General features: G+C 42.8%; 1 long non-coding RNA gene across 1 annotated transcript; it reads right to left on the minus strand.

Annotated features, from left to right (window-relative positions):
- Positions 1 to 50587: 50587 nt before the first annotated feature.
- Positions 50588 to 56058, minus strand: LOC123365275. The gene is made up of 3 exons (XR_006577511.1): positions 55900 to 56058; positions 55546 to 55671; positions 50588 to 51260 (listed from the first exon to the last, which is right to left on the minus strand). It is a non-coding gene; the product is annotated as an uncharacterized LOC123365275 (long non-coding RNA).
- Positions 56059 to 72089: the final 16031 nt, after the last annotated feature.

A 72089-nucleotide genomic window follows, 5' to 3' on the forward strand; every position in this document is an offset into this window, starting at 1 on the left:
TGCCTGAGCCGGCCATGCCCTTAGAGATGCATCAGTAAGTTTTTTCCTCAGACTGGACACCTTCCAGGCCTGGGCACAATTCTTTCCCCTGATACAGCTCTTGTTCCAGCTCAGTTGGTAGCTAGGGGATTCTTCATGATGGCCCTCCATTGTTCTGTTCCACCCACTTAAATATCTTTTGCATAAGGCAGGAATCCTTTGTCCCTCTCTGGGTTCCCACTCCCGCCTTCTCAATGGAAAGACACCAAGTTAAAGATGAATTTCAGTTCAGGTGACATGATCACATGTCATTGGAAGACTTCACTGCCCACTTGCCAGCGCCCAAGTACACAGGAAGACTTCCGGGTAAAACAGAGCCATCTGCAGTCAATTGTCCTGGTTAATAGGAGTCATCAAAATTCCATACCACCATTAATGGCCCACACTTTGCATAATTACAGTAGGCCCTCAGAGTTATATTTCTAGTTTCAGATACAAGAGTGGTACATTTATACAAATATGATGATCACACTCAGTAGATTATAAGCTTTGTAATAATACTTTACAAGAGACCTTTTGCATAAAAGCATATTCCAGTTACATTATATTCACTCATTAGCATATATTTATAAAATCATATAGACTGCAACGTCACACCAAGTATTAATTTCTCAGGTGAAATCCCTCCCTTAAATGTAATCAGCACTGCTGTTGATGGTTTGCTTTCTCCTCCTCCTTTACTGATTATTCACTTACTTACTTACACTTCATATTTTCCTATGCTTTTTTGTTATCTTATCATTGGTCAGTTCTACTGGCACTTCAGATATAACCCCCTTTGTTTCACTCAAATATTTTGGTCGCTGCAACTTAGTTTAACTTTCCCAGTGCCATTTAGTTTTTAGCTGTTTATCAGCCTTGCTCTTTGATGTTACGTTCAACTAGAACATCCCCATCTGACCACCCCCTGGCTCTTACTATATCCTATGCTTGTTATTAATCCAGTCAGCTACTTTCACAAGGTGAACATCACCTAATCTTATTTCTTTGGCTAGGGATCTTACAATAACAACATTTTCGTTTACTTCCTTCCTCCACTTTGCGTTTTTTTGCTGATATCATCATCTGATTCTGCCTCTACTCTTTTCTTTCCCCCCTCCCTACTTTGTATCCATGCTCCCTCGTTAATAGACTCTTCTTCAGTTTCTAGAGTGACTTCATTTGGGGTCAGAAAATTTTCCCTCTCACCTCTCCAGGCAGACCCGGCCCAGTCCAGGGCCTAACTGAGCCAGGTTCAGCCCTTCTAACTTCTCCCTCCAGGCTTTACACCTAATGCAGGTGTACTAGTGGGTCAAAGCCGACTGCACTAACAGGTTCTCGTTAACTCCATCACACTGCTGTAAAGAGGAGCATATTCTCTCTCCCCAAAGCCCAGAATCTGATTCTATTAGTGGTAATGGCAGTCATGCACACCGACACCCTTAAGTACTAATAAAAAATCTTAATTTGTGGTTGCAGGAAGTTTAAAATGACATTACTTCATTTTACACATTCTTGTGATCTGATTTACTGAAACTCGGACATTTACCGAAACTCAGACATTTTCCAGCAAATATGAACTAGCTTAAAATGCATCCAATGAAGCGGGTATTCACCCATGAAAGCTCATGTTCCAATACGTCTGTTAGTCTATAAGGTGCCACAGGACTCTTTGCTGCTCTTAAAATTAGAAAAGAGGAGGAAAAAACAAGGCCTAAAGTTTTAAAGATGATTTTTTTCCCTGACAGTTTAATATATTTTATTTTCCTAAAAGATGAATGAATCACATACTATTGTACAGAAACCACCCTGTAAGCAACACTGAGGGATTTTTCACCAGACTGGATGTTACCCAAGAAACCTCTATCATATTGATTCTGCAAAGCCTCAGACAGCAGAACAACAGGGTTCATCAAAAATACAGCTGCAGCCTCAAATAAACAACTTCACAGAAGTGGACTACTCAGAAAAGGCCAGATCTCCTAAGCATGCTGACCACCTTCCACTTCAAGGTAAGCAGAGAGTAGTCAGCACCTTCGAAGAGGCATTCAGCACTGCATATGATTGGGCCTTACAACACTACCAATATACTACACATAGTAATTGTTTCTTAGCTAATCTGGATTTATTCAGTACACAGGAGTGTTTTCTGGCCTCATGTAGGCTGTTAGTTCTGTCTTAATAAATACTCAAATTTAAGAATTGCTAACATGTTTATTAGAGGGAATTTTGCTGAGATTTTTATTTTATTTTATTTACAGAAGCATTCTCCAAAGATCAAAGTTACATCCATATTATTATCCTTACCATACAAATATTTTTGTTTATGTACTGTTAAGGTTGCTTTCTCAAAGGTTGTTGAAAAACAAAAACATTTTCATGACAATTGTTAGTTTTTGTTTTAAGCATTCAAAACTCATTGGAGGTTTTAAAGCATTTGCTCATGAATTTCATTTAATAAAATTATCTAACATAGCAAAATTTTATAGAATTGTTTCTGAAGTCTTTCATTTAACAAAACAAGGATTTCAACAACACTTTTAAATATTTTTAAAAGCACAACAACATTTTATAAGAGTTTTCAACAATGGTGACAACTTTTTTGCAAAAAAAACCCCAAACCCCCAAAAACCCTACTCTTCAAAAAAGGCCATTTTGATCAAAACTCAGTTCAGTATTTCTTTGAAATATTATCCATCACTACTCCATACACTGCACCTCAGATATCCATCATGTACATAGCAAGGTGCTATCTTCTTTTAACCCTCCCTTCTTGTGTTCACTCCCCGTCTTCCCCCGGATGTACTCATAGGACTGCAAATTATGCTTCTATTACCGTTAGAATTAACTGAACAATTTCTGATAACTTAGTTGGCATATTTTGTCTTTCCCCTCCTGTGCATTCACTATTCACAGTTGTTTACAGGATATTTTATGGAAGCGTATTTCCTCCTCTGGATTTCTTATGTACCACTCTTGAGGAGATTTTTTTTAAGTGCATTTCATATTCACTGTGTGATTGTCCCATAAACCATTTAGTATTCTTTTGTTCCCTGGCTGGATAAAAAGCAGTGCCTGAACAAACCACAGGTGTTTGAGTCTCTCAGAAAAAGGGTAGAGAAGCACTATAGCATACAAATGAGATACCACCTATGCAAGAGTGCTTGCACTAAGCAGCTCTAGGGAATTTCAGGACACGTTCATAAACTTTTTCTTTTTTCCCTCACAATAGAGCATTTTGTTACATGAGTGTACCTCAGATATAAAAATACCTGGGTTTCTTCCTGACTGAGCTATAGAGGAAGGCCCCAGTATTTATTGGCTATTTAGCAGACTTTATATTTAATGTTTCTCTCTTCAAATTAACTATATCTGTGTAAATGTATATGGTTCTATTTGTGAAGTGTGCAGTCTCCAACCTTTGTCACACTCACTTGTTGAAGGAAGTGGTCATGTACTCTTGTGCATCTCATTTATGGGTCCCCAAACCTGTGTTTCTTGTGAAATGCTGTGCAGGATTTTTTTTACATATTTTTTAATAATAGACATGGGCTTCAGGATGCATAATCAGGTGCATTTTAGAAATACCTAATGGCCTCATTTTCAAAGTGAGCCTCCATTTTTTGCAGAAACTATTTTGCACTTGTAATGAGTTAAATCCACATTTAATTAATACTTAATTGGACAGTTCCCCAGCAAAGATCCACCAGCTGGACACAAATCTGCACATTAGAGCCACCTAAGATGTGCACTGCAAGGATCATTCCTGAAGGGCAAAGAGGTTATGGTTAGTGACCATGGCCTGAAACAGTACAAGAACATGAAGCTGCAATGACGAGACACCAGAGCAGTTCAACCACCAAAAGAGCGTGGGAGAGTCGTCCTTCCACCGATCCCTTCCTGTCAAGTGCTGCATCAAGTACACACACAAGAAGAGTTATTGAACCACAGAGATGGGACTTGGCCAGCATCCTGGGTTTCAGCTACCAGCATTCCTGACACCAGTGCAATAGGATCCAGCAACCATCCAACTGGAGGGCCAGCTCCTCACAGTGTAACATGTTGGGTCTACAAACAGAGAAACCAGAACCACAGAAATGCTCTTTTGAGACACTGCATCTCCTAGATGCAATTCAGAGTAAATATTTCATCAGCTCATATTGTCTCATTCTTCCTGAAACTTTACTCTCCCTCCTCATTTCAATAAACAGTGCCATGAGAAAAAAGGGAAGAAAAGCACAACCAGCCTGCTTTTATCAGATCTGTAGTGGTGAACCAAGGTTAGCAAGCAAGAAGCACTGGGGATTTAACAGAGGTATTTATTGTAGCTCACTGAACATTTCCAGAAACAACTGCTTGTGGAAGGGAGATGGCTCCCTCTTCTGGGCATTTCATGCCCTGCACAGTCTTTTTGCAAGTAAGCTGATCCAAGAGCATATATTCTTGTAGGTGACTCAAGGAATAGGCTATCAATATTTGGGGGGGGGAGGGGGGAGATCAAATTAGGTGTCATTAAAGACTTCTAACTTCACTACAGAAGAGTACTGTGACTATTGTCACTTTCCCCTAACAGTTATAAGGGGGTCATTGGAGGTGTTTTTGGCCTAGACTGATAAACAGCTTTCATCCTCAAGAAAACCTAAACTCTCTCTAAACTATTCAGATAAGAAGCACCCAAAAAAGGACGTGACCCCAGCAGTTTATAGATACAGAAAATCAGTGGCTGAATACTATGAACTGCATGAAAATACTAAAAGATCTGAATGGACTGTTAAAAGGCCTACAGATTAAAGTGGATTCTCATTCTTTGCACACCTATGACAGTGAAGCTAGCATATTACAGCTGTATTTTTCTTTCATATTCTTCACAGAAAGGAGAGGGAGTTAAATTTAACATGTGCAATGCACCACACACAAAATAGAGAGGGGGAAAAGGGCAAAAGAAAGCTCCAAACAGAAAGGTAAGACATTGCCTCTCCATTACAGATGCAGTCAAATAACTTCTTTCAGCAGCTTTACAAAAACAAGGCTCCTTTCCAGATACAGGCAAAGGACATTGTGGTGGGACATCTGTTTCAAGTCAGTGTTCATTGCAGATATAAAGGGTATGTCTTCCTGGGTGCTATATGCATGTGAAATATTATATTCTTTTATAATATGATCCACCCATTATCCCCTTGTCCAACGGACACTGAATGCATTCTCTCCCGTACCCTTCCATGAATTAAAGGAGGACCAAGCTGGTTCCATTCCAAAAAGATACAGAGCCTAATTCTCCTCCTTACACTGATGTCACAAGCAGCAGTAACTCCACAGAAGTCAGTAGAGTACCCCTCTATGAATAGAGTATAAGTGAAAGAGAGCTTTAATGGGAGCAGAGTTAGACAAATGCTGAGCACTTTTGAAAGTCTACCTTTTAGTCTCAGAATATGGAAGTGAAGATTCTGAAGCAACTTTGGGATTAATACTTCATATAAACCAGAGGTCGGCAACCTTTCAGAAGTGCTGTGCCGAGTCTTCATTTATTCACTCTGATTTAAGGTTTTGCATGCCAGTAATACATTTTAAAGTTTTTAGAAGGTCTCTTTCTATAAGTCTATAATATATAACCAAACGATTGCTGTATGTAAAGTAAATAAGGTTTTTAAAATGTTTAAGAAGCTTCATTTAAAATTAAATTAAAATGCAGAGCTCCCTGGACCAGTGGCCAGGACCTGGGCAGTGAGAGTGCCACTGAAAATCAACTTGCGTGCCGCCTTCAGCACCCGTGCCATAGGTTGCCTACCCCTGATATAAACCTTTTGAAGTGATTAGGAGTTCTTATAACTAATGACTGAAAGTTCCCATAAGACCACCTAATGTCTGAAACAATTACCTCTATAAAATAAAGTTTTAAGTTCTGAAATAAGTTCAGTCGCACAATTGTTAGCCAGATGCAGGCGCTCAGATAAAATAAATTGTTGCCCATGCACAGCACCATCCTTCGCTACTATACTGGATAAGAAAATGTATTTCAGTTTTCTATTTTGTTATTGTTGGAAATGCCTTCTGTCATGTGCAGAGTATGCTATAGCATGCCAGCCCTGTAGCCAAGTCCTGCAAATCCACCAGGGCTTCTCTGATTTCTGACCATGATTTTTAAGACCTTTTTTGAAGGACAGTTTGGTTAGCTCAGGACACACATTCAGTTGCCCACCCCATACAGGAAGGACTGTAGCATAGTCACCCCATGGCACTGAGTCTACAATACGCGGTGTCCCTGTAGGGTCTGGGTTTGATTGTGAAGACATTTATTTACATGCCATTGCCATGCTTCTGACTTGATTTTCACAGGCTGTGTTCCTCAGAAAAACCCGGTACCACCTTTCCTTGAAAATGTCCTGAATTGTGCAATGTTATGCCTCACTGCACACCAGGAGGCAGAGAACTGATCAATGGACTGTTCAAAGAACATAACTGGATGAAAGGGACTCCCCAGTCTACTTCTCATCTATGGTTTACAGCAGGAGTATGCTGTAATTGTAAATGTTTCCCAGGTGCTTCAACAATTATATGTGGTCACTTCCTCACTGGGAAGTGTGTGTTCCTCTCTTTTTCCCTGACCATACACATGGGAGAAGAAAACACTGAATTAATTTAATCATACCTCTGCTAGAAGCTGGCATCTGCTGGTGCACAACAGTGTTTTCAGCTCAAGCCTTTCCCATGCTGCCAAAACCTGATATCTGATCTGTACTAGTAGAGGAAGCTTCATGAACCTGATCCAAAGTGACTACATTCTTGTATTAGGTTGCTAGATCCCTGCATCAAGCAGCAGAGTAAAATACTAGTAATTGAAGATGACAGATGGATTCAAGAGGGTTAGTGAGTCTCTAGAGCAGAGAGAATTAGGGGCTGGACAGAGGTGGTTCTGCAGGGTAATGCTAAGGCAGTCCAGCATGCACAGAAAATGTAGGCAGAGGTTTATAACTTGTTTATCCAACCTGTTCTTAAAAACCTCCAATGCTGGTGACTCCACAACCTCCATTGGAAAGCCTATTCCAATACTTGACTCATGCTGGAGGCTTGGTCAAACTGTGGCCGTGCAGAAGCGGCGCCAGGGTTTTTGCCACCCTAGGCAGCAGCGCTCCTCCTCTGAGCATTCGGCGGCGGGGGATCCTTCTGCTCCGCGTCTTCGGGGCACTTCGGCGGCAGGTCCCGGAGCAAGTGAAGGACCTGCTGCCAAATTTCCGGAGAGGAAGGAACCCCTGCCGCCGAACTTCCGGCAACCACCTAGGGTCACCTAGTGGAAGCGCCGGCCTTGTGGCCATGGCCCTTCTCTTCCTTGTCACCCTCTTACTCCAATATGTTTATCCTCTCAGGGAGAGGTATTCCATGTTGCATCACGCGATGGAGTAATATGCAGCATGGAGGAATATCCTATTGACTCCACATGAACCAAGAAGGGGTCAATAAGAGCCTATGGGGTCAAACATCCCTATCCCACTAGTCCTGAAAGAGGCATAAATCTTGAAGGGAGGGTTAAAAGGGCGAAATTCCAGCTCGGTATTGGCTGTCTGTAAAAGGGAGATAACCTCCCATGCTGGCTCCTTGAGAAGAGGCTTGGCTGGGGCCTGGATCTATTAAAAAACTGCTAGATGCCAGATCCTCTGCGGGTAGGTAGGGCTAGTACCAGGGTTACCACCTGGCTAGTATTTGACTGGATTTTTTATTTTAACCTGCCGGGGTTTTTTTTATAAGAGTTTAAAGATTTGCATTATTGTCAGAAGACACTGGGATATCTAGGGTGACCAGAGGTCCCAATTTTATAGGGACAGTCCCAATTTTTGGGTCTTTTTCTTATATAGGCTCCTATTACACCCCCATCCCCGTCCCGATTTTTTACATTTGCTGTCTGGTCACCTAACATCTGGTCTGATGTTAAAAGTTTCTGTGCCCAGCAAAAGATTCTGCAGTGTTCCCACTTCCGCAGTTTAAGTGATAACAGATCAAAACTGTTGAAAATTCAGAAGCTGTCTGCTCACCAACATGCAAGCACACCGCGCATGTGTGAGAGAGGGGGTTTGAGTCACACGAGAGTGAGGAGATGTGAGAGGCATAGTAAATAATGGAAGATCAGGGGATGGCATGAGTGATCCTACTACACCCCCGAAAATAAAAAGCTCACATTAGAAATTGCACATTCAATGACAATTGCCTAAACAAAACAGACTACTCATCAAATGCCCATCACACAATTTGTCAAGCATCTTTACGGTAACATATGCTGGAATCGATACTGTTCAGAAACATTCAACTGGAAAAAACACACCAAACAATGGTTCAGAGTGCAAAACAGAACACATGCATATCAACGGTTTTCTCACAGGGAAACAGAGTTAAAGACAACACTGTGGCTGCAGGGGAATTGGCCTACATCTTTCATGGAGCGAAACGCAACTACAGTTTTTTGTCAATGGACTGTGGCACCAAATTAGCTTCTCGGCTACATGTTGAGCCTGCTGTGGCAAATCAAATGAAGCAGGGAAGAACAAAAATCATAAGACTAGTTGAGAATGTGCTCAATCTGCTTTTCTGTGGAAACAGCAGTCAAAAAGCTAAAAGAAAGCAGTTCTCCCTTTGCAGTTGCTACTGATGCTTCAAATAAAGGAAGCCGGAAGTTTTGTCCTTTGGCAGCTCATTTTTTTGACACTGAAAGAGAAAAACAATGTCCTTTTGGATTTTTAGAAAAGAACTAGATGAGCCATGGGAGTTGATTTCAGGAGGTATAATTAATGCCATAAACAAGTTTGGGTTGGACCTGAGAAATGTCAGTGCTTACGGTGCCAATAATGCACCGTGAATTACGGTAAGAATTGTTCTGTGCTTGCTAAACTGGAAGCTGTTCAACCACTGACGATCTAAGCTAACTGCAACTATCATGTTTTATACAATGCAGGAAAAACTGCATGAAAGCCCTCCGCTTTGATGTGGAAGATTTGGTTTTGAAGATTTTCAATGAGTTTTCAGGCAGTGCAAGAAAAGCAGAACATCTCAAATCCTGCTTTCAATTTGTGGAGCATGACTATCAGACAGTGCTTTTGCATGTGCCCACTCCGTGGTTAAGCCTCTTTACCGCAGTTGAAAGGCTTCTGTAGAACTCGTAAGCTATCAAGGAGCTTGGGGAATCGGACTGTGATGGGCTGATTTGGAGATTCATTGGAAATCAGGAGCATGAGTTAAGTGACAAATTGACACTTCCCAAGTGCTACATTTATTTTGTGTATTCTGTCATGTCCATCATTTAGCAGTCATTCTCCATTCTTGAAAAGGATTCTACGAATGCCACAAAACTTTTCAATCTGATGTTGGATGTCAGAAGCCAGTTGATTGACAAAGCAAAGGATGAGTTTTTCACTTACCAGATGAACAGAGCTTTGCCGGACTTGTCAAGAAAAGCCCAGGAAAAGTTCAGAAATGAAGCAAAGACTATGTACAATCGAGCAGTAGCTTATCTGGAGAGATGGTTTTCTTTTGAAGTCACTTTCATACCTAAACATCAAGAAATTGCCAGCATTTGATGACTTAATGAAGCTGCAAGACCTTTTGAAATTGAGTGCTGCTATTGTCGTGGACGGGGATGATTTGTACAGGGAATTCTGTCTCTTACGCACCAGTGCCCTACAGTCTTGCCAGCTCTACTGATAAATGGCGTGCATTTTTCAGGACAGTGGAAGCCCCAAACATCTTGAAAATTGTCAAGTTTTCTGTGCCTGGAGTAATGCATTCATGGAGTGAGTTTTCAGTTTGATGGAAAACCTTAGGACTGACGAGAGGAATCACCTAGGTATTGGTGTGGTCAAAAGTGAGCTTTGTATTAGATGCAATCTCAGCTATTCCTGTCTGGAATTCTACGATGTTTCCCGGTAAAAATAAGAAATGGCAAAATCAAACAGCAAATATAAATTCAAGAAATAGACTCAGTGGATTTTCTTTATGTATAAAGTTTCAAAATGTTCATATTCAAGTATATACAGTAGGTAAAATATAGAATCAATGCAGTTTGGGAAAGAAAAATCTCAGTGAAGACGGACACAAATAAAACAGCTTGGAGAAACACAACCAACATAAGAAAATGATGTTATCAATCTTATCTATGTGTGTTATCTCTCTAAACACTATAAGTGGCTGTTGAAAAGGGGATTGCCTTGTGGTTGGGGCTGCAGAAGGCTTGCGCTGTTTGGTGGGGGATGCCAGGTTTTTTTTAAATTTCCAAGGTGGTAACCCTAGCTGGCATGGGACTTTTAATTTTCTTTGTTTCCTGTGGTTAACATGTTTTCCATTTGGCCAAGGAGATTTGAGTTTGTGGCCCTCTCTGAGCCCTGCTTAAGGTTGGAGTACAACCACAGTAACCAGTGGCCGCCTGCAATACATCTGTGTTGATTTGACCCTACCAGAGCCCTCATAGTAATTTGTCATGAGACTTGAAGCAACATGGTTACACGCAGGTGTTAAAGAACTGGATCATGGGCCAGATTCATCCTGCTTGATGCATTATTGTGACCTAACCCCATGTGACCTAGCCCTAACCAAATTCTGCAAAAATTAAGTTTTAACACAGTTTTTTAGCCCTCAATTACAAAGATGTTCCTTTCACATTCAAAAGTTTAAACAAATATAATGTTTCTTTCTTGAATCTGAACACATTCAGAAACAGAAGTGTGAATTACCTTCCCCCAACCACTAGTCTTACTGGATGTTAACTCTGAAGTCCAATGATAATGCTTCAACATCATTATTTAATTGGTGAACTGATTGGAGAAAGGGGTCAGAATGAAGCTCATTGGGTGGGCACAGGGATTTTGTGGAGGGAAAAGTGTAGAGGGAAGAAGAAATCGTGGTGATCCTAAAGGTAAATGTGTTTTCCCACTGAATGATGCCAACTGTGACAATAACTACAAATTAAGTTAGTACACAAGAAAAAGTGTACAAATAAAGAAAGAACAAAGAATAAAGAACCTTTAGTCTTAATCCAAAGTCTTAATCCAAAGCTCTCTATATCATTGGAAGATTTACTGGGGATCAAGGGGCAGTGTGTTGTCTTAAGCTTTCAGCTCAAACCATGGACCATAGTTTAAAATGTAGGCCTTCTTCACAAAACGCGTTTGATACCTGTGCCCTAAATTCACAAGGAAATTAAAATGCAGCACAGAGGCTGCTCAAGCAGACCAGAATTACAGGAGGTCTGTACAACAAAGAGGGCTACAAATCAAGAAAAAGAGGCAGTCTGGCTAAATGGCAAAGATCAAAAGGTTATTTGTACTGCTCAGGTCTTTGAAATCCAGCACTAGCAAAATCAAAAGGCAGATAAAATAAGATTTGGATTAAATGGGCCAAGAAGATATTTTAAGAGCTCATAGTCAAGTCAGAAAAAGATAGTTCTTTGAATATATCACCGTGAAGATTAAGATAAGCAAAGCAGAGGAAGGCCAAAGATTCATTGTTGAGAAATAGAGACCAGTCATGGGCTGCTATAACTGGTCGGTGTTTTATACAAAGTGTACTGCTGGCTGATATGTAATCTACAGAGATCAGCCTATTTAAAAAAAGCAATAGTGTTGAAAATATTGTTTTTACCGAAAGAATTCCCTATACTGGCCACTAGTGCACAGTTACTGTAAGCATGAACTTTTCATATCTCATTCACAAGTGATGGCACAGAATACAGAGCTAATATTACACTTGCGGTTTGGTTCCACGTTACCGGATTTTGTTATAATTGCTCTGGTTTGAGAATGAAGTGACTGATGAAGTGGCACATGATTCCCATGCAACATAAAGCCTCTACAAACAGGGGTGTGGTCTCTCAAATACGCACATCATGATATGGTGTCCTATTATTTACATCTGACAAGACATCTCCATTGTTTTGATTGGCCATCAACAATCAAGGAATAGGCACGTTTCCAATAGCTTCCCTTTCCAAACTCCAGCTGAGACATCAGGAACTGTGGCAATGCAAAACAGAAGTAAAGAGTCTCATACATACAATAGTCTAGAAAGAATAACCATGGGAGCAATTACTGCTAAAGAAACAATGGTAGATTTTCTGGAAGTTATTTGGGATTTATTTAAAGTTATTATTTAAATCTTTTCCATCTTTTTGTGTCTGTTATTCTGGGCTATAACACATCAGTATGTGGAGAGTTTGTGGCAATAACATACGGGTTGCATTTTAAAGGGTATTATTCTCCCGTTGCTACACATGCATATCTCATATTGATATCTGATAAGTTAATGTGAACACCAAAGGGAAGTCCAAAAAATTCTGGGACTATGGATGATTGAAGAACCCCACAGTAACTGGTATAGCTCAGTAGTCTAGGTCTATTGCACAAGTTTGGGAATAGGAACATTCATGTCTGCATTTATCTGAGAAGAGTGAAGACTGGCACTCTGGTTCAATGCTTATCTTATGCCCAGGGAAGAGATGAGCCCCTCCAAGCGTAAAGTCTTCCCATGGAACACTCTAGCAAAACAGAACCCAAACCATAGAACTATATAGTCCCGGAAGAATTACAGTTTGGCCCTAAATTGTTAGGCTGAGCATTCTGTGTAACAACTGGTTTGTATTAGAGATAGGCTACCTCACCCAGTGTGCTGACACTACTGGTTTTGAACAGTTTTTAACAGTGGACCATCAACAGACATCCCTAGGTACGTGCTTTGCCCATCTTAATTTTTTGAATGAGAGTTTTGGCACTTCAGACATTACGAAAAAGCAGCTGATCAAAAGATAAACTTTATAACTCATAATGAGAATTACTGGACACACAATAAGATGTCCAAGACCCAGGAACATGTATGCAGAGCAAAGATAGCAAGTACTGGGTGGTGAATCTGTTTGCTAAACATGTCAAGAGTTTTCCCACTCTAGCAGCCACTGCTCACCATATATATTGAAATCACTAGCTGTGGTTCAACACATGTGTAAGAATCCTGTAATGACAGTGACTATCAGGCCAAACGGCTGCTGATAAGCAGGTCATCATGTATCACTGGTCCTACACCCTCTCGGTTCCTTCTTGCCGGCAACTGCGACAGAGGGGCACGAGGGCAGGTAATGGAATGGATCTGAGCAACACATCTCAAAGAACAACAGTTACAAAAAGGTAGGTAACCGTTTTTTCTTCTTTGAGTGCTTGCTCATGTCAATTCCATTCTAGGCGACTCACAAGCAGTAACCCTGGAGGCGGGCTCGGAGTTCACAGTCGTATAGCTTGCAACACTGCTCTGCTAAAGCCAGCATCATCTCGGGCTTGCTGGGTGAGCGCATAATGAGACATAAACATATGGAAAGATGACCAGGTAGCGGCCCTGCAGATATCATGAATCGGCACCTGGGCCAGGAAGGCTGCTGACGAAGCCTGTGCTCTAGTCAAGTGGGCAGTCATGCTTGCCACTGGAGGCACCTTTGCCATAGCAGTAATGGATAACAGATACAGGCTGTGACTCAGGATGAAATCCTCTGTGCAGATCCTGGGTGACCTTTCATCCTGTCTGCCACTGCAGTGAACTGTGCTGATTTACGAAACGGCTTGGTCCTGTTCATGTAAAAGGCAAGTGCCCTCCTGACATCCAGGGCGCACAATTTGCATTCCTCTTCTGATTTCTGAGGCTTCAGAAAGAAGACAGGTAAGTATATGTCTTGGCTGGTATGAAACTGTGAAACTCCTTGGGCAGGAATGCTGGGTATGGCTGCAGCTAGACCTTGTCCTTGTAGAACACCATATTTGGCAGCTCTGAAGTAAGCACCCTGATCTCAGAGACTATACGGGCGGATGTTATTGCAACCAGGAAAGAAACTTTCCAGGAGAGGAGAAGAAGGGAACAGGAAGCTAGAGGCTCGAAGGCAGGACCCATGAGCTGCAACAGCAGGAGGCTCAGGTCCCAGAGAGGGACAGGATATATGACCTGTTGGTAGAAACTCTCCAGACCTTTCAAAAACTGGACCGTCACGTCATGAGTGAAGACCAACTGTTAGAAGAAAAAGGAGCAGGTTGACCCAGAGGCGGATTTGAGTACGGGCTTCTTTATTGCGATACTTCTTCCCCTTGACCCAATTGTCTAGTAAGCCCTGGATTAGTTATATCACACTCTTTTTATTTAAGTTAGTATGTAAACACCCACATCTGCTATAACACCCCAAAACTCCTTATTAAGTAATAGAAACTTCCATACTATGATTATACCCACTCCTATTGACTGATTACAGCACTACGCATATTATACACACATCTTTACTTTGAAAATACAATTCTTTACAATGATTGTTGCTACAAGTTCCCCTAATCAGCAGTTCTCAGGGAAGAGAGGAAGGAGCCATGACCCAGGGCTCGTTTATGTAGCTGGGAAAGAAGGGAGGGGGAGATAACACTTCTTTACTCAAAGGGTACAACAACGTTCTTTATGCAGCTGCAACGTTTATTTATTCCCAACAAGTTGAAGGGGAGGGCGAGGGATGACACTTATCTATCAAGCGAAGAAACAGTGCCTGCTTGTGACTCTACTCCCTAATACCATACCAGCACACCAGAGGTCTCCCGGGTCTCTGCTTAAGCCTTTCATATCCCAATACCAACCTGCCCTGGAGCGGAGGGTGGAAGGCCAAAATAGCAGCCAAGTGGACTTTGATCGATGATAAGGACAACCCTTGGAGCATGAGGTGCAGAATACAGTCCAGGATGGCCAGCACTGCAGTGATGCCTGCTCAGCCCAGATATCCTGGTCTGAGGCCCAGCACATGAACCTCTTCCATTTGGCCAGATAGGTTGCTCTGGTGGAGGGCTTTCTGCTACCCAACAAGACCTGTTGGACTCAGACCAAGTATTCCCATTCTTCTTCATTTAGCCCTCCAGAAACAACATTGTGAAGTGCAGCACTGCCAGGTTTGGGTGTAGAAGACTGCCATAGTTCTAGGGCAACAGGTCCAGCCAGAGAGGCAACTGCAGCAGGGCAGCTACTGAAAGGTCCATCAGCGTGCTGAACCAGTGCTTGCTTTTGGGCCCTTAGTAGTGTCCCTTGGAAAAACTGCCAACTCGCCTCAGTTTTGGGCGCAGAGCTGATAAACAAGTTTGTCCTGTGTCTCTAATGTAAATTGAGCATGGCGATGCCAGAGACAATGGGCAGTTCGTTTGCATCTGAAGTAAACATCAGTTTTCAGGAGGATAAACAAACAGTATGACCTCAGCACACTGAGGACAAACCACAGTCTGAACCACAGGGGGTCATCCTGACTCTTGAGACAAAGAATGCATTTTGGCAAATATAAGGAGAAGCAAAAGCACATCTTGTTATCCATCACTGAAGGGACAAAGAGGTCAGCACTTTTCACATTCCATGAAGGGTGGATCTCCAACCACATTGGGTTGGTGATGCTAAGAAGTGGCTGGAGGTGAAAAGGCTGCATTAGACAAAGATTGTAACCTGTTGAGTTAAGCTTTAGTCACTAGGAAGCGTGATTACACTTTTAGGCTTTTTTGGTAACCATTTGCTGTTTTATTATCTCTGCTTAGTGTCACGTAAATCTGTTCTTTATTTGTACACTTTTTCTTGTTTTATGATAAATTCATCTCTGTGCTGTTATATTAAAGTGAGGTGAGCAGGCTGGTATGTATTCTGTCTCTGGAGATAGCAGACTTGATATTTCTGTCAGCATCCAGTGACAGGGGCTGGATGCTGCAGGAAGACACTTCTGGAAAGTTCTGGAACTGAAGTACACCAAGAGGTAACCTTCAAGGCAAAGTTAGGATGGGCAGAGTCCTAAGAAGTTTGTTTGGCAAGCTAACAGCATAGGATGGCCAGGAAGCTGCCATACACTGTTGCACTAATAAATCACTTTTGTGCTAAGGCAGAAGGGTGACAGGGTGACTTACAGCTCTGCTTGCCCCAAGAAAGCATCACACTGTCACCTAGTCACTTATCCTCTCTAAAAAACACATTTAGGATACAATATTGGTAAGTGGCATACACACTGAAATATGGCAATACAAAATGCTAATGAAGCTAGATTGAATTTGGCAGAAGTCAGACAACATTTTCATAGTGTAAGGATTATATTTTCCTATTTTAAAAGAGCTACACATTTCAGGCTTATAACGTTACCACTTCACCCTCTTACTGCACCTTCCATCTGAAGATCTCCAGATGTTTTACAACAATTAATGAACTTTACCTTCAAATAACTGCTGTGAAGTAAATAGTTTTTTCCGGTCTACAAAATGCGATAACAAGGGACCAAAATTCAGTATTTTGCCCTTGGTTACAATGGTACGGCAAGGAGTAGAACTCAAGTCTTCTGTTTCCCAATTTTGTACTTTAATCTTCAGCCCATGCCTCTTCGAGTGGAGATATCTGGCTCTTAAGAGTTAAGGTATAACTAGAAGACTAATTTTACTGTTACAATATTGAACAATTAGTTGTGGTCTATGGTTTTAGTTAACATGGCAAAAGTAAGCCACAGTCATAGCAGCCACACCATACATATCCTTTCCAACTTTTGAGTATACTTAAAAAAGCAAACCAGACCACTGAATACTTGAATTCAAAAGTTAAATTGTTGTCCATTCTGGGAAAATTCTCTTTTCTTCATTTATGTCCAGTCAAGTCCTTTCAAAGGGGAAAAAATTGTTTGCTTCTTGGTTGAATATGGCTTTCACAAATTGGAAATAGTGGCTATAGGGTAGATTTTTAAAGATACTTAGATGCTTCCCCGCTCAGCACTGCACAATGAACTCCCTGAGTGGCACATACCTAGAAGAATTTTCAGAACCAGAATAGATGGCAAGTAGGCATATCTTTCTTCATGGCACGGGGCAATGCCAGCACCTAAATATGGGATTTTCAGAAAGCAGGGATGAGCACTCCCCTGCCTAAGCAGATGTTTTCCCCAAGCAATGCGTAATAAGGTGTCCAAACAAAATACTGGCCAGAAGAGGAACAGAAGCTGGGGGAGAAAGTGTCCCAGGGAGCAGGCATAGGGGCCCTAGGCCACCCATTTTGAATGATTGGGTCCTGGATTGGAATCCAATAGAGCAGGGAGGGCCTGGGTTCCCCTACCCCCAGCCATTGATTCCCACCACTACATGATATGGCTGTGGAGTCTCGCCATTGGGCGACACAGCCATTGACTACAGTTGCTAGACGAAGCAACCATTGACTCTCACCACTGCATGACACAGTCCAGAGTATCGCCTCTAGGTGGTACTGCCAGCCTTGGACTCAAAGCCCCCACTTTGACAGAGAGGGACCTGATAGTCCTCAAATATGTTAACTGCTGTTATAAAGAGGATGGCGATCAATTGTTCTCCAGGTCCACTAAAAGTAGGACAGGAAATAAACAACAGGCTTAATCTACAGAAAGGGAGATTTAGGTTAGCTAGTAGGCAAACTTTCCAACTACAAAGGATAGTTAAGCACTGGAACAAGTTATGGAGGGAGGCTGAGGAATCCCCCTCCTTAGAGGTTTTCAAGAACAGGTTGGACAAACACCTGTCAGGGATAATCAAGGTGTACTTGGTCCTGCCTCAGCACAGGGAGCTGGACCAGATGACCATGCAGGGCTGGAACCAACCTCAAATTTCTATGATTAAATGAGACCCCAAGGGATGGGGCCCAGGACCCAGAGACTCTGAAAGGGTTAAGTGAAGGCAGGGCCAGTTTGGGGGGAGTAGTTCTAGCCAGCCAGAGAGTCTCTTGGTTGCCCACTCTAGCAAGAAGCCAGACACACACCCCAATGGGAGTCAGACGCTGCTCCTAGTAGAGTTTTGAAAGCCCCTTTAGTCCCTCTTCCATTGGTAAACACCTCCCCTTGAGGGAGTAATGAAGAAACCCATTCTATATCACCTTGATGTCCCAAGGGAGTTTATCCTCCAGATCAATGCTTCCAAAGTGCAGGTGGGCAGTGGTGTCCCAGGAAATCTGTGGGGTGGAACACCTGGCTCTGTACAGCAGCACCAAGTGGTTCCCCAAGAGAAGGCACATGTTGCCATTGAGAAAGAACCACTGGTGCTGAAGGGGAGGCGTGGACGGCCCCTGCTGCTACCTCCTCAAAAGCCTCTTCACCTTGGTCACAAACAATGCCCCTCTGATGTGGCTTAATGCACTGAAGGATGCAAACCCCCAGCTAATGCGATGATACAAGGGAAGGAAGGCTTGAAGCAGGGAGTCCAGATGAGCATTAGCTAGAAAAGATGGGCTGGATCCAGCCATGGATGACTCTCCTCTTTGGTTGTTGTATTTGTTTTGGAACTTTGATACTCCCTGAAGGACTGGAACTTTGGCACAATTTAGCTAGCAGGTTAAGTCACTACAGCACCAGGCCACAACAGAGGGGGCTGATGACCACCAGTGACCCAGAAGGAAATTGAGGCAGGTTGAACAGTCCCACAGCAAGCTCCTTTGAAAAGTGATAAGACCTGTCAGCTCCTACACATGGATATTTGTCAACCAGTCCCTGTGCAGTCCAGTCTGACTATTGCAGCCCTCACATTTTACAAGGCCATTTCTATTATCTAGTGCAATGCTGGATAAAAGGTTGTATTCCTCTCCCCTTTGAAATTTCCCCCTAAGCCCACAAGACCCCAGGCTACTGGATAGGACATACCTCACTCCCTTCCTTCATTAAGATGACTCTGTATATTAAACTACCCATTTTAAAAAAAACATTAATTTGTACTTGAAACCCCCAAACTATTCTATTCAGGAATATGTTATGGACTAATTTATTAAGTTGGCTTTAAAAACAAAAGTCACTGACTGAAACTTGAGAAGTGTTGTGGTAAGGGTAAAAGTTTCCTTTTGAGTTCTAAGTGAGGGATTTGGGGTTATGTACTTAAATGATATGCTTGTGACTTCCATAAAGTCTAATTAACCATTTGCTTGAAAACTTTAACCCTTTCTATATAGACTGTACTTCAGCCCAGCATTTTTGTGGAGAAAACCAGAACAAAATGTAATGGTGGGGACATGGGCTCTTGTTACAATGATTATGTATAAAATAAATGTATTTGTTTTCCAGTGGTCAGAGTAGGTTTTGAAACACTATAATCACTTGTGGCCAAGAAATATTTTCAAGTGAACCCTTTGGTCACAGAGGCAGACTGTATGCACACGCGTATGGGTTGTATACACCATTGACCATAGAGGACATTTTTCCATTTTACATATTAAGAAGTTCACCAGATCTATGGAGTACAAAATTAAGAGCATTATTTTTATTATTGTTTTAGGAAATACATTACAACATTGATTTGTGATTTAGAAGTTTATCCCAAATCACCTAATGAAGTGGGTTTAGTATTCATCTTACAGCTTCTAAGATGTTATACCAATGAAATACAGTACTACAGAATAAATAAGGTTATTTTATTTTGTAAACCAGTCTATAGGTAAAGAGCTATGCAATTTGATTGACCAACTAAAATGTGCCATGTTTGTTTGCTGGACAGCAGTAACCCAAGCTCTACCAACTTCAGGTAGCTATAAATCCATTGGCCAGACAAGTGCAGGGATACCCTTAAATACATTTCAGAAGCAATTCATGACCAATTTTTTTAACGAGAGAAGGGCAATGTGAAGGAGGGTATTATTCCTTTAAGGGAAACCCAGGAGCTCACCATTAGAGCAGCCTGGGAATAATCAAGGAGGCTCCCTGTTCTGCCCTAGGACTGACCTATTTAAACCGGAACAGGAAGCCAAGCTGGGGAGAGGAGACTAGAAGCTATCCAGCTTGAAATGGGTTAGCTTTTTCCCCAGACTCCAGAAGACTAGTTAGACCAAACTCACAGAGCTTGAGAACTTTGAGTTGAAGAGCTTGTAAACCTGAGGTCACAGGTGGAGAATGGCTCTTTAAAAGGGAGCAAGAGCCAGTGCACGTGTGACTTATTAGCTACTTCTCAACTGGGCTTACGAGGACACCTGGACCCCACAGGAGAGACACTTGGTAAGTCAGTGTCTGAGAGAGTCATGAAGAGGCAGGTGAGAACTGCTTGAGACCCAGAGGAGAGAGAGAGAAGCAACAAGGAAGAGCTAGAAAGAGTGGCTTGGGAGAGAGCTCCATGGTAAAGGGAGATGAGTTCTGTGGAGACGTAGAACAGAACTGCTGAGCAGAAGTGACCAAAGCTGAAACCCTTGAGAAGCAGAAGGCTCAGGCAGTGGCCTCCTAGGAAAAGGGGAAGATCCAGCATGGCCAGTGGAAGCTGAGCCCAGAAGCAAGAGGGTTCTTGTGGGAGGGTGGATCCCCTGAGCTGGGGCACGACTCACTGGCAGGGAGGCCTGGAGGAGTGGAATGTTACAAAAAGGGAGCCCTTGGGGTGAAGACCTGAGTGAAGGGCTGCTTGAAGAGTAGCAGAGAAACCTGAAGAGTGGGGCCTAGATCAGGGGCCAAAGGAATTGAGAATGAAGTGCTGCTATGGACTCTTGGGTGGTGACTTGCTGATAATGTCCCTAGCAAGGGGAGTGAGGAGAACCTGCTATATATTTATGCTTGCTGGAGACACTGTAGAATGGTTTTATTACAATATATTTGGGAACTACTGCGGTGGGGTATGCGAATAAATTATGTCCAGATGTAGGCTTTGTACCAGATTCAGACTATGTTCCTTTCATAGGCAGAAGAGGAAAGTGAGGCAGGTGTGCTTGCTGTGCTGCCGCAGCATGGCACCCTGGTGGGGTTGCCTTATCACTAGGACATGCCTGAGGATGACTGCTTGGGCCAACCTGCAAGACAATCAGGTGTGCCCAAAAAGATCTCCAACTGTCCAAAGACAGACAGACTATCCTTGTCCGGGATTCTATGCTAAGAAGAGTGGAGAGAAGGTTCTGCAAGGGACAGGGGGACACTTGGACCAGTGTCCTGTCTTCCTGGAGCTAGCACAAGGGATGTGACTGCAAGACTGGATAAGCTTTGAAGTCAGTGGGGAAGGATCCACTGGCAATGGTGCATATTACCACTAACAAAACTGCTTCACAGGATATTTCAGATTATATACTGCTTCAGTGAACTTGGAAGGGTGCTGAAGGAGAGAAATGTTCAGGTGATCTTCTCTAAGATTCTTCATATCTCGCAAGCAAAAAGACAGAAAGCAGAATGTTCTGGAAGTGAACTGCTGTCTGAGTGGTATAGAAAAATGTTGGTTTTGTGGAACATTGGGCCATCTTCTATGCGGAGAGGAGGCCATATAGTTTGGAGGACCTCCATCTCCAGATAAGGGGAGACAGGCTTGCCAAATGGGTTAGGGTGTTAACAAAAGGTGAGTGTGAAAAGTAGACAAAGGAACACTCGATTAGCACAAAATCAAGATCAAAACTGATCAAGGCACCAAAGGATGTGTAGAGAAGAAATTCCTGCATTGCTTATACGGCAATGCTAGGAGCCTGGATAATAAATAAGAGGTATTAGTATTGTCATTTATGAGCACTGATTCAATCTAGCTGGTATTACTTAAACCTGGTGGAAAGATATACAAATCTCATACAAGATGGGAATGTTTTAAAAAAAAAATCACTGGATAAAATCTATTTAGGAATGATCTACTGGGCAAAAGGTGATAAGGAGTGCCACTCTGTCAAAAGTAACGTCACCTATTTCCAAGTCACTGCCAACAGAGAAGCAAGTTACCATCAATGCTTATAGGTCAATGTTCTAACAGACAAACCACAAGATAGGGTGCTAGTGGTGACTTCTATAGACCACTTAATCACGCTACAGATCAAGATGACCAGCTCTTTAAACAAGTATCTAATGCATAAGGGACAAAAAAAAGCTGCCTTATCATGGAGAATTTCAATCTGAATTACAGGCTAGGAGTCTCATGCTGCCAGTATTAAAACATTCTTAAAATTTCAAAAAGTTAGATGAGTTTCCTAACTTGAAATATTGCATCCCCAGTAGGTGAATTCTATATCAGACTTCATTTTCATAAAAAATTGATCACAGAACTAAAAATTAGTTGTTGCTTAGGTGCAAGTGATCATGATTTGATTATATTTATGTGCAAAGAGAATAGAGTCCCAACCACTAATACACTTGGTGCTTTAAAATGGCCACTTTCACAAAGCTGCAAACAATTGAGACCCATTAGCTGGGACAAAAATGTGAATGAAAATTGGGAACCCTAACATTGGTACTGTTTCATTACTAGATGAAAATGTAATTCCTATCACGTGAGCTGCAACAGGCCATCACTGCGACGAGTGATAAGAAGGAGAACTAGAATGCCACTCTGCCTACATTCCCACAAGCAGTCAGCGATCACCTCAAAATTTCCAACAAAAAGAGAGGAAGGAGAGGGAATGTTTTGGAAAACTGCACTTAATAGATTATCAATTCAAAATGGCTACCATAGATGTCAGCATTGGAAAAGAAAGGAAGGATAGACATAACTCATGTTCGACCCAGACACACCTGTTTTATTCCAAGTCAGTAATTCATTCAGCAACCATCAGTTTGTCAAAAAGAAGATGGAATGCTGCATGTCTGATAAATAGAGTGCTGCCAGTCTAACATCTACACGTAGAACAGGTAAATCATGGACAACAGCAATACAAGCTTCCCCATGCCTGCTCACTCCTCTGTGACAAGCTGCAGAGGAGAGATTGAGCCACAGCAGTTTCTGCAGAATGTAAGCTTTCATTTTAAGAAGCAGTCAACTTTTAAATTTGCATTAAACAACTTTCTGAATGTGAAACCAATCGAAGGCCACTGGAGCATTAACTCAGAAGTGCAATTGCTATTTCACTGCTTGCTTTTTAAAAAAAAAATTAAGCAGAAACATCCAGTTTTGGTAAAGTACCATTACTTTCTTTCATAATCACCACTGATTCATGCAACAGCTAATTTTCCCAAGGGTTTTTCCTCTCCCCCCACACCCCACACCCGCATCTAGAGAAACTGTACCCCCTAGGAGGCATTGTCACAGTCAGAGTATGCACAGTGCTCTGATGCCAATAAAAGAGCACCACATTTAAGCATGCACATAAATGGGGGATTAGGAGACAATAAAATGTGTGCGGGGGGGGGGTTCTATCCCAATGCCCTAAATTCACCTAAAACTGATTGAAAGTGGTGGCCCAACAAATGCAGGCATGGATGTGCTCAGTCTGCAAGTGGTATCAAAGCCATGCTCAGTTTTTGTTTTTTTTTAAATCTCCTAAATATCTCCAGGTGAAAGTCGTAAGGTAGAATCTGAAGGAATACACCTTTGGGATCAGGATGGAGTTCTAATGGGAAAAAAGCCCATATATTAGGCTGGTGTGTAAGCTACAAGCATAGGGAAGAATAACTGGAATTAAGCCAGTGACAGAGGATGAAGATTGTAAATTCAAGAAGATCTGACATAATCCCAATTTACTTTGCTTGGTCAAGGTAGCATACAGGAGATGAAATTCAAAGACTTCTCTAGATCACCCTGCTGAGTTAGGATAATACAAGATATCCAAATGGGGAACTACACATAAAGCCAATAACTTGGCAAAAACAGGGTGAACGGAGGAAGAGGTTTTAGCCTTTAGGCTCTGCATCTTTTTTTTTATTTTTATATCGGTTTAGGTCACAGACCAAGACACTGGAATGGTTACTTGGAATTTTTAAGGAGTTAGTTTATTTAGAGGATTTCAAGACTAAATTTTAGAAACACATTATTTTAGTGACTGCAGTGGATTTTTTTCAGTGTTTTGTTTTTGTAAAAACTAAAATAATGTAATTCATTTGTGTAAGCAAGAAATGTTTGGTTTTACTTCTATGCTGCTATGTGGCATAGTCTGGGATGTGGGTTTTTAATGACAAGTAGTTTGTGCTTTGTCCCCACAATATCATCATCACCACATGCTCCACTGTACCCTGGTGTTTTTACAAAAAAAAAACAAAACAAACCAACAAACCTCTGGGCACTTCAGCCTTTCCTTTTAGTAACCTTCCACCTGTCACATAAGAATGGAAATTAACCAGTGCAGCTTTCTCGTATTGTAAAGCTGTTTCAGCAGTTACAAATGGAAATTATTTTACAACATTGCAGGATAAAACCCAACCAGTGCATGCTTAGGGCTTTTATCTGTTATGGATTTATATGCTTAAAAAGAGGCTAAGGGACTGGTAAAATAGGCTAGCTATATAAGTGACAAGCCTCTGCAAACCACTGTAGTTTATGAAGAATGGGTTGATACTTAAAAGGATGTTTGTGAAGAAAAGTGGCGCTTCACTGCCATAAGAGGTTTGGGCATATAAAGGTTGGAGAGGAGAAAGCTACAGCAGACACTTCAGATGTTTTGACTATTTTTATCTCTGTTTTTTTAATATTCCCCACAGTTGACATCTGGGGGCACCACCCTCATATCTTAAAACAAGGAAATTCAGGTGGAGGACAAGACTCACTGTACCTCAGCGTTAACAGATTTCTGGAGTTATGGTTCATTGCAAATAATGACAAGAAATTGAGTTAGTGTCGCTGGCTCACCACCAGTGTTATAAATCTTAACTTATTGTATCAGCAGTCAAACTGATATACTTGACACTACAGGTCTCCAATCAGCAAGCCTCCTAGACTCCAGAGGGAAGTAAGGCAGGGGTGGGGAGAGAAGAAAAATCACTTGGTCCAATAGTCATATTTTACCTGGCATTTTAATTCCAGTTAGTGCGAGTGAGCCAGCAATCAAAGTCCTACGGATAAGGCATCGTATGTCTTAGGCGAGAATATGTGAAGCAGAATTTTGGAGACCTTTGTAGTGTAACGATGGGCACTTGCTCCTGGATGACATCGGTTTCTCTTGTCTGATGCTTTCATATTTGGCTTGCAAAATTCTGACCTCTCTCAAGTTTCTATTTAGTGTAGCAAGTCTGTAATGAGAGGACTTAGGGTACGTCTACTCTCCCCACAGTTCAGATTACAGGGAGTGCAAACAGCAGCATGCAGCAGTGCTGTGCTGAAGCTTCCCTGTGTGGATGCTGTAGGTGTGAACTTAAAGGTCCCCAGTTCTCACTGATATAGTCCAAGAGGATTTACCATTTGGATTACCACATCCTCTAAGGACATGACAAAGCCCAGTGGCAGGGAAGCTCTGTTTCAGCTCCTATGGTTATAAAGCTGCTCCCTTCCACATGGAGTTTGAGGGAGGGGCAGGGGGAATCTACATGCATGGCTCTAGGACATAAAGCTATAAGATGCCAGGTGTTGGATGTGACCAAGGGTGACTTTGGGGCAAATGTTCTTTGGTTGGGGTCTGGCAGGTCGACAAACCTGTGAAAAAGGCGCATAGCATTTGTGTGTGTCTGATGGTGCTGCTCTCCCCTACCTTCCCCTTGGTAGCTCCACTCTCCATGTTTATGGGCTCACATATCCCTCTGGTAGGATTTGGGGGGGGGGAGTTTTGAACTCACCCTCAGTGCTGTATGTTGACTCTGTGTTCAGAGTCCTAGGAGCTTCAGGGGCGAGTGAAATGATGGATTGAGAGGTGCGGGTGTCTTCTGAACCAGTCTCCTTGCAATACACTTAAGATAATGTATATGTCCATGTGCTTTCAATGTAAGGAGCTCATTAGAGCCAGTTTTCACTGGGCCCATTGTTCTACTCGACACACCGAGGACTGTGGGGGGGCACTTGCTTATGCCCGTCAGCATCAAGGCTGCCATGAGTGGGCACGGCCTGTCTCCAGGCTAGCTTGGGCCGCTCCCAGCTCGTCTGGGGTGCCCTTTGAGCATCACATTCTAAGGTGCCTAACTCCCCCCATTCATTGTGTAGGGAGTCTAGGTGCCTAATTCAGGCACCGTGCATTGCAGTGGTGTTCATGCCACAGTGTCAACCAGACTCCTTCCTGCTGCCATTTTTACCACCATGGCTCCATCAGCCTCACTCTTTCCTTTACTGTAGAACAAGCCTGCTCTGCACCATGCCAAGTCCATCTGTCAAGGAAGACACTAAGAGATCCATTACTTGCTTCCTGGGCACTGCCTTTCACCCAAACCCAGAGTAACAAATGGAAGAGATCCAGGAGTGACCAACAGCTGATTACAGACAGAGAAAATGAAGAGATAAACAGTCTAAATCTTGTTTCCTCTAAACGAAATCTACATCAAATGAATGGTAGAGAAAGCAAGTCAGATCCCCACCTACTTTCTCAGAATACAAGTGCCCGCAGACATCCAATGACACAGAAAAGATATAAAAAAATACTAAATGGGTCCCATGATTCCACAGTTCTATTATAGCAAAAGAAATTCTTCATTATCTCAGGTTTACACCTAACTTTCAGATACAGCTTCCCAGTCACTGAGGTAAGCCAGTCCCCTGTGTGTGAATAGGCACTTAGCAAGTTTTTGATTGACTTACTGTGTTCAGTGCCTGCTCTGCACTATCCTTTGTTGGGCATGTGACAAGTGAGAGACCTGGGAAGTATAAGGTGTTCAGATGACTACATTGAAATGTACCAGACAGCATGGACTTTTATGACAGTAAGTGATAAATGGATTCCCTGGGGAATCCCGGGAGGGTGTTTAATACAAATTTCATAACACCAGTTATGCAAATACAGCCGTTTGCAGCTTAGCCCTGAGGAGAAGGCAACTGACTGGTGATTTACAGGAGGTCAGAAATTAAAGGTTCAAACTGTATAAAGGAACAGCTGAACTGTCCCAAGATTATTCTCATTCTTGATCTGAAATCTGACACAAAATGGTAACCAGAAGAGCAAACCCAGTTGAGGGGTTTGACAGACTGACATCTATCAAAGCCTTGCCTGGGAGTTGCAGGAGGTTGACCTCTGGTAAGCTTTCAGTATGCATGTAGGTTCCTTTTTATGTTTTCTCTGTAATACTTTTGCCCCCAAGAATATATGTACCTTACGGTGTGAAGGCTGTTTGGTAACTGGTGTACAGTATTGTAGTGCCTGGCAAAAGACTAACCACACATGCTGGACACAGCTCAGACCTGCTGGGGAAAATTACAGTGAGGTGCCGAGTGTCTGCAATCCTAAACCTCTGATCTGGAGGGAGAGTGACACAGGTCTCCTCCCAAGAAAGGTGACAGCTAGGGAGCCCAAAACCTTAAGTGAGTGTCTTCTAGGAAGACCGGGATTGGAGGGTATTGAAGAGGCAGTTATTCCAACTGTGAGAGCGCATACAGCAACTGCCACCAGCTGTGGAAGTGGAGCAGAATTCAGCCACGTAATAGCTGGAGAAAACATTAATCTACCAAAGCAGAACATAGTTCCCCTCAAGAACCATATTTATGAGTGAATTTAAGCATGTAGCTATGAACTGAGACATGGAAGCCACCAGAACCAATAAGTTAATGTTACTGAAAGATGAAAACCATGAAAAAAATTACAAGTTAGTATTTGCCTTTACAGCCACAGGAAATTTGTGGTGTAGCATGAACTGAAAAGCCAGCACAGATGTGTGTCCGATTTTACAAGCTCAGAAAAAATGTAGTTTCTAGACCAACTCTAATATTCAGGATGTGGTGCTCTAAAGCAGAGGCTAATGAAAGCCTCGTGATAAAATTAAGCAATAAGGGTGGGGGACCCATACGTAGTCTTGAAGACAAATTGTTAACTTTCAGGCGATGCTCCAAAATACACCAGGATTTCTAAGGAAGAGTAGGTTGAGACATCTAGATTGACTGAGGCTGTGGGTGTACTCCTTTTGGTGGCTAGCCTGTTTAACAGGCTGATATTAGATTGGGCTATATTGTGAAGTATTCTGGGTAGTAGGGTTTTTGTTTGAGTTAATATTCATACTTGTTTTCTTTCACATGCCTATAAGGTGGGTGGTTTTAATAAAACACCAGAGGCTGAGGGGATATTTCCTATTGCTTCCTTAGAAACTAAAACATCCTGAAAGATCTAACTGCTTTGAAAAAATTGAGAAAGGGGGTCCCAAAGTAGAAGGAAAGACAGACAGATCTTCTCTCTACTGTGTGCCCGTGGGGTACTGCCCCTAAAAAGAGCTGGTTTGGCAGGCCTCTCCCCATCCATTCTGCTACCATAATTCAGGAATCAAACTTGTCTACATACCACAGCATCAGATTTAGATGCATGGGGTTCTCTATTATCTTGTCTGGTCAGCTCTTACATTTTCCTTGCAGGTAGGCTGACTTGCTTCTCTTACCCTACTAGGATAGTCCTCGGGGACTGCTCTTGCTATCACCTCCTTACCTGAAGGGATGAATTTTTATGCTGATCCTTGAGTTGTTTTGCTTTGCTTGTTACTACGGGAGTGAGGACTCTGACCAGACACCCTTGGGACTACCCTGAATGGCAGCCACACCAGGGAGGATGTGTTTTTCTTAGCCTGCCAGTGAGAGCCCGGAAGGTAGGCTCATCCATCAGTTTACAACAGGCTAGCAGCCACAAGCCTCTTCTACTAGTTCAAAATATATACCTGACCAGGATATCAAATTTGGGGCCCTCCTCCCTACTTTACTGATTGTTCCCTTGCCCTTCACAGAGTTGCAACATACATTGTTTCCTACAGTGGGAGAAGCAAGAGAGACACGAGTAGTGAACCAAGGAGAATAGTTACAGGAGAGATTAAATATCTAAATTAAAGATTCCTTGGTCAGCTGAGGGCAGATCTCACTCCAGAGTTAGTTTTGTTCATGTAAAATATGGGACCAGAGGCATTTTTGTTAGTATGAAATTAATGGGGAGGATGGTTAATTCATGAAGTTTGACAGAAAATTGATTATTTTCAGCCTTTGAGGTACTTTCTAGAAAGCATGGGTCCATGTATATACACAGCCTTATGCATGTCAGCTGAAGGCTCATGTAACTTGTTTACCTTTTTCACTCATAAGTACTGTAGACATCACCTGTACCTGACTGCTTGCAAGCAGGGCAGAGTTGGCCAGATCATTAGTTGGATAGGAGACCTTGCAGGAGCACCTACATGCTGCAGGAAGGAAACTCTTCCTTCTTAGGTAGCACTTGATCATCAAAGGGAATGTGATCCTCATTTCTCATCTCACCTGAAAGCATCCGTTATACATTGAGACAGATTTTTAAGGTATTTAGGTGCTGCCCTGCTCAAACTCAAGCCAGCTGCTGCCTATCTCCCCATGCAGGGGGCCAAGCAAGCACCTCTGTATGGAAGTTTCAGAATGCCAGGATTTGAGCACTGCCCCACTTGTGTAGATAAATTCCCAAGCAAGGCAACCTTGAAGTGTGGAGACATTAGTTAGCCCCTAGTACTGGTGTAGCCTCTAGTATTTGTGTATGCTTGAAACAATTGCTCTACAGTCCCTCACCATCTTCAACTGCTTCAGCTCCTACATTTATAAAGCCATTTCCACTATCTAGCCCAATGCTACATAAGGGGGGGGGAAGAATTTTACTCACTCAAAAGAGAGTCTCCTTAACACTCTCAGGGCCCCAAGCCACTAGATTCACTCTGCTCCCTTGCTTCTGGTCGCTGGAGAAACAGGTAGACACAGAAATGAGTCAAATTTCTCATGTTGTGTCATCCGTACATCAATTTTGGAGTGCTGAGGGATGAGCAAGGGGGGTCCCTCGACACTGAGCAGACCCTACTCCTAGCCCCTCTGTTCCCAGGCTCAAAGCCTTCCCAGCCCAGCAAAGGCAACCTCTGGAGTCAGTCAATCTCAACCATCTCCTCGAGCACAAAGAACAGCTTATGCCATCTAGTGCGCCTACTGGAGCCCAAGCTGTTACAGAAATGGAAAGGCACAGTAGCCTATGAAGGTGGGCGGAGGAACAGGTGAGCCCTCCCACTTGGTTTAGTCCTGTCAAATGCCCCCTCACTGCCAGCGCACAGTCAGCTCCTCAGAGGCATGCCATGCGGCGGGCACTGCCATATGCTCACTCTCCTTGTTGGGTTCTGCTGTACACCTGTACTGATCTCCTGTTGCCCTGGTCATCAAGGGACATCCCATGGTCCAGCCAAATGATGGCCTGGGATAGTTCTCCACCACAGGGTGGTGTGCAGCAATAGATTTCTCCATGTTGGCACCCTGTTCCCTTTCCCCCATTGCCTACAACGGTCTCAAACCTTAGCATTCAAGTGGGGGGTTTTCCTGCACTTTTTCTTGGTGAAAGACCAGCTGCAAATCGGGACCTGCAGCCAATTTTATTTTTGAATGGAAGCAATAGGACAAGGCTCTCTTCTCTCATCATTCCTGTGAGTGGAGGCAGAAGGGGAGACAAGCATCTAACTACACAATATAGGGAAAGTTGAGGAACTTAGATTACTCACCCCCGATCAACATTTTCAAAAGCTTCACATCCATAGCCACCAACAGGTGCTTACCCTATTATGAGGCAGGTACTGGGCAACAAGGTCATATGTTGATCATGGCAGCTCATTAACACCAAAGTCTAAGAATGCTGTTATAAGCCTGCCGTATCAGCGGCGTCCCTAGCATCTCAGCACGATGGTTTCCTCTGGGTCAGAACATGACAGGTCAGCCACGGGGCACTGGAGAAGGCAGAGGCAAGCAAGGAAGCAGTCCCATTTTTCTAGCTATATCAATGAGTTGACCAGTTTACGGGTGTGCATGCCCCAATCCTAACTAGCATCCAATATGTCCGAACTATTTGCAGCTGGCCAGGACAGGATGAACATTGGGCAGCAACTGGAGGGGACTGAAAGACATTTTTAAAAGTGGCAGCTGTGCCAGGACCAGGCAAAGGCAGCCATCCATGAGATCACTAACATGGGGGCGTAGAATGTGGAAGGGATAGGGGGCAAAACTGGATCTCCTGCTTCTCCAAACGCCTGCAGCTTGCAGCCTCTGCTATTCTTTCAGCTGCTGTAATGAGAGTGCGGAGGTACAGACACCTCGCAAAGGCAGAGGAGCCCAACCTGCAAGTTTACCCAGTAGATGACCTAGCACAGATTAAAATGCCTGTTTTCTTTCACTATATTTTTTGATAAGGTGTCAGAAGAGAGAGTCAACACAATACAACCATACAGGGGTTTAGAAATACATATACAGAGCACCATTGTACTGTCTGTATTTTCTCAAAACCTCACAAATGCCCCAACCCTCCCAAGCTACATATCCAACCCCCCACTTCCCTGTCCCAGAAAACCAGTTTGGAAGTAGCCCCTGGTGACTGCATGGCCACGTCACTGGTTTCAGCACCATAGATCCGTACCAGCAGACTGGAGACTGCTCAGCCACATTCATGTATTCCTTCGCCACGGTGCCAGCCTGTCTTAACTGGAATCCCCCTGCTTCCTCCAGCCCCCACGAGGGAACAATCCTCAACCCAGAGGCGCATCCCTGAGGAGCCAGCAGTGATCACACCACTCTGACAGAACCCACCACAATACAGATTGCCTTGCCCACAGTCACAGATGAGGATGCTGAAGCCACCCTGCAGCGTTGCCTAGAAAGACTTGGTGCCAACTGTTCCCACACGACATGCATGCCTCCCACCCCGCCTCAAGTCAGAGAGTACCATTTAACGGTGGCTGTGCTCAGCCAGAATGATGCCACAGCACAGGACATTTTGGGGAGCAGGCACAAGGGTTCACAAGTGTGCTGGAACATCAGGATCGTTCCGGTTGTGTAAGCTGCACGAGCTGTGTGGGGTAAGACAGGCCATTACTGCAATGACTGCCAGGCAGGACCATGGCTCTGAATATAGTTGCAGATACAGTCACACAAATGGACAACCTCTACTGGTCATGGCATAATCTTCTCGAAGGGGTACCCATCCCTGCAGAGTTTTGCAGATTTGCACATTCCCAACTGTACCAGGAGTTGTGGATAGAACGTGTGTCAACGTCTAGAAGCCAAAGCATAGATGGACATGCTTACATCAATATACATAGTGTAGACTCTAACCACAATGCAGCATCCAACATCTGTTCAAAGAAGTCATGGCCAAGTTTCCTTGATCCTGCTATGAATTGTGGCAGGGCAATGTCGGGCCTCTCAACGTGTTTCATCCTAGATTTTTCAGTGTGCTGGCTACAAGATAGAATTCCCACCTGCACCCACCCCATCCTTACAACCCGAGACCCAGCATTTCTACTATCCTTTGCCTGCTCCATAGGAATGGTGTAAGATTTAATTAAGTTAGTAATATAGAACACACACAAACATACAGATTTAAGGACATATTTGACATCAGAATGTTGATTTCACTCAGCCTGAAACAGTTCACGTCTCCCTTTAATTATACTTATATAGATTGTAATATCTACAGGGCAGGGACTGTATCTTTCTATGTGTTTGTATGACAGAATAAAAATCAATTTTGTGCTTCTTAGTGCTATGTAAATTTTGAATGAGAATTCACTTTCTTTATTGAAAGGAAGAAAACTAGAAATACCCAAAAAACAATCAAAAATACCCCAGGGGATCTTACACGCTTCAAATGTGCAAATATCTTATGATTCAATAACACCTAATCTACCAAACAGACTATCACTTCTAAACTCACCAAGTCAAAGAGGAAGACATACACAGCCAAAACAATGATTTCTTGTTAAAAAAACACCCCACTCATGGAAAAAAAATATTAAAGGTTCATAAACTAAACACCATAAACTAAACTGAGTGCAGCACAATACAAAGGGTCTTAGTAAGAGTAACAGCAACACCAGCATCCCGTGCTACGAACTGGAGTTTCATTAAACATTTCAATGTTTGCAAAAAAAAAAAGTTTTTAATCTATTCTCCATTTTTGCTAAATATTGAACACCACGGGAAAGCACAGGGAGTCCAAGGATGCTTAATGTAATGTTAGTTGATTATTTTCAAACTATGAAGTTCAGACACTGGTTAAAATTAGATGATTCATGTTGATTCATGACAGCTTAAAAAAAACCCACTGACCAAGTTCTTTAGTGGGCAGGAGAGTCTTCTTTGTAAAATACCACGTTTAAAAGTTACTGCTTTCTCCTGGAAAATGTGGTTTCTCTAATTGATGGTTGTAAAAAAGAAAGCCTTTTCAAACATCCCACTCGATTAGTCATTTCAGGGTGAGACAGTCTTATCATGTCACGTAATGTGATGCAATATAACAGATGAACCCCAAATTGTGTGATGCAGAGATCAGTAAGATGCAAAATTCTTCAAATGAAGCCTCAGTCCAAAACTTTTCTTGAATTTCAGAAATATTAATTACATCCCTCCCTCCTTAATCTCTGTATTTCTCAGGACATCCCAGATCAGAAACAAAGGGCTAGGAGGCTGTTGTCACATTTTTTTTTCCATTTGGAACCAGCATTACCAGAAGTCTTACAAAAGTTTGGTCAATACTTCCAACCCAAAATGTTCTGGATAAGCATCTTAGTGTATGTCTATGTATCCCTTCTGCCAGGCCAAGTTGATAGCAGCAAGGGCCGGGTTCAGTACATAGGGGTCCCCTCCCAACAACGTAACACAAAACCAGCTCGAGCCCTCACCCGGACCTGGGAAAATCTTACACATACCCCCAGGCGCCTCAAAGAGGCAATACTTCCCCTCTCGCAAGCACAGAGTCTCGGTGTAGCAGAAAATGTTTAATAACATGAAGGAAACAACATCAGCATTAAATTGAGAAAACACCACAACAAGAGTTCATAGACCAAACCATGAGCAAAGACCCAGCCCAGCAAATTGGGCAGTGTCCTTTCCCTTTGGTTCTTGAATCCAGCAACCCAAGAATCACCCAAAGTCCCAAAAGTCCAACAACCCAAAAGTCTCTGCAGCCCCAGAGTTCAAAAGTTTATCAGCAGAATTTTACCCCCCCCAGCCTGGGTGGAGATGGGGGGGAAAGAAGGGAGGGCGTGTGGGGTGTTAAGGGGCACCTTACTTGGTCCGAGGCCAACTGCCCTGCCTCTCAGTGGGGTTCTGCTGCAGCCTTCACCGCGAACTGCTCCACTCTGCTCCGCCAGCCACTTAGTAATATAGCTTCAGGCTCCCCCACTAGTTAACACAGCACTCAGTGATCTCAGCTCTTAGTAACTTTAGCTCTTTAGTGATTTCAGCTCATAGTAGGGGCGCACCAGTGCTGGTGCACCATTGGCCCAAAGTTAATTCAGCTCAGCAGCCTATAACTAGACTCCTAATGGAATCAAAATTAGCTCTGACATTCAACAGTGGAGAGAGGAGGAGATGCAATTGGTGCTTCATACTCACAAAAGGAGCCCACACCACCAAGTACAAATACCTGCTCCCAGCCTCTCTCAATTCACTGGGTTTTGGAACCTATGTCCCTTGTCTAGCGAGTGCTACTTAGTTGATGGTGAGACCCTCTGTCATAAAACAGTTTCATTGTCCTTGATTCACATAATCAGGGTAACACTTTATTCCTCCACCTCCAATAACAGAGAAACTGGGGATCCCACAGCAGCCAAAGTGATGATTTGGGCTCATGCTAGGCAGGGTGGGTGTGCCTATGCAAACAAGTTCAGCCCCTGAAGTTCTTTTCCACACTCGCCACAATTCACCACCAGATGTCAGGGTAGAGCTCCTCCTGACTCTGCTTACATCTACACTGCAATAAAACACCGGCAGCTGACTCATGTCAGCCCAGATGGGCTCACAGGGCTTGGGCTAAAGGCTATCAAATTGAATATAAAGTACCTAGCTAGGTCTTGAAAGATAAGACTATACATGCACCTTGCTTTTATTATTGGGAGACGGGAGGTTACTGGACTACTCTAGTTGTATTCTATTTTTGAATGTGTCAAAGAGGTGCCTAGAGCAAAGAATAATTGTTCCTTTTCATGGAATATGTATAAATCAAAAACAGAAGTAAAGGACAAGAACAAAGCAAACTGCACCATCTCTCCTACTTTCCAGCTGTTGAAAAGTTGTAACTTCTGTGGTCAGGAGTCCTTTCCCCCCCATTTTCTCCAAATGAGCTGACTGTATTTTGAGATAAGGTGTTGGAGAAGGAAGCAGTTGCTTGTGTCTCCTAACCCATTCTGCTCTGCCTCAGACTACTTATGAATTTCCCCTCTCCTTCCTCAGACATGTTAGCAAGGAAGAAGATCCATTGGCTAGGAAGACACAGCAAGGTGAGACAGATATAACCTAGCTGTCCCAGATATCCCTCGTCACTTACACCTCAAAAGGAGCATCTTAGAATCTGGCTAATTTTGATAGGCTAACCTCCCTCTCAATTAGCTTCTTCAGTATTAATTTTGGGATCCAGCTCCTCAGCAGAGGTAAATTCACATAGCTCCAAATTGAAGAGAGGATCTGGCCTTGAATGTTTATGTTCTTTTAACAAAAGCTACTGATATTCACCCATCAGTAATAAGGACACAAGTAATTAAAATCATTTCAAGGGAAAAAAAAGAGACAATTTCTTTCTACATTTGACACCCTGAGATGTAGAAAGTTAATGGTGTACTCCTCACCCATCTTTTATGGCTCTCAACTGGTTGTTAAAAGTTCAGAAATATTTTTGGTAACTTACTTTAATGCAATAGGGATGTACTACGTCACCATGGCAGATTGGAAGGAAATGTTATTTGGAACACTTTGCTTGTAAGATAGAAAACCTGCTCCGTACTTTGCAGACCATGTCTCTCAAGAAAGGGGTTGTTTAGAAATGCAGAAGGTAACGTTGCAGCGGATTTGTTGTTGGCAGCCTCAGAATAAAGAAAGTTTCCATCATAAATAATGTCATGGCTTTATTTTATAGCAGAAATACTGCCACTTTTTCAAGTAAAACCAGATATGATAAAATCTCATCACTTATTCATAAACCCTGATTTACACAGGCAGTTGGTTTGGTATTTGTCAGTCTGATTAGTACCTCATGATTTTCCACACACCACCTCTCTGTTTTGCTATGTGGCAACAAAAGAATGGTGTATAACGTTCTTATCTGACACTTAGATTTATTGAGGGATCCTTGAGGTCTGAAGAGTTTTGTGCTAGTAGCCAGGAGGTACTGTATGTCAGAGAGTTTTGTTTGTTTTTTCAATATTTTTAAAGCTATAGTAACTTAACTTTGACAGCCAAATGCATTATGGAACACCCCTTTCTTCTTCCTAGCTGTGCAGATTCCAGCCAGCTGACAAATATACATAATAGGAACTAAATTAAATAGCATTTTATAATCACCCATCTCTCCCTCACCAACTTCCTCAATTATAGACTAAGAATCACACAATATCCTGGAGGGATCGAGACCTCAGCGTACTCTGATAGCTTTGTAACACCTCATCTTGGTCACCAGATTGCTGCACAGAGCTGTATATGGAGATGTCTTCCCCATCCTCTTTATCCAAGAGGCTGGAATGCCTTCTTGCGTGAGAGCAGAGAATTCAACTCTGCCAGGTTGCTATACAGTAAGGCAGAGTACTTGTGGAAGTTTTCTCATGAGCTCCACATCTTTTCCTCCTCATCCTAGCATCTGGAAAGGGAGACACTGCCTTCTAGCTAGACAAACTCCACTAGGTAGTGGGTCACTGGTACTCTGATTTACTGTATTTTGGGAGTCTGACAAAAGTTCTCTGCCATCTCTACATTAATTTCACTTTTTTCTGTCCTAAAGTGGGAAATAAACCTTTACAACAAAGGTCCTCACTTCCTCCATGATATCTATAGGAACTTTTAGATTTAAAGATCTAGAATATGTGGATTCTCTGTAACTTGAAGTCTTTAAACCATGATTTGAGGACTTCAGTAACTCAGCAAGATGTTATGGGTCTATTACAGGAGTTGGTAGGTGAGTTATGTGGCCTGCAATGTACAGGAGGTCAGACTAGATGATCACAATGATCCCTTCTACCTTAAAGTCTATGTGGTGTTTGGGGGTTACTGCAGTAACTTACAACCTTACCCATTACACTAAAAATATTAGGTAATGAAGTCCAGCAGACAGCACAACCACTGAAAGAAATACAGCTAAAACTTGGTTAGATCCCTGCACAGCCATAAATGGAGGAATTCACGCCCAGAAGGGGAACAGAAAAGAAATACACCTCCTCACTCCTATTGAACTCCCATAGCTCATTCTGGTCAATTTTCATGATGTTAGACTGGGTGATTTTATGGTCGTCCCTGCAGCAAAGCTATCAGAGGTATTGAACTGTGGGGATTTTATAGCACTTTAAGAATGTGTATGTGTGTGTGTGTGTGTGAGAGAGAGAGAAGAGTGTGTGTGTGAAGGAGTGAATTTGCAATCTTCCTGAGGAAAGTTTGTCCAGCTTCTTTTCTGTGAAAAGTTTCAGCAGAAACCAACGCAAAAATTATTTACTTATGGTCACTGTAGTGTGTATTTAGAAAGACCAAGATGAAAACCAGCCATTTAAAAAAAAACTTTCATATAAAAGTGAGCTGACAAGACTTCTGATCCTCTCCCTAGAGCTAAAATTTAGCATGGAAAGCCTTGACGAATCAGCTCATCACAAGTTCACGGCAGGGGACACTTCTCCTACCCTCTGTGGGAGCTAAGTCAAAGTGAGGCAAGTCTCTTCATTCCATTGCCCCACTGGCCTGGGTGAGTTTGAAGGGTCAGGAAGAACGTAGGGAACAAGAGCAGGAGGGAGCCAGGTGAAAAACCTATGTGAGGAATGGATGGGGGCGGGGGGGGAAGAGAAGCTGCCTGTATTGTACTGTGAGGAAGTTGGGAATGGGCATAGGGGAACTGCTGCTATTGCAAGCACCTGCCAGCTACTGGCTGATGAGCTGTCAGGGTATCCAGAGTGTGGGGCGAATTAAGGAGCTGAGAGGGCAGACTAGAGAGGCAGCCACATTGCAGCAGCTAAAGGGCCCACCTTACCACCATACAATCCTTAAAGTGGACAGCCATTGGAGCACCCCCGTTCTAGGGACCCTGTTTAGAGAAGGTTTGAGGTAATGGGGCATTCAGTTGAACCTGAACGGGATGGAGCCACACCCAGCTTTGAGTACAGAGGGCATTAAAGGGGCCAGGACAAACACTGCACATGGAAGGCATCAAGCAAAATATCCCAGATCGTGAGAGGGACTCCAGAGAAGTCTGGAACCAGCCCAGAGTTCACTGTTAGCTGCAATTCAAAAAGGTATTACTCTTTAGCCGTAAAGATCTATATATAATTTGTATGGTGTTGACAGGGGTGGCTCTAGCCATTTCACCGCCCCAAGCACGGCGGCACGCCGCGGGGGGCGCTCTGCCAGTCTCCGGTCCCGCGGCTCCGGTGGGCCTCCCGCAGATATGCCTGCGGAGGGTCCACCGAAGCCGTGGGACCAGCAGACTCTTCGCAGGCACGCCTGCGGGAGGTCCACCGGAGCCGCCTGCCGCCCTCCCAGCGACTACAAAGCGCCCCCCGCAGCATGCCGCCCCAAGCACGCGCTTGGCATGCTGGGGCCTGGAGCCGCCCCTGGGTGTTGAGTGTGTTCCAGAATTGAAGGCCCTTTGGCTGAGAACACACTGGTCCATAAAAGTTAAATTTAGAGACTAAGCAAGAATGCCCCACCTGACTCTACTGTTGTGGTGGAATTTGGGGACAAAGGGTGTTTCATAGGCAACCAGGATCCAAACTGCCATTGGAGCGGACTTTCAGGACATAGTGAAATTTATATTTACTGTACTCGATCCTGAGTAGGTAATAGTGGATTTGTACATGGTATCCTGAAGTTGAGAAACTGGTTACATTTGTAGTTATGCTATATTTCATCGCCATTCATATAGCTAGAGTCTATACATGTGCTACACAAATCTACAAATAAATTTGTGTAAGAGACCACCCTTATAATTAGGTAGTGAGGTGTCTTAAGTATTCACAGTGGTATTTTTTCCTCACTTAAAACAACTAACTTGGTTGTAGAGACCACCTCTATTGCCAGAGACCACATAAAATAAGCACTTCTATAAACAGACCCTTCAAATTGCTTGCTGTTGGCCAAAATGGACTACTGAAAACAGGGGAGAGATTGAAATAGAAGAATCAGCATGTCTCTCAAAATATAATTCCAGAAAACAATGTAATGTTCAATACTTACAGAATTTATTTTGCAGCAGCAATCTATATACATCCTGGAAATCAATCAAACTAAAAACACTGCGAAGACAGAGCTGCAAGGGTATCAAAGACTATATAGTATTGTTTTGCTTTGGAGTTTAATGCATTTCAGTAGAGTAATTTTAGGTTATGCACATAGGCGGCAGCTTTGTATAATTTTTGGTGGGGCCCAAAATGGTGGTGCCCCCCCGCTCCCGCCCTGTAAGCCGATATAAAATGAAGCTACAACGCGTCAGCGCCACAAGATTACAAGGGTCAATTAAAAGTGGAAAGTCAGAAGCAGCACTTGCCTACTTCAATATACAGTATTATATTTTGTTGCACCTGTTGTGATGAAGTGGGAATGTTCTTAATATTTTCTCTGAATACTGTGTGGGTGCCTCAGTTTCCCCTGCAAGATGCCAACGGAAGGTGTTGGGGACAAAGAGATCAGGTGGCCTCCTTGTCCGGAAGAGACACAGAGGCCAGAGGAGGGAGTGTCAGTTTGGAGCTGGCTGGGGAAATGGGGAGAGACTCAGAACTTGGTTCTGGGCTCCCCACCCCGCAAGATGGACCTGACAGAGGGGTTCTGTTTTCTGTACCAACAAGCTCTGTTTAAACTGTGTTCCCGTCATCTAATAAACCTTCTGTTTTACAGTCTGGCTGAGAGTCACATCTGACTGCGGAGTTGGGGTGCAGGGACCTCTGGCTGCCCCAGGACCCGGCCTGGGCGGACTCACTGCGGAAAGTGCATGGTGTGGAAGGGCATGCTGAATGCTCTGAGGTCAGACCCAGGAAGGTGTAAGCTTCTTGCCCTGGAGACAGTCTGCTCAGAGAGGAGGCTCCCCCAGAGTCCTGACTGGCTTTGAAGGAGTGGTTCCAGAGCATCCCAGCATCCCCTTCTACCCCATGCACTTCCCAGAAGTCCGCACAGGCACTAACACTCCCTCCTCTGGCCTTTGTCAAGAAGGCTAACAGCATTTTGGGCTGTATAAGTAGGGGCATTGCCAGCAGATCGAGGGACATGATCATTCTCCTCTATTCAAAATTGGTGAGGCCTCATCTAGAGTACTACGTGCAGTTTTGGGCCCCACATTGCAAGAAGGATGTGGAAAAATTGGAAAATCCAGTGGAGGGCAACAAAAATGATTAGGGGGCTGGAGCACATGACTTCTGAGGAGAGGCTGAGGGAACTGGGATGGTTTAGTCTGCAGAAGAGAAGTATGAGGGAGGATTTGATAGCTGCTTTCAACTACCTGATAGGGGGTTACAAAGAGGATGGATCTAGACTGTTCTCAGTGGTAGCAGAGGACAGAACAAGGAGTAATGGTCTCAAGTTGCAGTGGGGGAGGTTTAGGTTGGATATTAAGAAAAACTTTTTCACTAGGAGGGTGGTGAAACACTGGAATGGGCTACCTAGGGAGGTGGTGGAATCTCCTTCCTTAGAGGTTTTTAAGGCCCGGCTTGACAAAGCCCTGGCTGGGATGATTTAGTTGGGAATTGGTCCTGCTTTGAGCATGAGGTTGGACTAGATGACCTCCTGAGGCCCCTTCCAACCCTGATATTCTATGATACTCTAAACTGACCACCAAATTTAAGTTGTGTGTTTTTCCCGTCAGGTGAGGACTCTGGGGCAGGGCTGGGGATAAGGAACTTGGGGTGCAGACAGGCTGCCACAGGGCTAGGGCCAAAGAGGACTCCCCTCCACCCTCCCTGGCAGCAGCAAGCTCCAGGGGAGGGACCTCTCCTCTCCCCCGCAGTTCACTGCACATGCTCCTAGGTCCCTCTCAGGTCCAGAAAGCCCACTCACCTCCCCTATGGTGGGTACCAAGGGGGGAGGTTGCCATCACATGTGGCCTCCCCTGCTGCCACCCCTCACCATAGCCTCACTGGGGATGGGGCTGCCCCTTGCCCAGCATGGTGCAGGAGTGGGGACTGCAGGGTGGTAGCTGGGGAGGGGCACAGTATCACAAAATTCACCTAAGCCCAGCTGCACAGGTCTAGTAAGCTCCCCTCCCCAGTGGTATAGCCAGGTTCTAACACCAGGGGGAGCGAACACGTAAAAAAAGATGCCACCCGACATATCCAATTACTAATCAGGTAGTTCTATAACAGGCTATAACAGGCTGCCCTGGACCCCATCACCCCGTGAAGCACAAGGTAGGGGTAGGCACCACCATGTTGTGCAACAAACAAACACTTGACAAAATTACTGGACTTAGTGATGGACAATGCGGGCAGGTGGGTATTATGTCATTCAATCATTCAACCCATAAAATTGCACACATTTTGCCTCAGTGAAATTAAATATCCAGAGAATTACTGGGCCTGTGATGATGACCAGGGCTTGCTCACCTGTGGCTCCCCCTCCCTGTGCTGTGGAGGCACAGCCAGGCAGGTCTGCATCTGCAGGCAGGCACCCTGCCTCATGTGCAGCTCCCGTGGGCCCTGATAGCCACTAGACTGGGAGCCTCCCGGCCAATGGAATGGGCTGGGCTGGGGGGCGGAAGGCAAAGGGGGAGATTGTAGGGAGCTTTGGAGGAGGGGAGGCAATGGGGGAGGGGAGTGGGCTGGCACAAAGGGGAGGGCTCTCTGGAGAGGAGTGACAGGGGTCATTGGGAGTCTCTCGAGGGGGCAGAGGGTTGTGTGGGTCTCTGTGGGGCAGGGGGCTGTGATGGGCGGAGCCAGCTGCAACCTGGGTCTGCTCTGCGGGGGGTGTTGCTATAGTCCCCTCAGGAAGCTCCCTCCATCCTGTGTATTTTATACCAGCCCCGGGGTGCCCATTGCTGCTCCTTTCCCCGCCCACGGCTCGGTCTGTCCCCACAACCCCCCAGCTGTGTCTGTCTGTCTGTCCTCACAACCCCCCCTGGCTGTGTCCTGGTGTGTGTCTGTCCCACAACCCCCTGGCTGTGTCCTTGTGTCTGTCTGTCCCACAACCCCCAGCTGTGTCTGTCTGGCTGCCCCCACCACCCCCGGCTGTGTGTGTCTGTCCCACAACCCCCCAGCTGTATCTGTTTGTCCCCACCAATGCCCCCCCCCGGCTGTGTCTTTGTGTCTGTCTGTCCCCACCACCCCCGGCTGTGTCTGTCTGTGCCACAACCCCCCTGGCTGTGTCCTTATGTCTGTCTGTCCCACAACCCCCGGCTGTGTCTGTCTGGCTGCCCCCACCACCCCCGGCTGTGTCTGTTTGTCCCCACCAACCCCCCCTACCCGGCTGGGTCTGTGTCTGGCTGCCCCCACAGCTCACCGGCTGAGTCTGTCTGACAGGGACAGACCCTGCTGCTCGCTCGGCCCAGGACTCAGATGCTGCCGGTGGCTCGCTCCCCCTCCCTGCTGTGGAGGCGTGACCAGGCAGCTCCGGCACCGCCCGCGGCAGCTCCCATTGGCTGGGGTTCCCGGCCAATGGGCTGTGAGCCCAGTTGCTGCTGGGTCCTCTCCAGGGAGCTGCCGCTGCCGTGAGAGCGCCCGGCATTGCAACGCGGGGACCCCCCAAAGCACAGGGCCTGGGGCCCAAACATTGGTGGAGCTGGGCCCACCTTCAGAATTATTGGTGGGGCCTGGGCTCCACGGGCCCATAGAACTCGCCGCCTATGGTTATGTATCCATTAGACAATGAGCTGAGCTTTTACAGATGACCCATTACATGGCTGTCAGCCCCTTGAGCACTTAATGGAGTGTCAAGCATGTGACTACTGGGTTTGATCTAGAGTAGGAAGAAGTGTTGAGTCTCTCCATATTGGCCAAACTGAGGGCTTGAGAGATGACTGGAATAGTAGCTTAGCCAGGAGAGCCCTGTGGTAGACTGGGGACTCTCTGAAGAAGTTGGGACTAGAGTAACAGAGAAGGTGTTCGCTCTGGTTAAGTGGAAATCGGGAAGGAACCAAGGCAGGTTTTGGCAGAGGACTAGTTGAGAAAGCCTGACTAGGAACAGGCATGGTAGAAGTAGCCCCAGGGTGAGGAGCCTGGGGGCTGAATCTCATCGTAAGAAGTGCAATTTTGCTCTATCTTTACTAAAAGGCCACCTTCTCTAAAAAGTTGTTTACAGTATTTGTAAACAGTACAGCCTCTAGTATTAAAAAATCTAATCTAATGTCTTAATCTCATGATTTTTAAAGCAAAACTTTATTTGGTTTATTTATCTTTTGGGGTTTTTTTTTAAAACATGTAGGGGGCACTTAGGTCACACTTTGAGGCTTTTCTCCATAACCATGGGGACTAAAAACCTACTAATGAAGGCTGAGATTCTCACCTAATCACATGCTTCCAGGAGCTTGATGTTTTAAGAAAAAAAAACCCCACCAAATATAAGACTTGTGACAAAATGTCTTTGGGACAGTAAAGGGGAAAAATGACAAAGTAGGTGACAAAACCATTCCTGTAATATCTTGTACACTACAGAATTTTAATTGGAAAGGGGCACAATCTCTTTTCAAGGAACCTATACTAGTTTGCTATTCTCCTTCCAGTGGAATTCCTTGATTAAATGGCTTTTCTAGGATGACTTTTGCATAGCGCCTCTCTGGCCAAATTGGACTTTCAGAAGCACTAATTACATAATATCCATAATCAAGCTGAAGTAATCCAATGGTCCATGCCTTCCTTGAAGCAGGAAGCTGTTCTTGCACAGTAGCCTGTCACCAATACACAGGTACAATTCTAGCTACGTGAATGTAAGAAGTCAGCCATGAAGTAAGTGCCAACAATTTTTTTTGCAATGAAGCAAGAGCACTTGACCTATAAATGTTTAAACATTTAACTCCTGGAATATGGTGTAGCCAGCAACCACCTGGTCACTGTAATCCATAAACCTGAGTACTGTACTTTATAGCCATGCCTTCCAAGATGAAGGGTGGCCTTTGGTCTCTGCAACCACATCCAAAGAAAACAGCTGCTGCATACACACTGTACTCTAATGCTATTCTATGCTCTAGGATACAAGCCAGGGCAATCAACAGGAAACATACAAAGCACATTTGGAGCTGGAACTCATGTAACATAAATAGCCTTTAAGTCTGAAAACAGAACTACAGGACCTGAGATTCAGGTAAAGAAGTCTGAGGCAGAATGGAAAAAAAGGCTATTCCTCTCCAAAATGGGGAACTTTGCAGCAAGTAAGTACCCCTTGAACTGATGCAAGTGTTATGAGGTATAAACAGTCTTGTAGAGTCAGAAGTTAAGAGGCAAAATAAAAAAAATTCTGCTTCCAGGTGACAAAGGAGCTTACAATGAAAGTTCCCAAATTGCATGTTCTAGAGGGTTTTCTATAAATACAGAAGAAATGCAATGGTGTTTTACAGGTTTAGGGGACACTAGTTCTGAATGCTGTTTTTGTGTGTGTGTGTGTCTATCTATCTATATATTTGTTGAGATAAATGGTAGAGCCTTAAACATGTATGTTTCCTGTAGCATTATTGACAAAAATGTGTGGAATAACCTTTGACAGGTAAAGATCTTATTCTAGTTAATTATACTAACTTGAGCTTGTCATAATAGGAGAGAGAGAGAGAGAGAGAGATTGAGACTGCCTGGCCACAGCACTTGAGCAGTTTTATATCTGCACCATTTTACAAATGAAATGCATTGCAGCTGACTAGTCAATTCTTTATTTAGACAATGGCCACTAAGTGTGCTGCATATCAAGCTTCAGCAATTTGAGTTCAAGAATCTGAATGCACAAGATGTAACAAAAGGATCAATTGATATTCATGTATTCTTTAAGTGCCACTCCACCAGATTAGAACAATGAAACTGAGGTCCACAACCAGAATTTTAGAATCTTAGCAGAGCAATGCTCATGTTTAATTTGTTGATCTATGCAACAATCTAACATTTTTTGATTATGTCTGCAGCATTCAAGTGCAAAGAAATTGTTTGATGAGTTATCTGGAGTCACTCAAATATTCCTTTCAGTACTTGGCAGCATATAACAGTAATAATGAAAGGGAAAGTTGCTTCCCTCCCGCCCCATCTTAAATTATTCACTGATGATGGTTTTCTATATTGTATGCATCTGTCATTTGGATAATTAGTTCTAAAACTGAGTATTACACACTTGCATTCGATGTTCCATTTCCTAATACTTTGAAGCCAGTGCCAAGCATATGGAGACTAATTCCAAAGATTCACTGATGTGGAGTCAAAGTGAAGTCAACCATTTTCCAATAGATGGCTGTCCACAAGCAACTCTGCCAAAGTCTTGGTTGGAGGCTCTGAAGGCATATTTTGTTTAACAGGTACCCAGAGGGCAGAGCAAAACCCATTCTTCTCAATTCTGCAGCATGGTTAAATTAAGCTTTCTAAGGTCTAGTATCTGCCTTGAAACTACTGCAAGGGGTTACAAAAATCATGCCTCTCTCTGCTTTATCTTTATTGTTAATGATGGGTTACCTACCAACTTTCATCTCAAGATTCTCATTTAGCAGGGTTTGTCATTTGCTAATAGCTGGCAATTTCTGCATATGGCAAGTTCTAACCAGCTAGCCATGAATTAGACTACTTGTAGATGACTCCCACTGATAAACTCAGGTCCCATCAATCATGCTAGCCTGATCTCATTACTGTTTGTCAGGGGAGCGAATCATAAGAACGGCTGTACTGGGTCAGACCAAAGGTCCATCTAGCCCAGTATCCTGTCTACTGACAGTGGCCAATGCCAGGTGCCCCAGAGGGAGTGAACCTAACAGGTAATGATCGAGTGATCTCTCTCCTGCCATCCATCTCCACCCTCTGACAAACAGAGTCTAGGGACACCATTCCTTACCCATCCTGGCTAATAGCCATTAATGGACTTAACCTCCATGAATTTATCCAGTTCTCTTTTAAACCCTGTTATAGTCCTAGCCTTCACAGCGTCCTCAGGTAAGGAGTTCCACAAGTTGACTGTGCGCTGCATGAAGAAGAACTTCCTTTTATTTGTTTTAAACCTGCTGCCCATTAATTTCATTTGGTGACCCCTAGTTCTCGTATTCTGGGAATAAGTAAATAACTTTTCCTTATCCACTTTCTCCACATCACTCATGATTTTATATACCTCTATCATATCCCCCCTTAGTCTCCTCTTTTCCAAGCTGAAAAGTCCTAGCCTCTTTAATCTCTCCTCATATGGGACCCATTCCAAACCCCTTCTCTGAACCTTTTCTAGTGCCAGTATAAAATCAGTATGGAATCAGCTTCCATATTTTTCACTACACTATTTACAGGCAAGACCCTGGAAAAATGTGTCACCTTGGACATTACATAAAGCTTCCAGTCTCTGACATTATCAGCTACTGAATCAATGAGAATGATGGGGATTCCTGCTAACTAGGTAGTGCTCCTGCCAGCAATTTTCTTTTCACACTCAACACCAAGGGAAGGTTCTGGGTTCAGCCTATGAAATCTCAGCTGAATGGCTGGGTTGTGGTAGATCTGTTGTGCCATACTTAAGGTCTCCTATGTGCTCTAGAGAAACATGCAGAGATTCTCTTACCTTTCGGTACTGCACTGTGAACTACATACCACTAATGCCCAGTGAGAGACCATACTGCACTTTTTCCAGTATCCACCGTTTGTGGTCCCAGTACAGATCCTGCAGCTCTCCCTATTGCTCCAAGAGATTTAACTTATTGTTGGGACCATGAAAATTTAGGATAATCTGAATGATGCTGGACCTTAAACCAGAAGCTAGAGTATCGGGGACATACTAGCATATGAAGTATGAATTCTGTATAGGAGATTTTTAAAAATTCACAAAACCAGAGGCAAATGTGGTTTGGATTGTCCATCTGTGAGAGTGAATTCTACTTCCAAGGCTGTGGGAGGGAACCTGTCCTTCCCAGAAATCTTAAGAGCCAACCTGGATGAATTTCTGAAACACACTGAAGTGACTGATTGTGCTGGAAGATAAAGCATTCACCTGGAATGGATTACTTCATTGATAAAAGGTGGGAGAGGTAATATCAAAACATTCTGTATAAGCTTGAAAACTCTGTTTCACCCACAGAAGTTGGTCCAATAAAGGTATTACTTCACCTACTTTCAGGGGTGAAAGTAACTTACAGGACTTACCGGTACTGCCGGAGTCCTGAGGAGGGCGGGGCCTCAACCAGAAGAGGCGGGGCCTCTCAAGATTTAAAGGCCCTGGGGCACCAGCTCTGGCTGGGAGCCCCAGAGCCTTTAAATCAACCCGGGGCCCCCAGCTGCAGAGGTGGCTGGGAGCCTCTGGGGCTCAGGGGCAAATTAAAGGGCCCGGGGCTCCAGCTGCGGAGCTCTGGGCCCTTTAAATCTCCTCTGCAGCTCCAGCTGCCGGAGCTGCGGAGGGGATTTAAAGGGCTCGGGGCTCCCCGCAGCTGCAGGAGCTCTGAGCCCATTAAATCCCGGCCACAGAAGCCAGTGCGGTCCGGCACGGCATACTGGCGCTTGCCGGTATGCCAGACTGGACCGGCTTATTTTCACCTCTGCCTACCTTCTCTCCCCCATTCTGGGAGCATCATGACTACAGCACTTGCTTCACTGACTCAGACATCGCTTAAATACTTACCAGCTTAAATACTTACCACTTGCAAGATCCAGCACAGCCCTGGTGGCTTTCCCTACTCATTTCAATGAATCAGTGCCTGGCTAGAGTGGAATGGGATGCAGAGGTGGTCAGCTAGGGGCATCAACAAATTAATGTGGGGCCCAGAGCCCAAACTGTAGCGGGTAGCATGGTCTGAAACAAACTTTCTGAGTAGGTTCTCTGTGGCAAGAAAAGGTTAGTTTAAGAAAAAGACACATTTTTAGCAGTGCAAAACCAGTTCATAAATAGGATATTCATTGGGGACACAGTGAAAACGGTGCCCTCAAGTGCATGAGGAAGACATCAGCTGGTCGGGAAGGTAATACTCAAAGCCCTTGAACTCAGTCAAACATTCAGCAGTGTTTGTTGACTTTAAAAGCATACCCAGAAGTCAGTCTTTTTCTGTTTTTCCCCCCACTTGTGGAATGTGGCACACTAGGAACAGCACCCTCCTTGCCTAATTAGGCATTAATTGTGGCAAGACATTTCAAGAGAACACCTGTAAAAAAAAGTTTTCCATAACCAATGCTGCCTATATTAGATAAAATCCAATTCTGACTGGCAGATTTTATCCTTCGTCTTACTTACCTCACTGGTTATTTTAAACTGCTCTTGATTTTTAAATATATTATAACGTCTTACATTTCATTTGACCTGTTGCTCATGCCACAGCTGCCACTGGCATGCAACACACAACTGCTATTTAATTTTAGCTCATGCATTTTAATGTTACGGTACATTTCGGTAAACTTGTCACCACTCCCATCACCTTTAGGCCTGGCTCCACACTGAAATTGCACCACTATAAAAGCTCTCCTCTTTTCAGCATGAACTATGCGTGGCTGTATAACTTGCTTTCTACTTCAGTATTCTCCCATGAATGACTCTCTGGCCTTCCACTGATAGAAATCAGTCTGCTTCATAATTAAAGCAACTCTGTAGGAGTGGGACTTAACTCTGCTTATTGGCAGGGTAGAGGCATCTGACTTCCAATTTAAAATACCAGTGAAAGCAGTCCTCCTACCGGTATCCCATAGTGCACTGCTCATCATAGACATGACCCCATCCATTTACTTTTCTGTATTCCAGTACTCTGGAGTCATCTGGACTAGAAGTTAACTACTGGCTCCGGTAGCACTGAAATATAGAGGAGTCTAATTTGCAAGCCACTTTTATATAGTGAATGCACAACACTTCAGAGAATCCAAGCTTTATTACTGTGCCTTGTGTCTGCCTGGAGTTAGATAACAGCTGCACTGGGGAGAGCTGGGGACAGGGGGAAGCGGGGAGTGCAATCCCAGATGGAAAGCAGTTGCAGATTGCATCTGACCAGATGGCAGCAGTGGGCAGTTAGCATGCCACTGTCTGGTCTATTCTATCTGTTCTCACTAAATGATAGAGCAGACTGGCTGCAAAGTAGCAAGGAAAAGGCACCTGCACAAAAGCAGCAGGACACCTTTCCATCTAATTAGTGTTCTGCGGGGGTAGATGATTGAAGTTTTGTTTTTACTGTCCGTCCCCACTACCTGGTGAGCCAGGGTGGAACCATCCCTGGGTTGAGTTGCTTTGAAGGTGTAATGACATCAAAGGGATTCAAGTAAGGATATAACTGAGCAGCAGCTGGCATAAAAAAGTCTGGATATAATAGGAGTATAACAAATTTTAAATCTTTGGAATGTTCCTATTGCAGCCAGGTGGAACACAAGGCAAGGGAATGTCCGCTGGAAAAAAAAAAGTTGGAAAAGGAACCTGTGTTCTCCCCAAGAAGAGTCTGGTACCAGCCATCTAGATGTTAATTTCCTTCTATTTATCCATACTTAAGAGGCCTCCTAGGAGAGACTGGGTAGTCCTTTATCCACAGCAAGTAACTGCTATTTAACATGCCAACACATATTATGCTCTTGCATCTCAAATTAAGATAGGAAGATAATCTCCTGTTAATCTGGGTAAGAGTTCTTGTATCAACCAGGCAGTTTTTAGATTTTATTATTGTAATTTCACATTGTTTAATAATGATTAACATGGTAAGAGGTGTAAATTTATTTTCTACATGGGTGTTTGAAGAGACTACAATACTTTTTCTACATAAGGCTACATCTTAAGTTTCAAGTTATAGACTGTAGAATTTGGTAACTTCTTTGTTACAGGTATATTGTTGCATGGTACCTGACACCACTGGTTTTGGAGCTGCAGTGCTATTTACTTACTACTGGGCAGAATTTGAAGGTGTTGGGTTTGACCTACAAGCCCTAAATGACTTAGGACCTATTTCTGAAACCCCACCTCTTCCTGTGGGACACTGTCACAGTCATGGTCAGCAGAGCTGGACCACGCCCACGTGAGGAGACAGCTGGAGAGTATTCTTTGTGACTACCCCTAAGCTTCAGAACTTCCAACCTCCACTGATATGAAATAGTCCTGCTTTAATCAATCCTCAGGCCATACTACAAGACACATTCTCCTGAACTTAGAGACACTGGGGAGATCATAAAAATAAGTGGTTTTAGCTGCTGGTGTGATTACTAATGATTGGGCAAAAGGGAAGTGCTTGGATTAATCTATTTAGATAAATATTTTTTTAAATAAATCAAAGAGCATCTAGAGCAAGGATGGATGCATTTTTAATGGCATGTGCCCATAAGCTTATATGTATTTTACTTCGTTTAATTCACTTCAAAATTTACATCTTCTAATTCAGGGCTGTACTACTTTGCCTAAGCCTGTATTTACGAATAGGGAGGTGGTAGATGAACAAAAATTCACCTGAAGGGGTTGACGATCACTGTCTGGTTTAGAGGCCATCATAATTTGCAGTCTAAAGTATTTCTCACCTTGTCCATAGATTATCTAGGCCAGAGGGATTTAAAGAGGAAAAGCTCTCTATACCGAGTCAGTGGAAAGATTAGGAATTGCCCCATTCTCAGGACTGAGTAGAGTATGGAAATCTCCCCAAAGAACAAAGTTGCTATATGATTCTTTTATAGAAAAGTATCCAGTGAGAGATTCTAGCTATCCCCAGAAAGACTCATTGCAGAAAGAGAAGCCGAGGTTAAATATTCATGACTAATAAAAACATTATGTATCTGAAAAGAAAACTGAAGGCCAGGAAAAAGGGGCTCTCTGATCTTAATAGGTATATTTGTTTTAATGGAAACAGAACACCGGAGGGCATGTCTATCCCTCTTAATATGCTTAACACCCCCTTATAAAAAAAAGAGATTCAAAGCCTGGAAGACAAAAGATCTCGTACTTTTCCTTCGAGAAATTTGGCTAAAGGCATCAGATTGGGATAAAATGATTTCTGTGCTCCATATCCTGAGATTTGCTTTTGATTCCACCAATTTTCCAGGAGGCAATCTTCATGCGATATTTTAATGTAGTCTTGCTCAGACCCATCTCCTAGTCATTCTACCTCCTTTTCTAGAGCCTCCATTAAAAGACGGTGTTGGTAAATGCTCCATTGGCTTTATAAATAGGCCTATTTCTCTCAGAGTTAAAGACTATAATTCTACGATTAAATCATGGGATTGAGCAGTAGTGCCTAAATCTGGACCATTTGATTTCACCTGAGTAGTAGGGTATAGGCAGAGTTTACTTGAATAATTTGACCATTCATTTTGTTATCTGGAGCTGAAATTCTCTTCGACTGAACACTTTTAGACTGTTTCCCTTTAACCTTTTCTACCAGGTAGCCTCTGTAGCTAAGGAGCACTCTCAGACTCCAGATTTTCTTAACAGCTCAGCAGTCCTTAAAATTCCATCTCCATGCTTGTGGTTCTACATGAGGAAAAGAAAAAAAAACCTTCTGACTTTGATATCTGGGTAGAGAACACACTACTTGCTCCAAAATGTGCATACACTGTGTTGCAATTGGACCTCTGACTCATCCTTTCCCCCAGAAATATAAACACCAGGGACTCAGCCTAACTACGCTTTTATTTCTTAATCTTGAATCTGAAATACTTTCAGTTAAACAAAGCTGAGAGGTTGGAATAATTCATGGGTAAATATGAGGCTGCTCTCTAACCTCAGAAATGTGAGAGGGAATAACAGGAGTGGTTTGAGTATTGACATTGCCCTTCTGGAACATACCAAGTTATTATTAGTCTTTGAATCCCTTAGTTAAGCTTAAAAATTAGAGAAACTTGCATCTAATAACTTAATTTCAAAAAACCAAACTACTCAGCCTGAAGGGTGCATTACAGGTCCATACGGTATTTACTGATAGCCAAATTATCCAGTTATTTTAACTGTGAAGGGGGGATATTTTCATCCCATGAACGAAAATCTTGTATATAACCAAAATAATCCAAATCATACAACAGGTTCAGATTATGGCTAGGGCTGTTAGAAATAGGGGCTGCAGCAATATTTAAAAATATTTTGAAAAAAAGTTTGATCAAAGGACCTTGTGGAAGGAATTTTAATTTACTACCATCAAGACAAATTTATTTATATTGACATTGGTAGCAATTGTAAGGTTAATGTAAATATTGAAGCTCTTATCCTTTGTGGAGGCCAAGAATTCATTAATGAAGGTTTTCTTCGACACCTTATACATTCTTGTGAGAGGTTCTCCCAGCCCCCCATTCTTTAGTGATTCCCTATCCACTAAACCTCTGACATTGTCTGTCCTGATGGACGTTACCTATTGTGCTCTTCTGGAACAGCCACATTTTCCATTAGGGAAATTTTAAAATTTAAATCAGTCATCCTTATAATGAAGCTCTTGGTGAAGGGATTATTCCCACAGAAATGTAAGGATCATATCAATTGGAGGGCTCCTCTTTTAGCAAATTTACCAATAAGAACAACAGGGACTTTCCCCGCCAGTGCATCTACTGGTATTCTTGTTTCTCTATTATAGAGGAAATAAAGTTACTCTGAGAATTATCGTCCAGAAAGCCTTTCAGATCTCTTCCAGATACCTCCTGGGGAGGTTAGAAGACTGGTCTGAGAGCTGAAACTTTTTTGCAGAGGAACAAGCTGACTTTAGGAAAGGCCCCTCAATTATAGATAACGTTTGTGCTCATATTGGACCTATACATATACAATTATCTCCCCTTTGGAGGAGCAATGTGACCTTAGATTTGAAATCTGCCTGTGATGCTGTTGAAAGAGGCAGTCTTGGGGAGGGAGGGGGGAGAATGGCATCTAGAGTTAGAATAGGGAAGAAGGGTGAGCTAACACCTTATTTTCCTCAGGAAGGGTAGGAGTCAGAGTTGTTTACGTGTCCCCATTTTAATTTTTATATTAATGAGGTAGTGGCACAATTAGAGGGGGAGCATTATTCTACCCCTAGAATTCTGAACAGACCAATGTCACTCTTCCGGTATGCAGATATGGTTTTGTTGTCCCAAACTCCTTTGGTCTGAAGCATCTGCTTAAAGATTACAATTTTTTTTCTTGTGTGTCAGCAGGAGTGTATGATTTACTTATCAGAAAGCTAAAGTAGTTACCTTCAGCCATAGTCCAAAATTGCATAAGTGGATAATTGTCCACTGTACTGAACTGAACAGGTTGAGTCCTTTTCTGATGTGGGTATTTGTTTTTTATACAGGGGAGTATGAGACAAACAGGAGGCTTAAGGGCCATGCAAGCAGCTCTTACTTTCCCATGTGCACGGGGCAGTTTAATTTCACGCACTGGCTCTCAGTGTTTAGTGCTAGTGTTTATGCTCAGATATTATATGGTGTGGAAATTTGGGATGGGAAAGAACTTATGTCATTAGAGATGGTGCAAAATCAGTTTTAGCAGAATGCTTGGTCTGCCTACTTATACCCCTACTGCATTACTTAGGGTAGGGGTCGGAGAGTGCTCCATTTCAATCAAAGCACAATGCCTCTCTAATTGGTTATGAATTCAGCATAAGAATTTATATCGGATGACAATGTTATATTTGGAGAAACAGCTTAATAGGTCTCAAACTTTAAGTTTCCCTGGCTTTTGCAAGTGCATCTATATCCACATTGTGAGTGGTTTTCAGCAACAGGTTTACTCAGCACTTTTTAAGTGTAAAAAAAAATGAAGTTTAGCATTTAAGTTATTTGTAAACAATTAGATATAGCAGATGTTAAACAAAACAAAGGTCTCCCTTGAAGGCCATCTATACATTTGAGAAATGTAGAGTAAAATAAGCTAAGGCAGGCCTTCAGAGCACTGCTTTCAAAACAATGCAGTCAGCTTATTTGAAAAGCAGGTATATTAGCACTGAAAGACACCCCTGATGCCCATGCAGGCTTGCCAGGTTGAAGATTTGTTACAACGTTTTTTTTTTTAAATCAGCAGCCATTTTCCCCTCAAACAACAATTTTCAGTCTTAGCCCAGAAGCCTTTTGGCTCATTGGTTTAAATTAGAATATTTGTTATAGAGAGATGGTTCAGTCATATGGTCAATTGTTCTATTTACCTAGGTGGCAGCAAAAGCAAGAATTATGTGAAGTTTCTCTTTATGGTGTAAAATGGATCTACTTTAACTTTTGTTTTATGGGCTGTTTGAAAAGTGTAATTTGAATTGAGAAGGGCTGAATTTATTTGTATTGTGACAATTTTAAAATTCCTCCTTATTCTGTCAAACATTGTGGTTAATTACTAGCACTATACTAATAAAATAAATATTTTACTCCTTATAAGAGATTCCTAACATGACTTAGTGGCACAGCTGAAAACTTTGCCTGTTTTTGCCCTTCATTCCCTGATTGGCTAATGTAGGCTTGTTTCACTTCACTGGACAGACCTTTCATTCCCACACAAATGTTATTTGACAATGAAATCTGAAGGTTTGAAAGTGTTCATTAAGTGACAGACTACAAATGGTCAAAGCTTAAATAAATTAAAATTGATGAGATGAACAAGAAAGTCCTCAATTCTGCAGCTTTCCAGATTTGAGAAGCTGTATTTTTATAGAAGCCATTTGCCATTTTTCTTACTAACTGCTTTAAATATTCAGCACAAAGAGACCTCTGCACTGAATCAGACTACGATGCAGTGCAGGCCAAGTGAGAACTGTATCTCTGAGGGTACAGTTACTCTGAACTCCTACACTGTGAATTAGGCTAGGGAGCAGGGTAAGCTGAGGAGCAACACATTTCAAGAAGCTTAGTAACTTAAGTGCACACCTGTTAACACCAAGACAGGTTAAAACAGATGAGCTAAAACATTGTGACTGGTGCTCATGTAACCTTTGGGTGGGCTAGAGCAGAGGTTCTCAGCCTTTTTCTTTCTGAGCCCCTGCCTGTGCCACAACAACTGGTTTTCTACATATAAAAGCCAGGGCCAGCAAGCAGGGCAATTGCCTAGCCCCCCCCCCCGCAAAGCTAAGTTGCTCAGGCTTTAGCTTCTGCCTCGGGTGGCAGGGCTCAGGGCCCCAGGTGGCAAGGTTTCAGCTTTCTGCCCTGGACCCCAGAGAGTCTAATGCTGGCCATGCTTGGAGGACCCCCTGAAACCTGCTCACAGCCCCCCAGGGGGCCCCGGACCTCTGTTTGAGAACCGCTGGGCTAGAGCAGTGTTTCTCAACAACCAATCCATGGACCAGTGCTGGTCCCTAAGATCTCCCTGACACAGTTTAGGAAGGCCACACGCTGGTCCCTAGTTTAAAAAAGGCTGAGAAATACTGGGCTAGAGTTTACTTCATGCTTCTCCACTTCCTAAAAAAAACCCAATTCCCATAGAAAAGCACCTGGAGACCCAAAATTCAGTCATTTAGGATTTTCAGCAAGGATCACACAGGGTCAACCTGCCCACCATCAAGTCCAAAAAGAACAAAAGGAATTAAATATAGTTCTTAAGTAACACTTTTACAGAGATAAAGAAACAATAGTAATGACTTAATTTCTACAACATAAACATAGCTACTTTATAATTCACATACATTATCTTCAGTTATATACAAACAATGAAAACAAATTAAATCTAAACAGGTCAGTCCCCACAGAAACACAGTGGGGAGAAATTCAGAGTTCCCAAAAAGCTTAGGTTGAGATCACCTGAGTCTCAGTTACAGTTTTTGACTGCCAAAATCTATACAGTCTGCTATGTCAAAAGCACTGCAACAACAATTTACCTCCACTCGCTTGCAGAAATCTTCAGCTGGAATCCGTGCAGACTCTTCCTCCTCTGCTGAAATCACTGTTAGCTAGTCAGTTGATTAGCCGACCACTAGATTAAGTATATAGATTTTTTTTAAACCCTGTTATAAGAAAGATACAAAACTGAGAACAGCAAAATAAATGACATTCCCCATCATCACATTCAAATAAGAGAAAAGTGAATCATACTAGTTGAGACAGTTTAACAAAAACAGCATGGCTAAAATCAAATGACATTCCAAACATAAAATAAAAATAAATCAGTTTTCCCCTTTCTATAATTAACTCTGCCAGGGCTTCCCTGTGGCAGGGTTAACAATATCACCAACCTGCTGCAAAATGCTTCAGAGTTAGGGAAAACAAGCTGCTTTCTGCTCCTGTGGATCAACTTCTTCAAATCCACACAGGGCACATGGCCACTTGCCCTCATAGAGTTTGAGCCCAGCTACAAGGACCCTGTTGAGCATACCCAAAACTACCACACCCAATTCCAGAAACTTCTGAGTGTGCAGTGTTAACTGGGCATCTGCCTAGCAACAATGAAGCAGACAACTCATTCATACCCTCCCCCACAGATCTCTTAAAGAGATATTTCCCTATTAGGCACATGGGTTACATTCAGCTGCTGCTTTTGTGCGCATACTTCCTCCATGATTCAACTTGCTTCCAGGGGACTACAAATCCCAGCATCCTTTGACTATTTGTTGTTCTTAGTCACCAAGGGGATACCAGAGTGGTTAAGGTTTAGGCAGCTCAAGTCCTTACATCAACAGACCTTATTGCTTTGTGAGGGCCACATCTTAACAGAGTACGTCACTGAGCACTTCTCTCCTTCCATTCATAATTGTATACTCTCCGTAACCACAGCAATTTCCTTCTGGAGAAAGTGATAGCTGAACATACACTAAATATTTTTCTGTCTTAACAGCTCAGAATGAGAGCCACCCCCCACATGCCTAGCCAGGTCTCTGTAGGCCAGTTTGACAGCCCCTATTCTGCAGTTTGTCTTCTCTTCCCTTTTTACAGGCTTTTCTTTCCTGAACTATTTATTTCCTGTTGCTACATGAATGGCACCTATTGCTCACACCCACTAGGGGTCACACTTCTACATCTTTCATTGAGTTACCAAGGCCTTAGCAAAGAGGTAAGATAACACCAATTTGAAGGTATGTTCTGTCACAAAAGCAGTTTCCCTAAATCATCCTCATCAAGGAAATATAAGAATAAGTATTCATTCTGTATTTGACTGAAAAACTGCATCACAGTCCCTTAGGATGTTAGGTTTCCCTGGAGCACTTTTGTCATGAGCACATTTCTCCCACATGGAATAAGAAATCAGCACTTGCTGCTGCAGATGATAAGGAGTATCTGATATGGCACTATTCATCTTAAAAAAAGAAATGTATGCTGATGAGGGTCTCATAGGGCTTAAAGCATGACAGCATTGCTAATTCATTCTTGCTCTTCGTATGGCATCTTTCGAGTTTTTTTCTGTTTAATTGCCCTTTTGGAAGACAACCACTGATTCTCTCTTGCCTCAGGCATTTATGATGTGGAGGTTTTCTTCTAGTTTTCATTTAAATATTTGCTAAACATTCACTGTAGCTATAATAATAGGAGTTTTAATGTGGGTGTAGTTTGCTAAAATCCTGAACGATGTGTTATTTCCTTCACTCACACACAAACACAGCCAAATTCTCAGTATTTTTGATTTTTTACCAAAATGTACTTCATAGTGCCCTTAAACTTTCCATCCATGGAAAAATAGTGGAATGAGATAGGAGGAGAGAAAGCTACGCATAGGTTAGCTGATGCTCTTTACAGAATTAAAAATACCTTGTAAATAAAGGGCTTTTCTCAGTTTTTCCTTAAGTAAATTTCCCCAAATGCATTAATCATTCTGCAATCTTCACATCAGTATACAAGAAGAGCTGGAAAACAGTCTAGTTCATCTAAAGAACAGTATCTAATATTCTAGCACCCAGCCTGACTTGGAAACTAGTATTTTCTAAACATGTTTCTGTTTTAAGTTCCTAAATGAAATATTACAATAGCTTGGTATGAACTCCTATCACTCTAAGCAACTAACCTATGCTATCTCTTGTTATTCCTTCCGTTCTAAAACTAGATTTATGCTACCTTAAGTCTTTTATCAACATCAGCTGCTGAATTCCACCCACATTATTAGCCAGTCAGAGATGAATAATCGTTTAAATTAAAAGGCCTGCCTACAAAAGGAAACCAAGCTGAAAACAATTACTGATTATATGCCAAAAAAGCCACCTTGTAAAAGCTTATGAGTAACAACATATATATTTTTCATACATACCATTTTTAAATTCCTTAGCACCAGTGGGTAAAACCTTTTAAAAATTAGTTTCTCAAACCAATTCAAGGAGACAAACAGTAGATTATGCAAATCACAGTTTCTATCTTCCTATTTAAGATCCAAGGCCAATTGAATGCACTGGGAGTCTTTCCAGTAAAAAAAAAAAAGATTTTATCTTTTTAAAATCCTCTCCTCAGACAGTACAAGCAAAGACAGAAAGAAGCTGATGAGGGAAGATTGGTTGGTAACATGTGGAACATGTTAAGAATCCCATTTAAGGTATTATAATCTAAATATTTTACACATATTCATACAAACACTTTGTCTATAATCTGTATACTTTATATGGGAGGCAATGTATCAGTGGTTAGAACTGAGAACAGATCTGTGTTCTAAACACTGTCTTGTACTATGATCTTGAGCAAGTCATTTGGGCCCAAATACTTAAGGGTATTTAGGCACCTAACTAGCCTCTTTGTCCTTCAGTACCCCATCTGTAAAATGTGGATATTACCCATGTTTGCAGAGAGCTTTGATATATTTGCAAGCAAAGTGCTGTAGCAAATCCAAAGTATTCTTTTTATGTTATACACATTTTCTGTATAGACACTGATTTTTATTATATGAGAATTGGCCAGTTTTGTAATAATTTTAATAAGTGAATTATAAACCCGCATTAATACAATGTTAATTTTGCATAGCTAAAGTCCTAAGAAGTTAGCAACTGCAAATAACTCAGCCAACCACACTGTACGTGCTGTGTTTTAAGCCATAAATGGAGGCCTTCATTTTGCAAGTACTTGTGCTGTACCCCACAGGTGGCCTGAACTGTTGCATTCTAGTGAAAGCACAAATAGAAGCTCTATTTGTGTATGGGGAGGCATAGTTCTCTGCAGCACTATGCAGTAGTAGTAAGTCTCAGCCTCCTGTACATCCAGATCCTGATCCAATACTCAAGTGAAGTCAGTGGAAGGTGTCAGGGTGGATATTTCAACACTGCAGCTGCGAGTGAACCTCCCAGTCTGGGTAGACAGACAAACCCTTGCTCTGCTTGAGCTACAGTCTCTCTGCTCCCCTTTATCCTTATTCCTGCTACTAGGCAGGAGTATCTTGGAAGCCACATAGCAGTTTTGGCAATGCAGGACCAGCTTCTCCTGCATTTCTTCTTCTGCTCATCTCTCTCTCTCTCTCTTTTTTTTTTTTACTGTCCATATACATATGCAACATTCCACATCTGTGCTGAACAGGATCAAGCCCAAGGTGTCTACTTCAATACATTGAACATTCATGTAAAACTAGTTACCTGGGAATTTACAAGCTGTGCTGGCAAAGCCCTTGCATCTGCTCTGCAAATCTAAATCATCCCTAGGTTGATTCAGCTTTTCTTAAAAGGAAACATTGGAAAATCTACATCCTATAACCCCGTCCCAAATGTATTTTTCAAACTTTGCTCCTGTTTTTGTGTCCCCTACTAATAATGAGTGTGATAATGTTTCTAAACAGATTACTGGAGATTTAGATCAAGTTCTGAATCTTGGCTGTAGATGTCCTTATGTGGCTGAATAACTGATATAAATATCTGCTGTGAAGAGATTAATTATGCAACAACACACATTCACTAATCTTGTACATTTATTAGACAGACACAGCTTAAGTCTAAACCCTCATTGCTATATGATACTGAGCTAATTGTAGTTTGTCTTGCATGACAACCTTTTCCCCCATTCTTAATGCAAAACTGTTGACTTGGCTCGTCTTCTCCTTTTGGCTCTCAAGCCTTAACCATGGACTGAGTGCAATCAAATCAAGGTCCCCAGCGTGCATATACATATACTAGGGTGACCAGATGTCCCGATTGTATAGGGACTGTCCTGGTTTTTGGGTCTTGTTCTTATATAGGCTCCTATTACCCCCCCACCCCATCCTGATTTTTCACACTTGCTGTCTGGTCACCCTAACATACACACACAAAGTTACAGACTAGGGTTGATACAGAAGATCTGAGCTGCATGTAAGATCTCTAAATATACCAGTAAGTCCCAGACTAGCTCATTCTGAGGTTTTGCATTCTTTACTATAAGTTGCTCAGTTGCAACGTTGTTGAAGTTTGTAGTAAACTTTTCTCTCCCCCCCCATCCTCTTGAAAAAAGAAAAAAAATCCAGACCATTACAGATTTTTTGTCTGTGGGCAGATCAGGATGAAAAATGCAAATGTGTCTATAATAATAATAATTAGCAATATACCTATCTCCTAGAACTGGAAGGGACCTTGAAAGGTCATCGAGTCCAGGCCCCTGCCTTCACTAGCAGGACCAAGTACTGATTTTTGCCCCATATCCCTAAGTGGCCCCCTCAAGGATTGAACTCACCACCCTGGATTTAGCAGGCCAATGCTCATCATTTCACAGTGTGAAAATATCATTTTGATTAATACAAATATATTCAAAACAATATAATTTGTTTAATGAATTATTGAAAGGGGGAAATGTTTTGTTTTACAGGCTAGCTTTGCTGAGTGTCAGCGCTATGCGGAAGGAGAGAGATGAGTTCTGTGTGGAAAATTGTGTAGTCAAAACTACATTAGCTCTGAAGATATTAAGCAGGTAGTGCTGGTGGACAAACCCTCCTAAGTCTGGTTACCCCAGCAACAGATACTACTTTGCTGTCTCTAGATCTAGTAAAAATATTTTGCACATTTTTTTAAAGAAAATGGCCCCTTTTGTGACAATAAAACTTTTTATAAAAAAAAATTGTCAACAATATAGAATGTTTCCATTTTTCTGTGACTTTTTTTCAAAAATTTAAATTCTTTCTGACATTTTTTACTATAGAAAACTTGGTTTCAATAAGAAAACACTGGTTTTAGCAAACAAAATATGTCTTATCAGAATATTGGTAAACTGTCTATAACAATTTTGGCAAAAACATCACTAAAAGTTTCAAAAAGATGAAAAAACATTTTGAAATTTGCCCTGCAGGTTTCTTCCTGTCTTTTGACCTGCTCTGTCTCTCTGTGGAGAGGGAAAGTAGAGCTCTGCTGCAGACTTCTATCTGCCTGAGGCCCCCTTATTTGTCTCCTTCCACTCATTGCCAAGTACAAAGAGCTCATCCTCTGGCAGCTTCTACTCTGGGGAGGCCAAACATGTTCTATTTCTGGCCTATCCCTGCTACCTGTCACAATATTATCTCTGCCACTGACTTTCCAGGAAGACTTAAAGGACTTCAAGCATCTATGACAACGTAAATTAACCATTGTTGGATATATTAACACTATTTGGGGGAAACAAAACCCAGCAATCAGCCATTTTGCTGTTGGGAAACATTCCTCACCAGTCCCATGATAGCAGTCAAAGAAGTCTAGAGCCAAATTAGCTTATCCATGAAGTAGATGGAAAATTCCACACAGTGATAAATGCTTGAAGCGATGAACGAGTGAAAAGAATCTGGATTCACCCTCCAGAACACTTCAGACATTAGTCATGAAGGAAGGGGGTGGGGGGGAATTTTAACCGCAGTCATGGGAAAAGAATATACAAACTCTGTGGTGCAATCAGTTGGCTTTGGAAGGAGGTTTCCATCACTAGCTTGCTTGTCTCGCTCTGCCTCTTACTTATCTTGGGTCATCTCAGTATAGTGAGGTGAGCTAGGAAGACAGTGTGAAGCACAACACATTTAGGGGTTATGATATCAATGCCCAAGAACAAAAGGTGATCAGAATATCCTTAAGGGACAGGAGAGAGTGGTCCAGTGGTTGAAGAGCGTTTTCATTCAGAGTTCTTAAACTTCAAACCTAAGAGAACAGGGAAAGGAGCATAAAAAACTGTCAATGACATGGCTGCTGAAGTAAAATGGGTAGGCAAAGAGGCACACTGGCAGACACTGTCTGTGAAAGAGTTCCACAGCAAGGGACTCTGACTGAGAAAGTCTTAGATCCACTCTGGTCTAGTCTAAATCTAAGGACTAAGAGCAGATCTAGCTCAGTTGATCATAACTGTCTTGTCTCCCCAGATCCATCATTACAGGGACTAACAAGTCCATGTAGCCATAACCAGTCCCACCCTCAGCCTGCCAAATCCCCACCTCCCAACAGTGTTAACCAACTTTCAGGACCGCTGTGCATGTGGTCCTAGGACAGACCTGGCTCCTAGGGCTGAGAGTGCAAATAGAGACCCTCAGAGCAGGAGGTAAAGGACATCTTACAATAAACTCCATCAACACCTCCCCCTGCCATCCCAGGCCAGGCGCTGTGGGGGAAGCAAACTTTTTCTTTCTAGTAGTAAGCCTTGACTGTCTCTTTACTGGTCCAACTGCAAAAGAAACCCTGATCACTACCTGCAGCCCTGCGTACAAGTGCATTTTAGCAGATATGTAGCTGTCCTCCAGCTGGTGACAGTCGGTAAATATGCTGCAGTCTCTGCTGGTCCCTGCTAGCCCCACCGCTAATAGTGAGGGTCCCAGTCACTGGCAACATTTATATGTAAGAGGACAGCAATTGCGACTGCTGATTTTTGTCTTCCCCAGCTGCCTATGGTCCACAGCACAGGAAAGGGGAGTGCAGGCATCTGGCGGCAGCGGTGGACAGTGGTTGATACCAATATCCTTGGCTCCCCCTGCTGTGTGTGGCAAAGAGCGCTGCTTGTGGAGGAATTATCTTGCAAACGCACATCTGACTGTGTCCTGCCTTCCGGAAGTGGTTGGAAGTTTCTGTTGATGTTTTTTGGCTGCTCTCGTTGTCCATTGTTCAGGGCCCTGCAGAGAATTCTTTCCTCTGACAAAAATTTTTTTTTTTTAATTGGAGCTACATTTAAAAATCAGTTTGGAAAATATGTTGCTTTAAATGAACTCAGTTTGAACAATCAGTTCAAGATGTGTCATTCCCTGAGCCAGCAGGGGCTGGGAGCAAAGTACACGCAGCCCACTCGGACCCTCAGCTTCCCTCGGGCAGAGGGAGAGTTACTGCGATGCAGGCAAGAGGTACTGCAGCTGTAGAAGAAAGGAGGGCCTACAACACCTAACAGAAAAACAAGGTGTGACTAGCAAAACACGTATTACGTGTAATACGTCATTATGTGTATTATGTGTAATACGTCATTTAATCAGGGCTAGATCCTGCATTTGCATGGAGAGTTGGCTGCAGTGTTTTAATAGGTCTTTTCCAGTTCTAACCTCTAAAACCCTACCTGTTCTTGGCAAATTACCTGCTGTAGCATGTACCAATAAAAGATACAGGCTGCGAAGACTTGGGGAAAGGTAGCAACAACAGAAGCAAGCAGGACCAGGCTATTGTAGCCTGCCAACTTCCCACCCCAAAGTTACTGAGACTCAAAGCCAATCATTGCTGCAACACCAGAGATTAAAATTCTTCAGAACACAGTCAGACATTCTCTAAGGACAAAGTGGTGGTCCGAAAGCATTCTTGACACAGCTGTGCAGTTGAGGCTCTTGTCAATGTCTATAGACGTGGGTGATAACTGATAAGGAATAACTGGGAATTTGGCTGAGAAAATGAAGGACACAGTGCCAGGAATAAATCAAAGTGTAGGACTGTCAGAAATGGATGTCGGAGGAATGTTAATATGATGTAATGTGAGGGGATAATGAATCAAGACCGGCTTAGAAGGAATGAATTCTTCTACGTAAGCAATAATACATGACTGGGTGTGTATTTGCCAGTCAATATTACCCTGGCGGGCTTGCAATTTTCCTGGTATGGTGCACTCCTTTTATAAGAATCACCTCTGTCCTGGATGATTTGTTTCTTATGAACAGTTGATTCTTACAAGTGGAGTATCTTAGTACTTTAGGAATGATTTTGTCCCCGTGGTTTTGATCACCATATGTGGTTGATTCTTATATCAGTGATTCTTATAAATGGAGTGCACTGTCCCACAGAATATATGTTCTTTGAATGTAACCATGGACATGATTTTTTAATTCAGAACTTTATCCCATTGACTTCAGTGGCTTGGACTCTTTCCATTGACTACAGTATGCTTTGGATCAGGGTCTTTTTTTAGTAGATTGAGTTGGCAATATTAGGTAAGTGCAGAGATGCACACGCTAGATAACAGGTTTCAGTGCAGGGGAGACATAGTTTCCATTGAGAGTGCTATATTGCTTAATAACGATCTGGCAACATTTTGAGACTTGCACTACAAGAAGAATTTCTAGAAATAAAGAACATTCTGAGTGTGGGAGAAATTTAAACTAGTGACCATAATGTGTAGTCAGTCCCAGCCATCTGTTCTTTCTCTTCCATTTTTCTCTTCTCTTTCCCACCCTTTAATTCCTTCTTGCACCTGAATCTGTACCGTACATAGTGTGTAAAACATGGATTCCAAGATGCTTATTTGACTTTTGTGTTTTTAATTGTGTTGCTGCTTTTGGTGTTTGTGCATGTTTGTGATCTACAGCTATCTTTTTTTCCAATGTAAATTATACCTATAATATAAAATATACAACGATGTGGTGTGAAATAAAGGTTTTGTTTGCATAAGCGGGTCCTCTCAAAACACCACTTTTCTACATCACCTCTCTTGCAGACAAAACCATCTTTAAAATATTGTAGGGAGTTTTACAATTTTTATGACAGTTTTTTTCCATCTAAAGATACAGATTCTCTTGAGTTATTTACACTGAGTTCAACTGCTGTACTCACTGCTCAATGATGCCTCCTTCTGGCTGTTCCGGGGATTAGCTCTACCCGACTGACACCCCTTTCCAGTGTTTGCACTCTGTCACTCTCCGTTTCTCTCTCGCTCTAGGAGCTGCTGCTTTCTGTTCATGACTCAGTCCTGATATTTTCCAAATCTCTCAGGAAAAAACAGCGTTCAACAGTCCTCACGCCCGCTGTCCTGACCCTGTCACTCCTGCCATGACTCAGACAGTCTGCTAGTTCATTGCTCCTGGCAGCACCACTCAGCAATGGTAGATTTTTTAAAAAATGGTGTCTAAAGTCCGATTTCTAAATCCATATTTAGGCATTTTAAATAATACTTAATAAGGTTTGCTTTTTTTCAGGAGAGCTAAGTACTCACAACTCCTACTGAAGTCACTGGCCTGGTTGAGAATCAGCCCACTTATTTCAGTGCCTAAATATGAACTTAGTACAGTGTTTCTCAAACTGGGGTCGCCGCTTGTGTAGGGAAAGCCCCTGGTGGGCCGGGCCGGTTTGTTTGCCTACCGCATCTGCAGGTCCAGCCGATCACGGCTCCCACTGGCCACGGTTTGCTACTTCAGGCCAATGCAGCGGCCAGTGGGAGCTGTGATTGGCTGGACCTGCTAACAGGGCAGGTAAACAAACTGACCCAGCCTGCCAGGGGCTTTCCCTACACAAGCGTTGACCCTAGTTTGAGAAACACTGACTTAGTAGCTTAACTTTAGACACTCAGGGTGAAATCCTGGCCCATTGAAGTCAATGGCAAAACTACCATTGTCTGCAATGGGACCATGATTTCACTCCCATTATTTAGATTTTTGGCCTTCATACCTAATTCTTCAGGGTCACAAGATGTAGAACTGTAAATTGATCACTGAGCAGGGTTAATATATATATATTTCCCCCCTTGCATTTTGATGTAATATATATTTACTAATGTTTATAGGATAACACTTGTGTTCTTTCTCTTTATATTGATATTATATGGCCCAGTCATGCCCACACTGAAGTCAATGCTCAGTGGGAGCAGAAGTAATTACCTTTTTTCTTATTTTTAAATAAATAACAAGTTGACTACACACTAAAAAGTAGAGATCTTTGTTCAGACAATAAAGACGTTATGGATGAGATTTAAACTTTTAAGTCTGTTTGCACATCATAAAATGGAAGGAAAGTAAGAGCAAGAGAATTGTATAGAAAATGCAATCTATAGGAATCATAAAATATAATCACATTGCAATAATCTGTATCATTATTCATAGGGGATAAACCATGGCAACTCTTGTTGAAATATACAGCATAAGGCTACAGTGATCAGATGAAATACAAGAAAGGCTTGCAATAACATGATTATACACATTTTCAAACATTGGTGCCTAAGGTTGAGTGCCTAGGGATTAACATTAATGGGAACGGGGCATTCAGATCCCATATGCAGCTTTGAAAATCTCAGCCCTAAATCCTTACTTGGGAACCCAAATAATTGGCCTTATTTTCAGATGTACTAAGTTCAAACAACTCTCATGGACCTGAAACTTTTGGCTCAGTGTTGTTATTGGTGAATGGAAGCAGTCTGTACAAGTCATTGAGTTAAATGCTGATACGCTTGCATATGCACTTTTCCACAGAAACAGAGATGTGTAACTATTGTGCATTAACCATTGTTGAGTGAATGGCACCACCCAAACTTTACATGTAGGCAGAACTTTAAAATCAATTCACCTCCCTCCAAACTGAGGGCTGACCGTTTTCTGTTCAGTATGTGCATCTAATATGCAGTGCATTTTGGTTTTGCCAACCCAGGAAAAATGTAGATACTATATATTCTAGGTTTCTCTTTACCCCTTAATCCAAAATATAGAGAGAGGGAAAGGATGAGAGGAGGAAAAATGTTGAAGCAGCTAGACTTTGTAAATACATTTTCTCTTTTTTTTATGTTTTCCACTACCTTGGCAGAATGGCTTTGTTGAATAGAACAGTAATAACAAATTGAATAGGTCCACCAAACTGTATTGATTACAGCTGATTAGATTGACTAGCTGATTAGATAAAGATCATCCCAATATCCATACATATGTGTATATACACTCACTCACAAAAACAAACAGGTTAGATTGTAAGCTGTTTGGGGACAGGGACTGCCTTTTATTAATATATGTGTGCACAGAGTCTACAATGGTGGGTGCCTGGGACTTCAAGACACTGCCACAATACTAATGACTAGTAATGATAATTAACAAGAAAAGCCAAGCACAACTAAAATAAAGTTAAATTTTTAGCAAAATGTAAATATAGAAGAGATGGTTACTCAGTTTTCTAGAATCTGTGACTGCACTGCAGAAATGTTGCTATTTGCTTGCATTTCACATTTCACTAGAGCTGTCACTTGAAAAAGTGACACCGTTCATTGGTAAAAGTAAAATGTATCACCATTAATTGGTACTGCCTGCAAGATTTATGTAATACTGAATTCACGACAACCCCATGCTAAGAGTTAATTAATTACAAGAATAGAAGTGTTGCCTCTGTAGTAAGCCAGTATGTTTGTCTTCAGCTCTTCCGTGGTGTATGTTTATACAGCCTTGGAGAATTCTGATACCTGCTGTGCCCTGTGAAAAAGAAATGACAGTAAATTCAAGAACACTCTCATCCATTAGTTATAGTAAAATGTTCAGCTTCCATAACACCAGACAGGTGTTATTAGAAATTATGAGGTAATGTCACCTGTATCTTCCTCTGTAGAGTCAGTGGCACTTTGGGAGGCAGTTACACTGACAGAAGTAGTGACACATATTAGACTGTGATATTGTCTCAAAAGGGGAGTGACTGAGGCATCATTGTGTGGGTCAGTTAAAATTAGATGGCTGGAACACCTTAGCCTGCACTGTATGGGAGGATCCTGGACGGCTTACCAGTTCTTTCATATCTTTCGCTCCCATTAATGGTAGGCATGGGTTTTACAAATGGCAAATTATAGATGAGGGATCAGATCCTCACCCTGTGTCAATTGGTGTCATTCTCCTGGATTTAGTGGAGCTTCACCAATTCACACCATCTGGCCCAAGTTCTGTTAGGTTTCCTGATTGTTGTGATTCATTCAGACCCTTAGTGAAAAAATAAACCCATTCTTGGTTACCTTAAAAATTGAAATTAGCTGAATTAATTAGTGCTTAATTTCCTACTAGCACCAAATGCAGCCAAGGCAGCTATTTATAACTCCAGAATGTCTCTGAAAGATTTATAGATATCACAAAAATCTTCCTTTCCAACTTCCCAAAGGTTTGAGCATGACACTTGCTTCTTAACATCAGTTCATCTTTAGATCCTGTGGAAACAACAGCAAACCCAAACATGGAATGGGAATGAGCTCACACCATCTGCAAAGACTTCTCTTTGGGACATGAAGTGTTTAACTAAGGAAGAGCCCCATGTGAGCAGCAGCAGTTCAAATAAAAAGCCTCCTATAACAAGTGCATTTTAAATGGTGTTTATGGCGATACAAAATGTTACACTTGCTGATATCCCTTCCAGGATTCATTACAGGGAAACACTAAAATAGAAATTAGCTTCATGAGCAGATGTGAGACTTTTTAAAATGCTAGGTTAAAACAAAGCATCATATTGAAATGGAAACTACAGAATGAGGCTAGGAGAGGTTTATTATAGATAGCAAAAGTGTAGTGGTTGCAACATGTCCAAATGTGGCATTACATTCATTATATATAACATGATTATGCTTTTTGATAAGTCATACATATAGAAGCATAATAATTACAATACATTCATACTTAGCACTTATATGCATATTGAATCTTCAAAGCATTTAAATCTCCTAAGCTAATGAGTCTTCACAATATGCTTGTGAAGTAAGATGCAAGTCTTATTATCCCCATGCTACCAATGGAAAAACAGAAGCAGTGCAATTAGGTGACTTGCCCAAGGCACCAGAAAGAATCAACATCAGGACTGGGATTGGAAGCAGACATGCCAAACCTGCGGGAAAAAAACGCAGAAATTGGGCTTGTTTTTGGCTTAATTGGCTTGTGAGTTGCTTGTTGGCTAGTTTTTGGCTTGTTGCTTGTTTGGCTTGTAGCTTGTTGCGTGTTGCTTCTTTTTTTTGATCGGCTCCCAGCAAGCAGGAGCAAGGGAGGGCAAGCAGGGGCAAGGGGGGGAAAGAGCCAGGGGTGCACAGCGGGCCCACCGCAGTTCCAGACTGCACACCAGGGGGGATCTAGTCACATAGAGTGTTGGGGTTCTTAGGGATTGGCTTGTTTTGAAATGGGATTAGCTTCATTTTTGGCTTATTGTGAAAGTCGGGGTGCTTATTTACCACGTGAAAGTTGGCAACTGCGACTGGAAGTTGGAAGTAGGATGTGTGTAGAATGAAGAACTTTGTACAAGAGGATGATAAACTGATATGGCTGGTAGATGGAATGTGCTGGCACTGAGATACCTGGATTGTTTGAGAGCTAACAAATAGTCAAAATTTTAAGAAAATGTGAAGCCAATGGGCCCCTGACCTTCTGAGAATTCCACAATGAAAACCTCTTCCAGTGGTCTTTGTTGTTGGAGTCTTCAGGCCCTCCAGAAATATTTGTTTAATTTTCAGGGAATAGTCATAATCTGAACTGATCAGTGAGCCAGTACCAATATACCAGTCTCAGTGATTTCAGGTCTGGATGGCGAATCTATGCCTGTTCTTGCTGTAAGTGCCCATTGGCTGAGAATGGCGAACTGTGGCCACTGGGAGCTGAGAGCGGCCATACCTGCGGACACTCAGGTAAACAAAGCATCTCACGGCCCACCAGGGACTTACCCTGAACAAGCCATGAACCAAGTTTGGGAACCACTGATCTGGCAGAATTGAAAGTATTGCTGGAGGTTCCAATTCTGAGGCAAGGAGATCTGAGAATCAAAACTGAAGTGCCCAAAGTTGGAGCTATTTTATGTCACCTGAACTTTCTCCTGTTGGTCCTCATGATGACCCTAAAAGAAGTGTTGTAGGGAGGGCAAAATTCTTGACTCTGGTTCAGAAGGAAGATATGCATTAGGGAGCCCAAATCTCTGCCATATCAGGAGCAGAACTGAAGGTACCTTATATTCTCTTTCATGGTCCTATTTCATGGCCTCTTTCACACCCATATTTGGAACACAAAGTCCTTGAAGGCCCCTCATGCTGGGTATTATATTTCCAGCATGAATTGTCTGCCAGCATGTCATCCTTGCTGGGAAAATGAAGGGCCAGAGGAATGATTTGAAGCTGATTACATTATTCCTGGTACCTGACATCTTCCTACAGGGTGGTTGAGACTGACTTTCTCCTGTGGGTTAACATAATACAGAAGATTTCTCCATGGATTTGTCTGCAAAGACCTCTCTTGATATGAAGGAAGAGAGTGTGGAAAGTCAATGAAATTGTCCTCAGCCCACCAGATATTTATGTGAAGCATTAGTTCTTTGGGTTTGTAAAGACCCTGGATCATACAATTCTGAGGTGCACTCCCCAGAAAGATGTACTTTGATGTCTGGCAAATATTGTCATATAGGTGCAGGAAGCCATGACTTCCATACCCCTAAGGAAGAATCTTATCCTCTTTTGACATTGAAATTGCACAGAGAATCCTGATCTATTAATCTCTTAAATTCTGTCATTTGACAAGTAAGTAACTGCAGAGTTGGTATCCAAAACAGCTCTTATGAAACCCAGCTGTGCCCTACAGTTACAGGCATATTAGCCTGTAAGGATTTCTCCAGCAACAGGAGATATATCTTGGTGGGTGGTCTTCACCCAAGCACTGCAGAAACTGAGCCTGCCAGTCTGTAAACAGTATCCTTCCAACATATAATGTACTTTATTTCAACTACAGTTCCTTACTGCAGTCTGCCATATGTAACAGCCTAGACAATCGGTCTGGCTGGAGCCAAAAGAATGGCTGCTAGCTGAACTCAGCCTTCTTTGAACCAGATAGGGGAACCAGTTCAACACACAGACCAGGCAATGATGCCAATACATAACCAATATTAAGACAACAAATCCTAACAACCACTAAAATAGGAACAAACTAGCTAATAGCTGACCAATACATAAAAGGTTCTTCCTTGAGTTAGTCAAAAGTTTCACAAATTTGTTGTTTATTTTCCTAAAAAAAAATTTCACTCGAGTTAAAAAAAAAAATTTCCAAGATTTTTTCCCCTCCACTGTATTAACCAGCTCTAGCTCTTTTAGACTTTGATGATAACAAGGCACTGAGGGTTTGCTGAGTGTTAACACCGCATTCTTGAATTCCGACTTGAAACCAATGGTGCACACTCGTCACAAGAGGGAGGATCAATATGGACAATACTCAGAAGAAAACCTGGAGATGGAGTGTGCTGTGTTATATTTTCAAAGCTATTATATGTAAACATGACAATAATACTTTTTTGTTTGAAAAAGTGTAAAATCACAGCTCATCCAACTGCTAACCGCATACAAGATCATAACCTTACATATCTTTGCGTTATGGTATATGAAAATACTGCATTTTACTATCAAAAATAGTGCAACAGGTGTCATGTGATTTCTATGTTTATTTGTGCACACAGACTCCTCCCCTCAGCCCTATGGGGATTTTCACACAGACAAACTCTGAAGAGGGGGAGCTGTGCCAGAATCCTTGCACCTCACTACCTCAAGTTTAGAAGATTATCTTATAGACTCAGAGTCTTTAAGGCCAGAAGAGCCCATCATGACCATCTAATCTGATCTCCTGTACATCTCCAGCCACAGAACTTCGCCCAACCACTCCAGTAATGGAGCCCTAACCTCTGGCTGAGTTACTGAAGTCCCCAAATCATAATTTAAAGATTGCAGGTTACAGCAAATCCACCACTTAATTTAAACCTGCAAGTGACCCATGCCGCATCCTGCAGAGGAAGGCGAAAACCCCCCATGGTATCTGCCATTCTGGTTTGGGAGAAAATTCCTTCCTGACCCCAAATGTGGTGATTAGTTAGACCCTGAGCATGTGGGCAAGACCCACCAGGCAGACACCTGGGAACGAATTATCTGTAGTAACTCCGAGCCCTCTGCAGCTAGTGTCCTGTCTCCAGCAGTTGGGATTTTTGTCCCAAAATCATCAGGGAAAATTCCTTCCCGACCCCAAAAATACAGTTGGACCTTGAGCACATCAGTCTGACCACCAGCCAGACACCTAGGAAAGACTTCTCTGCAGTAGCTCCGAGCCCTCCCCATCTAGGTCCCATCACTGGCCATTGACGATATTTGCTACTAGCAGTTGCAGATCGGCTACAAGCATTGTAGGCAGTCTTGTCATATCATCCCCTCCATAAACTTATCAAGCTCAGTCTTGAATCCAGTTAGGTTTTTTGCTCCCACTGCTCCCCTTAGAAGGCTGTTCTAGAACTTCACTCCGATGGTTAGAAACAGTCATCTAATTTCAAGTGAAAACTTCTTGATGGCCGGTTTATATCCACTGCCTCTATCTTCATCTTCCTCCCTCTCTCAGGTCAGGCTGCGAGACGAAGGGTTC

This window comes from Mauremys mutica, chromosome 2 (genome assembly GCF_020497125.1).
Source record: "Mauremys mutica isolate MM-2020 ecotype Southern chromosome 2, ASM2049712v1, whole genome shotgun sequence".
Lineage (NCBI taxonomy): Eukaryota > Metazoa > Chordata > Testudines > Geoemydidae > Mauremys > Mauremys mutica.